Source organism: Vombatus ursinus, unplaced genomic scaffold (genome assembly GCF_900497805.2).
Source record: "Vombatus ursinus unplaced genomic scaffold, bare-nosed wombat genome assembly UNPS02014810.1, whole genome shotgun sequence".
NCBI lineage: Eukaryota > Metazoa > Chordata > Mammalia > Diprotodontia > Vombatidae > Vombatus > Vombatus ursinus.
Window position 1 is genome coordinate 18,893,346 of NW_020954588.1, and position 72,089 is coordinate 18,965,434.

The window sequence follows — 72,089 nt, forward strand, 5'->3', positions numbered from 1 at the left end:
TTCAGGCGTGAGAATAACGTGCTGGGGAAAATCAGGAGCCACTAAGGGCGCGGAAACCCCTTTTCCCACTAGACTTCTGACGACGTGTGTATTTACAAAATCGAATCCCTGGCCACACCATTGAAACCCACGGCCATCACTCAGCCCTAAATACTCATAACCTCCAACCCCAAACGCTGGCGCAAGCGCCCGGGTCCCACAGTCCTTCCTATTAGCCTGCTGCATCGCTAATAACCACCCTCCATGCACTCCTCAGGAAGAGAACGAGACTTAAGACAGGGCTCTTCATTCCGGGATCCTTTAACTTGTTGTCTTTGGTGTAATTTATGGAGACGGAAAAGCGCTTATAGGAAACAGGAAAAAAATATCCCTTTCCCTCCTTTCCCTCCCTTCCCTCTTCCCCCACCTTCCAAAGGATGGGAAATAACTCTTCCACACTTTTATTGCTAGATTAGACAGCTTAAAAGGTTGGGGGGGCGGGGAAGGAACCGGAGACTCCTGGAATATTTTGCCTTCCTTTGGTTCTGGGACCGGCTCTAGGTAAAAAGCCCTTTAGAATCCCCCAAAGAAACAACCTCTTGTGGTAAGTGGAAATCTAACTTCTTAATTTAAGTTTATTTTTTTTTTCTGCGTGTCCACTCCCTTCTCCTGCACCCTCCCCGCAGCAGTAGCATATCTAAAGCTAATTATCAAACAATTTTGTTCATCGAAAGAACCGCAGACCTATTTTTTCTCCCTAGCGGCAAATAGAGGTTTAACTTGCGGTAATTAGGTGAGAACTAGCCTAGCATCTTACTATTATGATGCTCGTTAAGAGACGCTTCGTTTCTGCATCTGCATCTGAGAGCTCTCCCCTCCACTCTTAATCTTCTTATGGAAATGAAGGCGAGCGGCAGGGAACCCGCAGTCTTGGAGAATGTCCTTGTTAACTGGAATTTCTCAGCATTGCTAATTAGCAGAGTTTGACGACCACCAGTATTGGGGGAGAGCTCTGTTTAACGACGCGCAAACCCTTCCGAGGAAGAGCAGACTAATTTTATTTCGTAATTAAAATCTGAAAGGGGCCCTATTTGACAGTGAGGACCAGGAGAGTTTTATCTCTCGGCGAAATAATCATTGGCTTGATAACTTAATTTTCGCAGAAATGTCAGCTGGATTCTCCAAAAGTTTTAATTTGAGAGAGAGAGAGAGAGAGAGAGAGAGAGAGAGAGAGAGAGAGAGAGAACGAGAACAATTCGGAGAGGGTAGACAAAATGTCCTGAACCTGAAAATAGATTGGGGGTCGGAGTGAAAACTAACTTAGCCAAACCAAGTTCCACTCGCCCTTCTCCCCCCACCCCCTTTTTGAGAGTACGGATTGTTTCACTCTTTTTATTTTTATCCCCGCACCTAGAACAGTGCCTGACCCTGTAGGTTTTTAATAAATGTTTGTTGATTTATTGGTTTTTCCTCCCTCTACCTCATTTCCCAGTCTAGTAACTGAAAATCACTAGTAACCTAGTTCAGGACAACTGACAGAAGCAGCGGACCCCTGAATTTTTTTTTTTAAAGGAGGAAAAAAAAAAGAACAATAATTGTATTCAGGCCAGGCCTGGGGCTATTTGGGTGGGTAGAGTTGGTTCAAATCTTTCCCCTTAATATATGAGAACTGAAAAATTACAAAAGAACCACACAGGCCTGACTTCTTTTCCTTTCTAAAGGTGGTTTGTTACTGCTCGTTTTTTGGTTGTTGTCTTTGTATGTTTTAAAATCATAACAAAGAGGCGCACTCCCATTTGGGGTATTCTAAAGTATTGCAGCATGGCCACGAAATTGAGACAGGCTGGGACTCCAGATTTATAAAGGCAATAGGGACGAATGTCAAGGCACGGTCAACTACCATTCCTTCAACTCTGAGGCACACATTCCTACCAAAAACAAGTCGTCGGCCGGCCTACAGTAGGAGAATATGTAAAGTCCTAGGCAACAGCGGACTTTAAATTTACTTTCATCGAACTTCATTTCTTTCAGACCCCAAAGAAGAATTCAGATTTTCATAGGCCACTCTGCAAAATAATTGAGGCTTCTCCCTAACGCCCCTTCCCATTAAATTTCTTCCTAACTTCCCAGATTTGGGAAGGGGAGACACAGTAATTTAAACACCCGTTATGTTGAGTGACCTGTGAACATTTTCTCACTTCCAGGAAAGATGGAGCTAGGAGTGTGTGTGGCTTCACCTACTTAAAATTGCTTAATCATCTTTTCCCCCTCCCTCGCGTCTGTTCCTTAAGCATCTTGCTTTTAATTTGCAGAAGTGTCTTTGCCCACAAAACGAACAAATGCTTTCTCAGCCTAGACCCAATTTCACTCAATCATTTCCCTCAAGAGCTCTAAGGACCCTTGAAGACATGCATTCTCGCTCTGCATTCTCCCGCCAGCCTTCCTTTTCTCTCTTTAATCTTAATTCTCTCTGAAGAAATAAAAACATTTTTTTCCAAAAAAAAAAAAAAAAAAGAGTCAGAGTGCCAAAACACAAATATATTAAGGGCCTTTAGGCTGCCATTTCAGATTGTGAAGACACTAGTAAATTCGGGTTCTCTTGTGTGTTGGTGCACCCGAAATCCCAAGGTAGAGAGAGGTACCACAGAAGGATATGTGTCTATATCTGCACGTACTGCAGACACTGCAAACATTCCCACGCCTAGTACACACACACCTATACTATCACCCCTCAACCTTCCTACTCCTATTCCCACTCCAGAACCTGTCAGCAGTTTCAGTGGAACGAATTTGTCCCCACTCCAGCACACCAGCTGATGTCCGTGGAAATGAGTTTGCTTATTAAAGCAAGCGGGTAATTGTTTTTTTTAATAGCGACTTCCCCTGAGGGACCCCAATGAAATGTACAAGGGAGTTGACTCCAATGGGTTTTCAAGTTTCCTGAAATGTCTTATCCCTGAGGTTGGTGTCTCAGGTCGTCACCTACCCCACTCCCGGAAGTGGGGGTGGTGGGGGGACCAGGGAGAAGAAAGGAAAAGCAGAGGATCCCTTATCTCTCCTACCCCGCCCTGAAGCCTTCATGGAATGGCCTTCAAGCACCTGTCGGAGTCCACTTCGAGAAGACCCCAGGTGTGGTGTACTAGAGAAGCCTGGTGGATTGTCCGCTGTCTGGAATGTATTCGTGCCCTGGTTTCCCCGAGGAGACTATAATTGTTTCCAATTCTTTACTCCAGGCTCTTGTTCCAATAGCGGGGAGGGGGTGAAGAGAGCTTGGAAGGCAAGAAAGTAGTATTACTACCCTCTCCCTCAGCCAAAGGCTCCTGTGGGCAGCAATGATAGACCACAACAGGGAAAGCCAGGCTTGGATCTAGGGCTCCTGGAGATTGATTCTTTATTTTATCTTTTCCCCTTCTCCGCGCTTCTCTCCAAGTAGAGTTCTCTGTCTCTTGGTCTCTTGGCAGGTTTCATTACACAGCAATCTCACTCTTTTCTTAAACACCTTTGGCGCTGGACGGAATTAAAGAGAGTCTGTATTTTCCTCAACTTCTGCCAGCCACCCTAGGGTGGGTGAAGGAGTCATGCTTAAGGTTGGGGAAAGCTGGAGCAGGATTCAGTGAAAACAATGGCCTAGAAAATCTCTGCCCTTGCTGAACACAGAAGATCCTAGTTTGGGGTTGGAGGATAGGGGGCTTGAGGAGGTTGTAGGCAACCCAAAGAAAGGAAGAGAAAGACTAGGCTTTCCTTCCTTTAATGGACAGGGAAGAGAAAAAACTGTAATACTGAAGGAGGAAGAAAAAGCCAGGATCAAAGCAGCAGCCCTCCAACCTTTGAACATCTGTCCCAAGTATCCACTAGAACTGACTCCAGCAAAGGCTCTCTCCTCCAGTGGGAGCAAACCAGGGTTGGCCATTGATAGCCTCAGACCTCCCCCCAAAACTCTCCACATCCTTGGAGGGATGTAGGGGTGGGGGGGAGCAAGGCTCAGATCTAAGCTCTGAACCCTAGCACCTAGAACCATTTTTTCCTCCCCTCCCTCCTCCACCTCCAGCACCCCTTCAGAGCAAAGACTAACACTTCTCTAGTGGGAGTTTATGTAGCAAAATAATCCACAAAGCTGGGGGGGGGGCAGAGAGGGGGCACTGGATCTAGGATGCTAGCTTTCTTTCCCTCCATCCTCCTCTTCCCCTCCCTTCCTCAGCTTCCTTGTGCTGGCCCCACTGGATCAACCCATCTTCTCCCCAGCTTCAATATGAAGCTCATTGACATGATAGATTATAATGAGTCCTTCAGAAACTATGCTAATCTGTAGTGACAATCTGAACTCCTAGTCCTAGTCTAGATTATTGACAGGAGCTCTGTGGGCTTACTAGTGGCCAGTGAAGTAGACTGTTTTGACACTCAAGCCACCATCAGATGGGCTGGATTAAAGTTGAGGAAGTCCAATCCAGTCTGAGCTTCTTGAGAAACTCAGCTTTCTCTCATCCACACCAGTTTTGAGAAGGTCAACCTGTGGGCATCACCAATGGCTGCACTCCTCCCCCTTTCTCCTTTCTTCTTCCTTCTTCCTCCCACCCCAGCCTAAGCCTGCTTTTGCCAGCAAAGGCCCCAAGATGAGGCCTCCATCTGAGGCAGTAAACTTGGCTAGAAGTTCTCTACTCCAGCACTGGATTGGGATTTTTTTTTTGATGGGATGGATTGTGTTTTGTTGTTTTGTTTTGTTTTTCTTGTTTTTTAAAGAAAGAAAAAATAGAATGGATGGTATGAAAACCTGGCCATTCTCCTTGTTGTCCTCCATTACCATTAACAGCATTCTCAATCATTATCCCAACTACCAGTCACTATTTGGAGAATAGTAGTACCACAGTAGAAGGTGGTTTTTAGGCTAAACCCCAAGAAGGATTATAGGTCATAGAAAAAAAAATTCTATTTCTCTGTTTGGAGAGGGTATTGTTAGAATCACTGTCAAGAAACAGTGGCCCATGATAAGATACCAGCTGACTTCCATTCTTTTGCAGGTGCTTTTGCCAGCTTAAAGGAAGGGGATGGGGGACGTAAGGAAGGAGGACAGATGGACTGGGAAGAAGGCTGCCTAGGTGGAGGAAGCACACTGAGAAGACCCTGCTACCATCAAGGTCAAAGGGGAATGGGGCATGGAGAATACTACCCTTAGAGACTTTCAGTAACTGACTGGGTCAGTCCATGAATTAGGAGAAAATACCAGCCTGGAAGCACAAGAGTCCCCAGTAACCTCAAAAAGAGATGAGTTGAGTGGAGGAAAGTAGAAAGGAGGAAAAAAAAGGTGGGAGGGAGGGTGAGGGGAGAAGTGGGAGGAAGATTTCTCCAGTCCAACTGATCTTCTGGTTAGGGTGGCTGGCTGGGTACTTTGAGGTCTGGAGAATTAAGAAACGTTTAGAAACTGACAGTTTTAATTGATTTAATGGGGAATTCTCTTAGCTACTGAAGGACAAACTACTTTTCTCAAGCAGGAATTTGAAAAGAAAGAAAGAAAGATAGAAACAAGTAGCAGCCTAGGGTGGTTGTAAAGAAAGCACTTGTCAAAATGCTAGAGAAAGGGGTGCTATTTTAAAGCAAAGAGACTAACAGGTACCTCTGAAAAGGTACCTACCCTGAAGTCTCACCATGGCTTCCCATCCCTGAGAATCTCCACTTTGTTAAGATTCTGGGCAGGGATGTTTCTAAGTGTGGGTTGGGAGTAAAGAGTGAAGAAGTTTCTCTTCTAAACTCTGTCTTTATTTCTGACTCTTTCTCCCCTAGTTCCTATCCACTAGGCCTTTCCTTATTTTCTCCTCCCCTCAGGAGCAGCAAACACGTACATTTTCTGGATATCTTTGTCACCTGCTACCTATAGCTTCCCCGAGGTCCACAAACCCTTTTGAAGTCTCTCTGAGAAATGTTCTTGATTAGTGATCAGCTAACTGATGCAAGAGGCCTTCCAGTCCATTACTAAGTTACACATTTCATTCTGGTCCCCTTTTCCCTTTGTCTCTTCTCTCCTCTCTTTTCCTTTTCTTTGCTACCTTTCACTTTTAACTTTTCCTTTTCCCTTCTCTCTTCCCTTTCTCCGTCTTTCATGATTCAAAGCAGCAGAGCAGGAGAGTAGGGCAGCAGTGTACACAGGGATCGGATGGAGCTGCTTGGGCTTTGAGAATGCAGTTGAGTTGTCCTTTAGAATAGAATTCTTTGACAATGACTCAGCCCCAAACTTCAATCAAGGTGTTCAAGCACCAGATTCCAATTCCAAAACAAGTTTACAGGTTTTCTTTTTTTTTAAATGAGAGAATCCAGGAGAGAGGGATCTCATGTAAAATCAACTATATCTAAAAATATCTGTACCTTCCTTACTTCCACCCAAACTGGAGTCATAGAAAATATCAATTTTGTCAGGCTCAAGAAGGAAGTTTACTCCTTTTAGAGAGAATGGCTTTTGAAAAAAAAAATGAAAAGCCTACATCTCCTCTTATTCTAAATTAGAGAACCTGAAGACTGTTTCAGAATGCGCACACCCTAACCAATGGGGAATGGAAGCAACACCACCTATAGTGGTCATTATAGACAGTTGCCCGGTAATTAAAAAACCAAAACAAAAAACCTCATGAAAAAATTCGGAGGGGTTTGCGATAATCTCCAGAGTCTTTCTGAGAGATGTTACTGTTTTGCCTGAGGTCTTATCTAGGTAGCAGCCAGGTGAGTTGTTTGGGAAAGCTTTTTCAAAATGTCCCCTTCTTTCCTCCTTCCCGCTCTCTTCCCAGACGGTGGTTTGGAATGCGGGCGCATTAATCGTAAAGTGAAAGGAAAGTGATCTTAGGCTGCAGAAGAGCACCCGAGAGACCAGAAGACCAAAGGGCAGGTGGGACCTAGGGGACCCAGAGTTTGAAAAAGTGTTGCCTTTGGCTCCAGAGGGCGAAGGAAAACGAGGGAGGGTCCAGATCGGTTCTCACCCTTTTAATTGCTTTCGGGAAATAATGGGGAGGACTACACTGGACAATGGTGATTCCCATCTGTCATATGTGCGCCGAAAGACTCCAAGAGCACTCTGGGCCCTGCCACTGAAGGGTCCCCACCCTTGTGGGTCAAGTCTGCCTGCTCTTTCAGTCTCCAAGACGTTGACTCTTTTTTAAAGGTTTTATTGTCCCAGCAGAGTATCGGTTCTCCTTTCCCCTGCTTTTCCTCGAGTTTCTAAACCACAGATTACTCTTTCACACCTGCACCCCACAATCCAATCTTTTGGGGTGAGAAGACAAGGAATTGGGCTCTGTCATTCTTCCTCCATTTTTACAAGGACACCAACATTTCCCTCCTTTCGCTTCTCCTTCCACTTTTTGGAGAGAGGACTGGGGGTGTGGGGAAAAGGCTCCCAAGAGCTTCCAGTAAACGGAAAGCAGGTTCCAAGCAGCCCCTCCCCACCACCCACCCCGACGCAGTTCCCCTTGTGTCCAAAAGGGGGCGCCCGCGACAAACGCGCTAAGAACGGACTGTCGGAGTCGTGAGCTATAGTCCAAGGAGAGCCAATCTCTCCCTTTCAGGGTCTTTCCAAAGCGAGGGTTCTAGACTTTATGAATAAAAAAGATTAAATACATTTTTTTTTGAGTAGAGGAAAAGTATCTCTTAGCCAACTACGAACACGTCGAATTTTCATGACTTGATGTTTCCCCCCAAAAGCCCGAGTGCCATTAGGGGAGCAGGTGGCGCGCTTTGGGTGCCCGCCCACACATCCCCGGCTGCGCGTTCGAAACCTGAGCTTTCTGGCGGCGCTTAGAGGGGTCCCTACCAAACCAACCACAGTTTGGTCCCTACCGATCCCTCGTCCAAGTTTGAAATCCGTTCAGACGGCCCTTCCTCATAAGTAATTAGAGCCTCAGGTAACTAGCTCGTAGCAGGTAACTAGGTTCTAGGGTATGGCGTGGAACCCCAGGTTCAGGAGCCTTGTTTTCTGTGCTACAGCCTTTTGCCAGCATCTCCTCTTCCAAGGCAGTGCAGGGCAGACAGTTCTTACCCCCAGGCTGGAAACCCCCACTTCATGAGCAGAGAAGGGAAGTCACAACGAAATAGAAATGGTACCCCCCTTTTCCCTCAACTTAAAAAAAAAACCCCACACACAACCCACCAACCTACCCTTCACCTGTATTTAAATCGCACGTCTTTAATTACAGCAGTTGGGGATGTATGAGGCTGAAATGAAATTAGCAGTCATTACCAGTCCTTTAACTCGGTGGTGCTTTTGATCAGCACGAAATTAGCTTTCGAGTCCTAACAAAGGCGCTATAGCAAGCAGTGGGCTGTAAATAAGACAGCTAGACCTGCCCTCAACACCTTTTCTCTTGTCAATCACAGCACTATCATTCAGCCCAAGATTAACCTTTATCTACCAAATTCTTAAAGAGGTATGGGGGGGTCTCCTTCCCGTACCACGTCGCTCCCTAACAGAGCCTAAAATGAGCCCCCCTCGTTAAATTGCATTATAATGAGTTGGTGTCAACATCTGCAATTTCCCAATCATTCTCCACCCCCCCCCCACCCCCTACTCCTGCCCCAGAGTTTGAGAGAAGCAGAAGAAAGCTCAGGTAGGCAAAACAATCCTTTATAGCCCCCTCAGAGAAGGAAGATGACATGTGTTAGTCGGTTTTGGAGAGGCAATTTTAGGTGGGAACATTCTTGCTTTTAGAAAATGATTTTGGGGAAATGATTAATTTGCTTCCCGGAAGGAAGGACGATAGGAAGGAAGGGGGGGGGGCGGGGAGGAAGATTCCCTAGCTGATACTGGGTCTTCAGAGTAGTACGGGAAAGTAAAACATACGTTCAGGTTACCGTTAGGAGGCACCAGAGAGTAAGCCCTTGGTCCCCAGCCTCCAAGGGACAAGAATGCTGTCCAGTTTCTGGCTTGGACATGTCGCAGGCACACTTACTTGCACATTATCCCAAGTAACATTTTGCCCTCACCCACTTTTTGGGCATTTCGTAAAGTTCACTGATTCTCCCACCCTTATATGCCCCATCCTATCCCCTAATTTGAAAAAAAAAAAAAAAAGAAAGGAAGGAAAAAAAAGCAAAGCAAAGCAGGGCACCAGGTAGGCTTTAGGACTATGTTCGCTTCACAGTTTGGCTGCGGCCCACGCTCCTCTTTTTAATAATTTGCATCGCGCGGGAGAGGCTCTGTGGAAAGGCAAGCTGCCAAAGCAAACCCAACAAGGGGAGAAGCCTAGATTTGAAAGTCCTGGGTTCCTCTCTGGTGCTTCCCGTATCTGGTTTCTTACTTTTATAAGAGAAACACACACCACCACCACCAACCACCCCACTAACAGCCTATGACTTTACAAGGCAGGTGATTGTGTTCAACAACGAAACTGTTTGGAGGAAAATAACAAGATACCATTTCATCTCAGCACTTATTTAAAGATAACGAAATGAGCAAACAATTGCAAAAGTTAACGCTTTCAGCTTTCGATCACCCTGGGTGAAATGATTGCCACACAAGGTGGGTTTCCAGATCTTTGTAAAGGTCAAAAAAAGAAAAGAAAAAAAAGGAGGAGGGGATTAAGGGAGAAAGTGAGGGAGGCAGAGAGGTGGAAAAGGGGAAGGAGAGCAGAGGAGAGGAGAAGAGAGGAAAGGAGAGAAGAGAGGAGAAGAGAAGAGAAGAGAAGAGAAGAGAAGAGAAGAGAAGAGAGGAGAAGAGAGGAGAGGAGAAAAGAAGAGAAGAGAGAGGAGAAAAGAAGAGAAGAGAGAGGAGAGGAGAAAAGAAGAGAAGAGAAAGCTCGCAGTCAATGTCAAAGTTGGTTTGCAAGCTACTTACATGTCCATGCCAGATCAGGGTGTTGTCTTCTAGCGGTTTGATTGGCAGGTAAAAAAGCGAAAGGAGGCGAGGGCTCCCGGAGCCTCCTGTCAGTTCCTGCTTGCTTACTTCTTACCGGACAGCGCGAGTTGAAGGAGCTCCGCGTTTCCCCTCTCTCTGTCCTCCTCCTCCTCCTCCTCCTCCTCCTCCTCCTCCTCCTCCTCCTCCTCCTCCTCCTCCATCCAGGACACGGTGAATCCAGTTCGGCTTTTCTTCCCCCCAGTGGATCCGTCAGCCTGCTTCCTCCTTCACCCGCCTCGCCTGCCAGAAGCCTCCAAGTCCTAGCCTAGGTTTGCCACTGCGAGCCCCTGCAACGAGAAAGATCGTTTATGGCTTAAAACCCCAAATGGCTGATTTTTTTTTTTAAAGAGAGAGAGAGAAAGAGAGGAAGAGAGAGGGAGAGAGAGAGAGTGGAGAGTGAAGACAGGGTGAGAGAGAGGGAGAGGGGAGAGAGAAGAACGCACCCAGAGAACAACAAAAAAGTCAGTTAGCCCAACAGTGCTCTATCCCCCCACCGTACAGAAGAATAAAAAAAAAGCTTTATGTTTTTTCAGTGGGTATTCAAAGATAATTTGATGCCATTGTTTCTGCTACAGATGGTTCTTTTAAATACAATAACACGCCTCTTTGTGCGGACTACCCACAATAAAAATCGAAAGCGGTCCCCTGAATAACCATTTTGTTCTCTCTTGTGTGAGGCCAACAAAAGACGCCGTGAGGTAATGGGTTCTGTTTATTGAAGCCATAGAATAGGGGTTTGATAAAGATTTTTTTTTTTAAAGCAGAAGACCTTGCAAGGTCGAACTGAACCCTTCATATTTTCCTTTTTTAATTTTTTTTTTATTAAACTATCTGCTCGTGGATTATTTTCCCGTGCAGCTGCAGGTTTCCACTTCCATTCCTAATCGGTCTAAACATCTGTCTTTTGTAATGGGGCTTTATTTTGCTGCTTTTGGAAGATCTGCATGCAGATCAATAGTAAGGCCACCTTAGTCAAGCCTCAGTTTCCTCCAGAGACTGAAAGGGGCAAAGCGATGAAGGTATTTTGAGCTCCTTCGGTTGGGGGTGGAGGAGCATTGGAGTGGTAGAGAAGGGGGGGGTAAGAAGAGACACCGCCACCACCCAAAAAAAAACTGGCTGGAGAAAAAAGTGATTATTGTCCACTTCACCCTCCCCCCGCTGTCCAGGCAGAAGGAAGGAAGCGCTGACTGTAGACACATAGATCAGAAACGATGGATGACAGCCAGGGGAGACTTGCCCACACCCCTTCGTGCCATTCCCCCCAACCCCTCCCCTGGACTAGGCACTAGGCATGCTCTCCTTCACTCCTAAAGGGCTCAGCTCTTTCCATTTCCCCAGACTGGGCTCTCAAGCACCTTGACCAGGAAGGAGTGAATCTGGAAAAAAGGGGTGGGGAATAAGCCTGGGCAACCCACAAGTTGACATCCCAGAAGCCCAGTGTCGCAGGGGATCCTGGTGGACCTATAAAGGCTCGTTGTTCCTACCCTAGCGACTTGGGCTCTTTGCACTCCTTCACGGTCTCCGTTCATCTATTTAGCTTGTTCGTGCCACCTCCTTGCCAGTTTGAAGCCACCACTCTTCCCCATCCCCCGTGGGGCCCTTGTATCGGCCCCACCTGGGTGGGCCTGCTGCTGCCTCCTAGTTCGGCTGCTTTTAGATGAGGGCCTTGCCTGTCACTGGGGCCCTAAATTTGGATGCTGGTGAGGTCTGTATCCCCTTCGACGACCTTCACGTCCCCCTCTCTGTACCCTCCTCCCCACCCTTGGCGAGGGAGGAGACAAAGAGTGCTCGGCAGGGAAGTTGTTAGACCCTGACTGTGTTTGTCTACCTTTCTATAGGAATGGATGGTATGTATCCTGGCCTCTCTGGAGCCAGGATTGACAGTAATCCTGCTCTGTGTCTTCTCTGCCCTTTGTGCGCTCCGAAATAGGGGCTCACCTGGAGCCCGGCAACGCTCTGGGATAATGGCTTTAATCTAAAAACCACGTCCTTAAGCACCCCTCTCCCCACCTCTGCTTTTCTGTCTCTGTCTCTTTCCCCACTATTCCTGTCTCCTGCCTCTACTTCTCTCTTCTCTCTCTCTCTCTCTCTCTCTCTCTTTTAATCCTCTCCTGTCTCTCTTTCCATATCGGTCTTTTTCTCTCCCGGTCTCCTTCTCTCCGACTCCTTGTCTGTGTTTCCGTCTCCGCCCTCCTCTCTGCCTCTATTTCTCTCTGTGTGTCATCATCCTTTTCTATCTCTCCCTCCCCCGTTCATCCATCTCTCAGTCTCTTTCTCCCTCTTTTCTCACTCCTCTACAAAATAAAAGACTCCCGGACCAAGCCCATCTTCGCTTCCACTTTTCCTTTTCGAAACGCATAAGCCATTGGTTCACAACTAGTCTGAAGTCACCTAATAAGGGATTAGTGGGAAGTATTATTTACACGCCAGTTAAGGTCTTGGGTAGGAAATTCCGAAGACAAAGATTAACTACAAAACTAAAAGTATTTTCACCAACCTGGTTGGTTCCTCAAGATCCCATTTTGCATTACAGAAAGAAATCTGGAGTACCTCTTTTCAGAGTTGGAAAACTAGGGTACAGACCCCACTCCAACTTCTGATCAACTCGCATGCGCCCCAAGAGAGCTCTGCCTCTGCATCAAGGCAGGGAAGTCCAAGCAGCTCCCTCTGGCTGGGGGCAGACTTCAGACCACCCTTCGACGGCTCAGTCAGGACTTGGGTAGGGTGCAGATACGTTCAGAGGGCACAATGGCCGGAAGCTTGACTGAGCAGGACGAAGGGTGGGCATCCTTGTTCACAGGTCAAACATTCTTGCTATGGGACGCAGTTCCTTTTTTACGTTTTAAGTCGGGGGTGGGGTGGGGGAAAAGTAAAGGAGTACGTCTCTAAACTTTGCAACCACAACAGACGGCCCCAACTGAGGTCACAGAGGTCTTTGCTTTCAAGTTTCTCGGGGAATTGGCTCGGTTTTATTCGATGCCAGAAAAGAACATCTGAATTTGACAAAAGCGCCCCCACCCTTTCTCACAACCCTACCTACCATTTATGCTCACATAGGAAAAAATGTCCCGTTTTAGGTTGTGCGGGGGCCTCTCTGGGGTTAGGAGCAGATCCTACAGCCAGCTCACGAGGGTGATTAGCAGATTTCATAAGGTCAAACACATCGGATTCACCTGATACCTTGACTCCTCCACTCCTCCATTCATTCATCCACCCCTTCATAAAGGAGCTCTAGTCTGGGCCCCGTGGGTGCCTTGAGGCGTCGGGGAAAGACCAAGAAAGGAGTTCCCAGGCTAAGAAATCTTTGGGAACTCTGGATGAACGGGAATCGCACCCCCTTCCATAGGGGGAAGGTGGGAGAAACTGTATCTGGCCTGTTCTATGAACGCCAGGGCCACCAACTGCCCCAGAGAGGAGTGGAGGCGAAGCCAGTTGGAGGGCTGCTTTGGAAAACAATCCAGTTTCGTACACGTGAAAGGATCTGGGCCAGATTCCTGGGTCTTGGCCCCAGCCTCGGTTTCTCGGGAGTCACGAGGAAAACGCAATCGGATAGTGCCAAGCGCTGAGGTAGAGGTGAGTTCTTTAACCGGAACTGTCCTTCCTAGACTTTATTCTGGGGCAAAACGTTCGCTGCCTGAGGGGAAATCAGGAGGTCTTACAAGTTGACAGAAGGGTGAAGGGCTGATTTTGAGCCTAAGACAAGGATATAAAACTATTCTCCACTCTCCTCTCCCCACACCCCATCCAAATGATATGGTGAGCTCGACATAGAATCATTTTAAAGGGTTTTTTCTCTCACTTTTTCTGCTCCAAGGTTGGTGACTTTCTGTCCTCCCTCTTATTTTGGCTCTATCAGTTAGGGGGTCATTCCCCCAGAAAGTTTGAACACATAAAAAAAATTCAACAGAAGGATGAGCATCTATTGAGGGTACATGAAGGGATGCCAGGAACTGATTTGGACCTGATATTCTGACTGATAGGGACTGATAGGGACCAAGACAGCTTTTGGAACAAATGAGGTAAGGTATGCAAAGTGCTACTTCAATGCTAGTTGCTACTGCTGCTAATGTTATTACATCACTTCCTCCTCTGTGGGATTTTGCTCAGCTGTAGCTTCAGGAAATCAGTCATCCAAGGTCAGTGTTCTGCAGTGGGAGGAAAGGGGAAAGGAATAAGCATTGTAGTTGGAAACGGAGGCCTTGGGTTCAGATCCCAGTTCTCCCACTTACTACCAACGTAACCTTCCGGAAGTCACTTCCATCATCTAGGCCTTATTGTCACCTATAACTCAGTAGCAGTCCCAGTTTGCATTTAGCTTGGGAAAGCAGTACTACAGCAGGGGAGAAAGGCTTCATGGGCAGGCAAGGTTGGACCAGAATATACCCCAACCTGGGAATGGAAGACTGTAGGCATCTTTGTGTATATTACCTTGATGAAGGCTATGCTGATGTGAGAATTCCCTTTCCTAGCCATAGAGCATTAAAAAGTCAGAAGACTTTAGCCAAAAAGGTGGGGGATTTGGAGCTGGTAGAGGGCTGGGTTCCAGTCTAACCTGCTACTTATGCAATTATAGGTTAAATTATCACCTCTGAGCTTCATTTTTCTCATCTGTAAACTGGGCACATTAATTCCTCTAATATCCACTAACTCCCAGGGCTTATTGTGATGCTCAAATGAGACAATATTTGGAAAGGGCTCATTATATAAATGTCTGCTATTATGACCAAAGTGCATCATTCCTGTTTGTTTATTCCCTTTCCCTTGGGAGAGCCAGCCTGATGAATGCAAGGTTTAAAAGAAGGGGGACACTGGCAATAGGGTTTCACTTGATTTACTAATGTTGCTTTTGACTTAGGTAGGCAGCTAGAAGCCAGGCTGGCTAATTCAGGGGGCTGATAGGGAGAGAAAGATCTCATTCTTGTTTAGAGTACCTTAAGAAATATGAACTGAAGAAATGTCTTCCTGTACCATGTGGCAGTCCCCTTCAAGACTCCCTCCTCTGGTCCATGACTTTCTTTTTTTTTTTTTTTTTTTTGGTCCATGACTTTCTGTCACTGCTTCCCAGCCCTACTCCCATCTTCCACTTGTCTCCTGACTTCAAGTCATTAATCCGTATTTCTAGGTCTTAGAATGTTTGAGCTTGAATTCCATTTCACTCTGCTGGTTATTTCCTGAGTGACCCTAGACAAGCAATGTCTCTCTGGGCCACAGTTTCTTCCCCTATAAAATTCGAGCGGTAGGAGTGGAGAGCTAGATAATTTCTAAAGACTCCTCCAGTTGTGAGTATTATGAAATAACACAAAGACACCTGTAAATAGGCCCATTTGAAGAGCTAGTGGCAGTAAAATAGATAGAATACTGCACCTGGGACCTAAGTTCAAATTTGACCTCAGACACCTACTAAGCTGTTTGACCCTGGGCAAGTCACTTAACCTCTATTTGCCTCAGTTACCACATTTGTAAAATAGGGAGAATAATAGCACCTACCTCCCAGAGTTGCTGTGAAGATAAAATAAAAAAACTAATTGTAAAATGTTTAGCACAGTGCCTGGCGCATAGTAAGCCCTATAGAAATATTAGCTATTATTATTAGCATCCTGTTTGTCAGGGAAGAATATGGATTAGGCAAAATCAAAGTATTCAGGGTTACAGGCTGTTCTGCCTTGCCCTCAAGGCGCTTTCCTGGATTGGCAGGTGCCTCCTCTCTGGGTTTGAGCCTGGTGGTAGAAGGGAGAAGGTGGCTGACCCCATATTTGCTTAGGCTTCCCTGGAATTCTCTTCATATCCGAGTGGTTTGTTATTGTTTAAAAAGAACCTTGAAGAAGTCCATAAGCCCTAGCAGGTTCAAGTGGAGCAACATTCTTTGGGGGTGGGAGTGGAGATGGGAAATAGATAGCCCTAAAGAAACAGGCCTGAGAGGGTTTCAAAGGGTTCTGGCACATTGGAAAACATCAGGATAGGTTGGATGTTGGGATCATCTACCTGGCCCCCACAGACCAGAAGAAGCAGGAGATAATTTGAGTGTCCTGGAGAACTCCAAAAGCAAAAACCAAAGGAGTCCCCCACAGACATGTTGTACAAGAGAGAATGTTTTCTTTGTAGGGAAAATGCATTACAGACTCTCCTACCCTCCCTCTTCTCTAGATACAGGGCATCACATTCACAATGGCAGATAGCTCCTTATCCTTCCTCTCTCCTCCTCCTTTACCTGGCCCTTGTCTTTCTGAAACACATTTCCCATTCCCAATCTGCTTCTTTCTAATATTGGAACCCATTCCATACATCCATATAGAAGGAACATGATGAGAGCAGGGTGTGCCTTTAAAAGACTAATATGGGGGGGCGGGGGAAAGGGGGGAGGAACTATGGAATTAGTTTTGCTTGTTTTTACTCTGGCATATTCACCTCCCTTCATCAAGTTTGTCTGGCACAAACCACAAAATAAATCAAATATTTTTTGGAGAGAGAGCAGCTGGTATTTAAGGAGCAAAAGTGCTTCATATGTATGGCTGGATTGATTCCTCAAAATAACTAGGTGAGGTAGGTTATGTAGGTGTTTCCATTTTACAGATGGGAAACCTGAGTAAATCAAGTGACAAATTCAGGTGACAGGGCCAGCATCCAAGGCTGAACCACCATCTCTCCTAACTCCAGGCCCAGCAGGCTTTCTCTTATTAAATCCAACTTCTGGGCACCATGGGTAACTTCAGTAAATTAAATTCACAAAGTACTTTTTAAACACCTATGATATTAAAGGTATGGAGCTAGATGATAGGGTTATAAAGATAAAAAACCACCCAGTCCTTGCATTCAAAGGGCTCATAATTTTCTGGAGATAATATCTCCTTTACCCTCCCAAGTCCAAAGAAATCTTGTATTATAGTATGCAGTACATAAAACAACAGCAAAGACCCCAAAACATATTTGAGAATTCAACCAATAAGCTGTACTGGAACCTGGGGAGGGGCAGAACTGTTGCTCATAATCATATGACATTAATCCATAAAAAGTTATGAACATTTTAAGTAGATGTCACATACCAAAGATCAATGACCTAAAAACTGTCTGATATGGAGTATTTTCAAATTATATATATATATATATATACACATATATACAGTATATATATGTATACATGCACACACAGTGTATATATACACATGCACACATATACACACATATGCATACATGCACGTGTGTATGTGCATATATACATGTACATGAAATTAAAATCTTGTGAGAACAAGACAAAGTCCATGTCATCCTGCCTGCTACTGTACTCATCCAAAGCTTTCAGCAAGTGTACAAAGATGAGCTTAAATACAAATTCTCTTACTCAATTAAAAAAGTCAATCATTTTATTCATTTGTACAATAGTGTGAAGGACATTTAATATAAAAGAACAGCAGCAAGGAGAGCTACTCATTTTCTGACCATTTCTATCTGGACTCCATCAAGAAAGACGAGAACATGATAACTGACAATAATAAGACGATAGCTTACATTTATAGATCACTTTCAAGTTTGTAAACCACTTTACATACATTATTTCATTTGATCTTCCCAACAACTCTGTGAGGTGGCTGCTACTTTTATTACCATTTTATAGATCAAGAGACTGGAGTTCAGAGGTGGTCAATAGCTCCATTAGTGGCACACAGAAAGTGTCTGACTTAATTCAAACTAAGATTTTCCTGCCTCCAAGTCCAATACGATGTGCCACGCTCGGTCATTTACTGACCTGTGCCCTGCTATATTTGTATGTTCTTTGTGAACTCAGAGTTAGCATAAATTCAGTCTGGGGCAGTATTTGGCCATTGAATGTGCCAGTCTTAAAAGACATCTACCCGTGGGGACAACCTTATTGCTGGCTTGAACATCTGAAAATACGTAATTTGATTGTGTGTGTGTGTGTGTGTGTGTGTGTGTGTGTGCACGTGTGTTGAGGGTGGGAGGAAGGGTTAGGGAATGCTTCTGGCATATTTAGAAGTCCTGAGCAAATGAATTCCAGGATTGGCTGGTTTTTCAGGTTGCTGAGATGTGGATATAAAGTTGGCCAAACATGGTGGAGTCTGAGAGAGGGGAGAACTTATTAACCTAGATTGAGTTTAATGAGAAAAGGTTATTGAGCCAAAGAAACCAACTTCTGGAAAATGTTCCATTTATTCTCCTTGTCCACTTCTTTGATTTCCCCTTAAAAAAAAGTTACACCTGCCTCACTTCCCCCATCCCCATCCTTCCCTGCTTTTGTTATTTCAGACTATGGAGATTCTACTCTTGAGGGCAATGATAATCATCATCATCATCATCATCATCGTCATCATCATCATCATCTAAATGCTTGGTCCAAAGTTCAATAGCATCTTTCTATTGGTCCTAAGTGACTAGGCTTTGCCTAAGTGGCTCCAATTCAATAGAATAAGCATTTATTAGGCACCTACTATGTGTTATGTGGCAAGAGTGAATGCCCTTTCCTGAGGGCAAATATGTGCAGTTCAGTAAATAGATAGTATACAAAAAGTAAACTACAAAGTTAGTGTGTATATATGTACACATATATATATGTGTGTGTGTGTGTGTATATAATATATATATATACACACAAAAAACACAGACACACACACATACACACATACATATCTATTGACTGTAGGCTTTTGGGAGCCAGGTGAAATAGATTATAGAAACTGGCATTTTCTTCCTTCTCTTTTCAGGTACGCTTCCCCATGTCAGATCTGCCTTTGATGAAGACCTGTAGGATCTTATAGTTATAGCAGGTCAGGATTGGGTTAAGGTTGGGGGGGGTGGGGCGAGAAGTACGACTTTGCTAGCTGCTAAAGGGGAGCTTTGGAATTTAAAACTTCCTTAAACTTGAAGGCATGAGGCATCCAGGGCCTAGGCAGTAATGAGTTCAGGGATCAGCTAGTGATTTCTTGGATGCTTCCCCTCACTTTGGAGCAGAGGAGAGATTCCCATGCATTCAGAGTCCAAGTCTCCAAAGGGTCCAGGCCAACGGTACATCCAGCTACATCTTCCAAAAACCTCAGGCTCAGAAATCCGGAAGGGAGGGAGGGAGGAAGGAAACCACAGCCCTGACAGTACACACGTGATTACTAATTAACCTCATTAATGACTGCAAATCCATGAAAATCTATATTTTTATTTTCACTGAAAGTCAATTAAAAACATTTTGCCTCCTATTACCTACCTTCCTTGCTATCTCCCCCCCAACCCCTTAATCACCTCCATCAGGACTGCCCTCTCAGAGGTCAGTAGAAATTACTTTAAGACATTCAAATAAAAGTATTGTTATTTTAATAGGCACTGTGGATAGTTTAATTTGTATCTTGTATTAAATTAAACATATGGTGAACAGGGTATAATAGATTTTCTATAATTTAGCTGCCAACGTGGCTCCGGCAGCCAGTTCCTCTCCCCAACAGCCTTGTCAGTGGTTTGTTTACTAGCTTATTTGAATTAAAATAAAGCTTCGCTTCTGCTGACTGCACATCATTATCTATGAGACCATAATCCTGTGAGCAAATCCCATATCTTCCAGAACTGCCTCTTTTGTTTGGGATCACCGAGAGCTTAGCCTATGACAAAGAGGAATAAGGCATCCCTCTCATCCTCATAATTAAGTGTGGGGAGTAATTTAGAAACAAACCCAGAAAGATGTACAATTTAGAGTTATATTTCTATACAGAATGGAAGAGAAACAGGATAGGCCAAGCACCTGATTGTGAGCGGGATGTTTCAGCCATATGACAGACACCTATCCAGTTGAGGAAAAAGGACAAATGGGAAGCATCGGTTAATAAAGGACGGCCTCATTTTTGCACCAACGGGGCAGCCGTTCTGTCTGAGGGAGCTAAAGGCAAGTTAGGGAGGAGGCAGGGGTGGGGTGTCAATCAGGGGAAATGTGAGACTGCGTTCCCTTCTCTTCTGGGGAGCCCACACTATGTTCTCCCATTATTCTAACTGGATTCACAATTAATTGTTATTGTGTTGCTTATATAGGAGATCTGTAATTGTGAGCGTAGTAGTTAAAATGCTGAATAAGAGTAACAAAACTGGTTTTTTGTTTTGTTTTGTTTTTCCTTATGGAAAAATACAACTTTTATTGGAAATTGTTAGCATTTTCCAACCAGGATGCATGAAACTATGATTCACAGCAAAGAGAAAAGAATGAATAATTTAACTAGCCATTTCCAATTGCAACCCGCCCCCCCCCACCTTGTCTTACCTCCCCCCTTCCTCGCTGTGACACTAAGAACATTTCTCAGTTTAAATAGAAGTTGCAGAATTTCACAACCGGGTCATACAGAGAAACAGCCTCCCCTGCTTTGCCACCCACAGACAAATTGGTGATGCCTGTTTGGAAGAAGAGGGGCAAGACAGGGGTGGGTTTATCAAAGTCTTCCACAGGAATTGTCACAGATGGGAATTCTGAGGACCTCTGGGAAACTAAACCAGACCCTGGTGAATTCGTAAGCAGGTCCTTAGACTTTAAAAACATTTAGGCAAAGTGACAGTTCAGAACATCTGTTAGCCTTCTGTCTGAGCGTAAACTCGATGTCATGGAGTGCACAGCTGTAGACATTTTGTGTGTCTTTGCCAACATCTGTCACAGCAGTACAGTAATATAGGTAATTATCCACACCTTCTATAAACTGTTTGCTATTTTAATTTTTTGAAAGAGTAAAATTAGCGTTATAGTCCTGGGCAAAAATAATTGAGATAAATATAATCATTTTTCCCCTCCCAAAGATGAATGAATGACTGATGTGATCACTCTGAAAAGAGCATACATTTAGAAAAATTTCCCCTGCCAATATGGGCCTTAGACCAATTTTTAAAAGGTAAAAAAAAAAATGTAAGTGATCTCTCCATGGGAAAAAAACATCAGAGATTCATTTTTTCAGAAGCAAAAGTAGAATGAAAGGAAAGGAAGAAAGAAGCCAAATGGTCTGCTATGTAAAGCAAATGAAGGTGGTATATTCTGTGATTAAAAAAAAAAGATAGTGTGTATAACCACTACACAGCCCTGGTTCCGACTCTTCAGAGTGGCCCAATGGTCATTTGACAATTGCTACTGGTAGCACTATCTACTGACAGAATAGCAAGGGTTACCTCTCACCCCATCCCACCCCAACCACATACAATTTAATGGTGAAATGGCAAATACAACTACCCCTCACATCCTAGCAGTTTACCATCGGAAGAAGAGTCACAAAGTGCTGATAGACATCTAAGGTTCTATCAATCTCTTGGGGCCCGGGCTGGAGCTCAGACGAGATATCTGGATGGGGTGGACAGGCTGTGTGATACCTGTTTGCCTGACACTATGCCATGAGTCTATCACATTAAGGACCTGAACCAATTAAGGCCCTATATTCCAAAGGCACCTGTGTGTATATCTATGAATATGTGTATGTATATATCTATGTGTTTGTGTGCATATATGTGCGTGCACGTATGTAATTGTGTGAGTGTGTGTGTGTGTATGTACGTGAATGAGCAAAGGTGGAGGGAGGGTGGGAGAGTTCAGAGAGAATTCCTTTCAATAGTTCCTCTGAGTGAAAAAGATTGAGCCCAGAAAGAGAAAATAAGCAGCTGCTGGGGGTAGTTTCAACATCTAAACATGTGATGCCATCTTAACCAATTCATTACATACTTCTTTTGTTTCCACTACAAAAGGGAAGCAACCTGTGCTGGAAATTGTGATTCCAGTATGATCCTGCCAAGGCTAAGGTGAAACCTTTAAAAAATGCTGTCAACTCTGCCTCCAGCTGGTAAGAATGGTACAGCCTGGAGGTCCCAAGTACAGTCTGGGTGAGGTCGTGCCCTCGCCAAAGACCCTGCACAGCCCTAGCTTCTGTAGTAAGGGCAGCTTCAGAAAATAATGATTCTGGGCAGGGGGGAAGGATGCTGGCCAGTTCTTTTACACAATCAGATTTCCTAGATGTGGCATTTAATCAGACAAGGTAAGCAGTTGAGTGGTTCTCTGTTTGGTGAACTCTATTGATGCTACAAAATGGAGCTTAGAGCTTTAAAGAAACCCTGGAGGGGTTGGGAAAATATTTTTAGAAGGCAATGTTGAAAGATATGACAGGAAGGATCATGGTGTGTACCAGCATACACCACCACCGGCAAGAAGGTGAGGAGTCATAGGCGTTGGCCTGTAAGGTCACAAGGTCCATCTGTCAAAGGCTCGGCGTCCAGAAGAGGATTCCAACTTAAGGCCAAGGGCCGGGAGGGGCAAACCTTTTGGGGGGAGGGGGTGAGATGCATAAGAAAGACAGAAGGAAGGAGTAGGACCTAGACATAAAAGAGACAGACAGCCTGGCCCCCAAAGAAATACTAAAGGTAGGAATGAAAGGAGATGATGACTAAAAGAGAAGAAAAAAAAGAGAGAGAGAGAGATACTGACAGAGCGCATGGCTGGGGGTAGAGAAAAGAAGAGGATGCTGAGGGGTGAATGGGATCTTAGCAGCCAAGGGAAAACCAAGGGACTTGAATAGGAAAGTGGATGTTAAGGCCTTAGAAGCAGGAGGATAAAACAGTAAGAATTAAGACCTAGAAAGGAAGATTAAAAACAAAAAAATCAAAGAACAATATAGCCTGTCCAGTTTAAAGTGGGTGAGTCTAAGATCCTTTCCAACTCAAATTCCTTTACTAGCAGTTAGGGGAAAAAAGGAGCAGTTTACGTGATTTGAGGATGATTAAAAAAAGGGTAAAAATAATGAACTCCCCAAAATACCTTTGAAAAAACAGTCTCCCTTTAGTGCTGAGCCTGGGTCCTTTAAATGTCTCTACTATTAGTGTTCTGGGGCTGGAAACCCAAGCAGAAGGATCATTTTAAAATAAGGTTATCAGTGGCATTATTTTTGAACTTAAAATAGGAGAGAGAGAACCCACGAAACAGTGGGAATAAAATATTCCACACGGCTGTGGTGGCTTCTGTGAAAACACACACATCTTCCTATTAAGCAGAGTGAACAGATAGGCGACTCACCGTTTCTGCAAACATGGGAGAGCAGGGGATATCGCCAGGACGTTTCTGTCCATCAAATCACTCTTTCCCGGCACCCCTGGTCCTACAGTTATAGTATCTCCCTTTGACATTACACTTTTCATTCTGAAATTTTATTTGATTATAGTCTGGGCCAATACTGACTCTTTGAGGCTCTTCCACATTGTGTCACACGGGGCCTCTCTTCACCAAGGGTCCCTGCCCTTATCAAAACCTGTTCTATTCCAACAGCTATTTGGAAAGTATCAGATACATCAATTCACACTAAGGTGCTAATGACTGACAACAGTGGTCCAGGACACCCCTTAATAGGGAATGTTCCTTCACCAAAGGGAGAGGACCTCTCTTGGTAGAATGTCAGATGCTAGTAATAAGGCTATAAGGGGTATGGGTGAGAGAGAACATGATATTTCTAAAACTCTTCTCATTATACTGTATAGAGGGCAACTTAGTTCAGCCTTACCAAGAGTAGGTTATCTTCTGGATAAATAGCAGGGTCTCCAATTTTAGAATGACAAGTTGGAAGCTGAGAGTTCCAGGGATTTGTCTTTAAAGTCCAGGAAAAGGAGGACAAACACAAGGCTTTATTGTTTGTATAGGTCTGGACCTATGATTTCATCGGTGTGGACAATACCATGTGGGGAAATACCTTCCCCCCAGGGGGTCAATCTGTTACTTAGAATCTTACAGAACTGTCTCAGTGCAAAAAGAGATTCAATGACTTTCCCATCTGTAGTCAGTATGTCCTACCTAGAGGCAGGATTCTAACCTTGGTCTTCCCACTCTAAAAGACCCCACTTAATCCACTACTGCTATTCAAAGCTGGATGGTCATAACACCAGTAGTTTAGATTTATACATCGATTTAAAGTTTACAAAAGTTAGAAAAAGAAAGAGTCCTTTCAGCTGGTTTGAGGGAGGATACCCAGGGAAGGATTCCCATGGGAAGTGACTCCCCAGATGAGCCCCAGAGAAAGTTCAGGATTCTAAAAGTGGAGATGAGATTTTCATTTTACAGGGAACCCAGGCTCCAAATCATTGAGGAAAATCAGAGTTGGCTGCCGTCGTATCAGTTGGAAATTAGAGAGTGATTATAATACTCAGCAGGTTTGTTTTATATATCTGTACACACACAGATATACATGCATACACACACACACACACACACACACACACACGTAACTATCTATTCAGGTGTCCACTAAGGAGGCAAGAGAGAACATCTAGGTGCTGCGGTGGATAGCAGCCCTGATGTCAGAAGGACCTGAATTCAAATCTGGCCTCAGGCACTAGCTGTGTGACCCTGGGCAAGTCACTTAACCTTGTTTACCCCAGTTTCCTCATCTGCAAAATGAGCTGGAGAAGAAAATGGCAAATCACTCCAGTATCTTTGCCAAGAAAACCCCAAATGGAGACAATTGGACACAACTGAAATGACTCAACTCAAGGAAGCAAGACCCTCACTTAAATACAATTTATGAGCAAGTCAAGACATTACCTGTGATGTCATCGGTACTTTTCAAAAATGAAGGACAAACAACAACAAGGATGATGACTCAGAGGAAAGCAAATGACACAATCACTGACTGACCTGATATAGAGCAATCCTATAAATACCCTACTATGTGTATGACCTTGGGAATGTCATTCCCTTTCCAGGCCTCAGTTTCCTCATTTGTAAAATGAGGGGCATGGCTTAGATGACCTACAATGTCCCTTCTGACTCTAAATCTAGGCTCCTATGACCCTAAGTACCAGATTCCATTTTAACCCATGTCAATGGAGGTCATAATGCTGCCTTTTTTCTTACAGCCTCTCCCACAATAAGTTCTAGATCAACTCCTTTCCCACAGGAAATCATAGAGAATAACAACCCACGCAGATAGTGGTTTATGAAGGGTTTTTCTCAGCCAAATGGGGTGGATATTTCAAAACCCATGATCCCTGTTTGACAGATGAATAAACTGAGGCTCAGAGAAGGGAGTGACTTCCTCAAGACCACAAAACCAGCAAATATTAGAGCCAGGATTCAGGCCCAAGCCTCTCCAGCCTCCAGGTCTAGTGCTTTTCCTCCTCCACTAAGGTGCAGAGAACTGAAGGCTGTGTCATTCAAAGTGTGGGCCACAGTCACCAGCCTAAACAAGAGACAAATGAATTTTTCCAATGGTGTTCAAGGCATCTTGGTCCCTTCTGCCTGTAGCCCACAGCACAAGGTTCTTTAAACAGGGAAGCAGCAGGAAGTGCTGTTTATTAAAGTATCCATTGGAACACTTTCTAAGGGTTTATAAGAGATATTTCTACCACTACAGACAGAAAGGGTTTAGAACCACCATCCTCCTATATCAGGGTTAACCTTCAATGTCCATTACCAGCAAATGGCATCATTAGAAAAATAGGATCAATTTGTTGATTAGAAATAAAGACTTTGAAGTGGTGCATTTCCCCCTGTGTGTTATTCCTGCCTTCTCACACTTTGGGAGATGTGAAGATCCTTTGCAAACCCCAGCTTAAGGCCCTTACAATTTAGCATATGTGCGTCACCTCCTCCCACCCCCTTGCACGGGGCTGATTCATCTCATTAGAGCTCTATTCGCCATTCCTTATTTCCCTCCAAAGGAATCCAGAACATCTTCCTTTTCCAAAGAGAGCAAGATTTGCCAAGGCCGTAACCCACATTGCCAAAAAACCATTCTAGTCATCCAGGGGCATGTTGCCTTCATTTCCAAATGTCAAAGGACACACAGAAATAGAGGCGGCACCTCTGGTACTCTCTTTCACTTCTGGCCCGGCTTGTCCTGAAAGACACAGGAAATCAGGCCACAGCTTTGAACAAATTTCAGCACACAGACACCCAGAGATGACTACCATCTTGCACCTGCAGAATCTGCTGTCAGCTGCTCAATTCCAAGGCCCTGGCTTTTCACTGATTCCTGCATCTTGGCTGGCTAGTTTTTTAACTCCTTAGCTACCAGTAGCTATATCAGTAAAAGTCAAACGCGATTGAGGAACAAGAAAAAGACAAGAATGAAAGGGTGCGGCTTTGCTGAATTTTGTGTGCTCCCTAAATTTGTCCCAAAAGTTGTCTCCACAGCTGCACACGGATCAGAGGAGCATCTCAAACTCCAGCCTTGACTTCCTAGCCCAGAATCCATTCATTCTGACTTCAGGAACCGACCAGCCATTCAAATCACCAGTCTCATTTATATGCTGCAGGCAAAAAGCCAACAAAAATATGGTCACATTTAAAAGCTTTTTAAAGAGTGAGCACCTCCCTCCTCTCCCAATTGTTCTCTGCTTTTTCATGTTGCCAGTTAATAGGTTTTTAGAGCAGATTCTCTCAACTCCTTCCCCTGCCACATACTGCCTTGGCTGGCATCTATGGGGCAAAAGGCTGTTTTTCAAGAGGCTTTTAAATCCATTGGACCTCTTTATGCCTTTCATTTGCTAGCTCTTCAGGTAGGAGCTGTGTTACTGTTTTAGCATGTTTTGCATGTTAGGAGTCATGCAACTGGAATGCATAAGTGATGATGATGATGATGATGATGATGATGAAGAATAACTATTGTAAAGGCTGCTTAGGACTAAAACCACATTGATGTTTATGCTGAGCAATTCCACTGATCTCTCCCTTAGGAACTGCATCTGTATAAACTATATTAATCATTTTGTTTGGAAAATTAAATCCCCTTGTGCATGTGTTCATGCTTTCATTAGCTGATATATTGTTAAGGTTTATGGAAATCCATTTTATGCCTTGACCTCCCTCTGCCCCCATACACAAGTACACACGCACCTGCTTGGACCAAAGATTAATAGGGTCAAGTCAAGAATGGGATGTAGGTGATGAAAGAACTGCTAATGAAAAAACTGATGAGAACCCATGGATCTGCATCCACATGTTGAGAAGCAACAGAGGATTTCTTTACTCAAAGTGAAAATTATCTGCTCACTCTGTAACGCATAACGTAAGACAAAGTTAGTGGCATAATAAAAACTGGTTTTTATATAGCCTTTGAAGGTCTGCAAAGCACCTTGTTAACATTATGTTATTTGAGCCTCCTAATAACCCTTTTTGATACTAGTCTTTCCATTTTATAGATGAAGAAACTAAGACTTGGTGAGTTTAAGTGTCTGGTCATATAGATAGAAAGTTATCAGAGGTGGGATTCAAACCTCAGCCTTCCTGAGTCCATGTTAGGCAGGCTTTCCACTGGGCTACACTACTATTATAGAAAGGAAATGAACTGACCAATTTACTATGAATTCATCCATGGAAAAGAACATTGCTATTGCATAGCCCTATCAATACCAGCAGTATTACATTTTGAGCCTTGAAAACTGAGGCCAGTGACTTCATGTTGCTGAAATGAGCTGCAATTTTCCAAGTGATGACACCATTTAAAACTAACCTGGTTCATGTATTTTCTAATTTTTTCCATTATTCTTGGTTCTGGCTAGTAGGTATGATACTTACTACCAAGTCACTGGAAGCAAATAGAAAACAAACACCCAGAGTCTGAGGTCTAAGGATTCAAGGACACCCAATTTTGAAGGCACTTAAGTTATTACTAACCAATTACTAACTCAGGGCAGCTAGGGAGTGCAGGGGATAGAGAGCAGGCCCTGAATTCAAGAGGACCTGAGTTCAAATCTGGTCTCAGACACTTACTAGCTGTACAACCCTGGGCAAATCACTTCACCCTGCTTGCCTCAGTTACCTCATCTGTAAAATGACCTGGAAAAGGAAATGGCAAACCATTTTAGTGTCTTTGCCAAGAAAAGCCCAAATGGGGTCACAGAGTATTGGACATGACTGAAATGACACAACAACCAATAGGTTGGACTTTCAAATGCCATTTAAAATAAAAAAATTAAGTGTTGGGGCAGCGAGGTGGTGCAGTGGATAGAACACCGGCCCTGACGTCAGAAGGACCTGAGTTCAAATCCAGCCTCAGACCTAACACTTGACACTTACTAGCTGTGTGACCTTAGGCAAGTCACTTAACCCCAATTGCCTCACCAAAAACAAAACAAAACAAAATGAAGTGTAGGAATAGCATAATGTAGAAGAAAGAAAGCTGGATTTGGAGTCATGCTCCAAGGCTTAGAACCTTGGATCTACCATTTAGTATCTATATGACCCTAGGCAGGTCACATCCTGTCTCTAGACCTCAGTTCCCTCGTCTTTAAAATGAGGGGTTTGGATCCCCTCAAAGATGCCCAGCATCTCAGTTCTAAATCAAGGCTCCTGTGAAGAAAGCAGTTCCATCAAGTTCTACGTGGTACGCTGCCTTTCAGAACCACACAGTGGCTCAATGCTCTTGTATCTTGAGCAGGAAACTTCTGTATTTAACTTCTAAGCAGAGCTGTTTCCTCAAAGGACACATTTAACTTGCAACAGCTCAAAGCACCACATTTTGGGTTGGAAATAATTGTCTATGAAGATATAATTAAAATACTCCCATTCAGATGAATTGGGCTAAGAGTGTTCATGAGGAGGGAACAACCTCAAGGGAATCTTTCTGCCAAAGGTCCTCCATACAGTGAGGGCTCTTTATTTCCTTCCAACTTTCTCTAAACAAAGGTTGGCTTATGTTGCTGGCTCACACTTGCTCTTGAGAGTAGAACATGCAACAATTATGGGTTATTCTGTGATCTTTGATCTTGCACTAGGCTGCATCTCTCATACGCAGTTTGAGGGCTGTACATCCTTTTAAATGCCATCTAACAGAGGCAGATGTGGTGGAACCAAGCTAACCATGGATCTTTAAAGGAGAAATCTGTTTCCCCCCAAAAGGGGAAATGATTTATGAATCTTTCATTTGAACAAAAAGTTCTTATAATCTTTTCTTTTGGGGGCTACTTGAATTTTTCTTCATCATTTATTCACTTTCTGGGAAGAAGAAAAAGGAAGAAGTGGAAGAGATTGGGGAAGGAGGAACGTAGAGAAATTGGGAACAAAAGAGGGAAAGAGAAAAAAGACAAAGGATAAAAAAAGTAGGGGGAAAAAAATAAAAGGAAAGGATAGGCAGAAAAATCGAGTAAAACAAGATGAGAGAGGAAAGTTATTGTATAAGTTTAAATTTGCCTCTCCAGCAACATTTGCTTGACAGTTCCCTCTTTTAAAGTCCATTGTTTCAAGAAAATTTTCAACATTCCCACTTTGATCCCCCACTTTCTGTGGTGCTACATGGCTAGTAGCTAAATTAAGGAGATAAGAAAGGAATTTAGATTAAAAATGGAGAAAATGAGAAATGAAGAGAATAACGGGAAGACAAGAAAAAAAGAACTTGGAAAGGGCAGACAATGAAGAAGGGGGGAAAAAAGGAAGAAGAAGAAATGGTGGGGTCTTTGAATAAGAAAAATAGGCCTGCATTCACAGGCATGGGCCTCTATTTCAATATTTCCACTGCTCTATGGAAACTCCTTTGGTCTTACTGGCTATACAGCAGAAGTGAGTTATTCATTTGCAAGAGTGGAAAATACCCCCACAATACCAGTTGGTTGGGATTATTAAGGGATTCAGATTGTTGGAATACCTTGCATTAAATAATTCCTCTCTCTGATGAGCTCAAAATGCATTTTGGCATCTCATTAATTTTTGCCACATCTCTGTGAGATATGTTGGGGCCAGGATTACTATCTCCCTTCTACAGATGAGGGGAAAAAAAACCTCTCCTGCATTTGTGGTCAAAGAGAGAAAGTAGACTTTTTTTTTTAATGGCAAATCAGTGTTTCCTGGACTTTTGCTATAATTTGACTGAAGATGCTTTTCCCACTTTAAGAAGAACTCTGTCACATTTCCACCTTCCATTCCTAAATATTTTAGGCATAATGGGGATCAAATGTTTAGAATACCCCTTTGTGGATGCCTGAATGACTGTTATTACTGTTATTAGGAGATCATGTGACATTTTTAAGTTTGCAAAGCACTTTATGTTATCTCATTTGAACCATACAACAACCTTTCAGGTAGGTATTTCAGGCATTATTACATGTATTATATTAACCTTAAAGAGGCAGCATAGTATTGTGGTCCAAGTGCTAGGCTAGGAAGACAAATTCAAAATCTGCTTCTGATTCTCATGAGTTGTGCACCACAGACAAATCGCTTAATGTCTCTGAGCCTCAAACAGATGTCTAAGACCATAAGTTAAAAATTGATCGTGACCTGTATTAGTGTATAGAATTCCCACACTGATGATATTACTAGCCCTCAACATACAATAATGCAGTCCTTCATTAGTACTTTTGAAGAGAAGGCTACGTGTTAATGAACAGAATCACATTTTGGCCAAAAGGATGTAAGTTTGTTTTTGATAAATCACATTTTCCAAGTTAAGTTTCCTAAGGATATGTGAAAAACTAAGCTTTTAAAAAATCAACTAAATTGTTTTATATGTTATTGGGGAAAAATAAAACATTATATATTTAAAAACAAACTAATTTATCCAAGCTCTGAGAAATGTTTATAATAGCTAGCATTTATATTATCACACTTGGGCTAAAAGGATGTAAGTTAGCTTTTGATAAATCACATTTTTGAAGTTAAGTTTCCTAAGGATATGTGAAAAATTAACCTTTAAGAAAATCAAGTAATTTATCCAAGCTCTGAGAAATGTTTATATTAGCTAACATTCATATTGGAATTTAAAGTTTGCAAAGTGCTTCACAGATACTGTCTCATTTGATCCTTATAATAATCCTGCAAGGTAGGTGTTATTATTATTATTATCATTATTATTTGCTTTTATTATCTTCATTTTACAAATGAGAAAGCTGGAGCTGAGAGTAATTAAATGATTTGCCCAGGGTCACATGGCTAGTGAGGGTCTAATGCAAGACACAAATTCATGTTGAAATCCAATATTCTACAACGACCTAGAAAGAACCCTTTTCTAAAGATGCCCATGAACACTTTGGGGAAGTATAGCACCACATGTCCCACAAAATAGGAGAGACAGATACAAGAGGAAAACAATTAATTAAATGGGGGTAGGGAGGAGGAATTGAGTCAAACCACTTACTTGGTGTAATGGAGACAAAGCGTGTGGATGCAGCTACGATCTCACTGGGCTGGGTACTCCCACCCCAGTGTAGATTACAGTCCATTCATATCATCTCATTGTGTATGATCTTGTCCACATCCTTTCATAATTTTCCATTGAAAATCTGCTCAATACTTCAGAGCCCTTCCTCTGGAATTTGGATATTTTGTGGGTACTAACATACCACTCTGGCTAGCCATATACTATTCCTCATTCTCACCGTATGACAGCCTCACATCATATACATTCTGGATGTAAGTTACTTAAAGGCAGGGACTATTTTTTAGTTTGTTTTTGAACCACCAATACCTAGCACAGTTTGCTTAATAGATGTTCATTGAATAGAATTGAATGTCTTTTGCACACAATTCATCATTGATATTTCGTGAAGCTGCTTTTATCCACCATATATCTATCCATCACCATTTAGGTCACCTGCAACTTGGAGTCTTCTGAGTATCAGACTTGTAATTAGCAGATATCAAAAAGGTAAAATTGGGCATTGGCAGTGAGGAACAATTAGGGATCTTTGAAAGTGCTGAGTATTGTTGATGGAGCTATAAATTCATATAAAGATTCTGGAAAGCAATTTGGAATTATGCAAGTAAAATTACTAAAATATGCATACCCTTTGACCCAGAGAATCTACCGCTAGGCACATATTCCAAGGAGATCGTTGAACACGCCCTCCCCTCCCAAAAAAGCCTTCACATATATCAAAATATTTATTGTAGGACTTTTTATGATAGTGAAGAATTGGAAACAAAGAGGATGCCCATCAATTGAGGAATGGCTAAACAAATAGTGGTGCATGAACGTAAGAGATTATTGTGCTACAAGAGACAAAGAATGGACAGACGCGTCCCCTCCCCCAAACACACACCTTTGCAGAGGTATTGATTGATTTTGCAATTTTTTTTTCTATTCTTCCTCATTTAAAAAATATTTTGTTATAAGGGAAGGGAGGAAAGGGGATGCAATGGGGAAAACTAAATAATGTAAAAACAAAAGATATTAAGAAAAATCTATTTTTTAGAATAAAGTGGCAAGTCCTAAATGTGATGTAGCCTGGTCTCAATCCCACTCCCCTTTCAAATCTATTAGTCTAAATACCCACATTTTGAAAACTATGGGCTAGAGACCCTCTTTTCTAACTCTAGAGAAGAAAGCCAAGATGAAGGGAGAACATTCTTCATTTCATTCACTGCCAGTACTGAGCCTTTCCTCTCATATTAGGCTCTCGGGGTAGAGAGTAGTTTTTGGGTGGTTAGGAATGTTTCAGTTGTCTATTTCTATGGCCAATAGTTAGCTACCTCAGTTTTTTTAAAAAAATTCTTTTTTTTGTACCTCATTCCCCCCCACCTTTTTTTGGGGTGGGCAGTTGGGGTTAAGTGACTTGCCCAGGGTCACACAGCTAGTAAGTGTCAAGTGCTTGGTCTGAGGCCAGATTTGAACTCAGGTCCTCCTGACTCCAGGGCCAGTGCTCTATCCACTGTGCCACCTAGCTGCCCCTGTACCTCATTTTTAAATGAGCTTTCTGACTCTCTCAGACAAATGTGCAGGGACAGTCAAAGATGGGGTCATTGTGTGTCCAGTAAGCCTCTAAAAGTACAGTCCTCCTCCCCTGACCAAATTCCAAATGATTCCAGTTGTTTTCCCCCATCCTAGGAACCTATATACATCCAATTCAGCAATAAACATTTTTTTAAACAAACATTTAATATTAAGCACCTACTATTTGCAAGATTGCAAGGCTCCTGACTAAAGAGCTGGTTTCAGTGTCACATGGGTTGTGGGACCCTGAGCCAGCAGCTTAATTTCACAATGGCCCAGACAATTCCCTGATTATGTATTGCAGAACAGTAGTGGCTCTTCATTGATAGAGGGCACTTTCTTGTTGAGAGTTTTCTCATCTGTGTGAAATTACAGGTGGGAACTGAAGGAAAATGTGCTAAGCACTTTCTAGGGAGACAAAGCAAAAATGAAAATAATCCCTGCCCACATTCTACAGGAGCAGAATGGAGTATCACATGTACTCAGGTAAGAAAATACACAAAGTGATGTACAGTCACTTCAAAAGAGAGAGCTCACTAATGATGTGGGGGAATCAGGAAAAGCCTCAGGAAGGAGCTGGTCCATTTCTTTCAAGAAAGCTAGAAATTCTAGAAGTAGAGATACATCCTGGACGAGGTAGACAGCTGTGAAAAGGCATGGAAGCAGAAGACGGAAACAGGGAATACTGTTTCCAGTGCAAACAATGATACTGTCTTCCTGACTCCACTTCTCTTAAGCAAGAAGTCCTCAGCCCTCACCATTCGCCCCAACCTTCATCTTCTTCCAGGTCAGAGATTGTCTTTCCTAACAGCTTAATTGACTTACTTCACCATTTAATCTGTGTCTATACATGGTCCAACATTCAGATGAAAATCAAATGAGTAAAGAATTGAGTCCAGTATTGTCTAGAAGCTCAAGGAGGAGTTATATTTGAATGAATAGGAGTGGAGGGAGAGAAAGAAGAAGGCAGGGAAAGAGAGAAGAGAGGAAATAAGACAAAAAAAATTTTAAAAAGATACATTGATTTTTTTCCTCAAGTTTTGTGGATGCAGATCACTCTATTGCCTCTTGTGAAAATCTCTGTTCCTCTGTCCCTCCTCCTGCCCCTCTCCTCTCTTTCCTTGACCCTTTCCCCTCCTTTACCTTCCCAAGGAGCAATGGAGAAGAAAGGAGTTAGTGAAGTGAACTTCACTTTAGAAGTTTTTTGAATTAGTGTCTTGCACATGGAAAGAGACTAGTGTGGTCTGTTGCTGGTAGGAATACTGAACAAAGACCAGAGTTTCACTGCTTGCAGGTATGCATAAGCAAAGCAGGAATTTAGAACAAAGGAGTATAGGCACAGTCTACTAGCCCCATTGACTTGGCTTAGCCTCTTTGCTCTTGTTTCCATATTGATTTGCAGGGCAACCAGGAGGAATTATGGAGCCTGAGTCTCATCCCTCTGGCCCCAAACAACTCCTCTGTAGTCTTGTTAGGTAGTTTCTGGGAAAAAACAACTCAGGGGATGACGAATGATAATCATAGATGTAAGAGGAGTTGGAAGGAATTTTCTAACTCCAAATCAGACAGCTGACTAGGATTAGGGACTTTGACCATCAGCTGGAGTAAGTAAGAATGACCAAAATAAGAAAATAACCTTAGTCTAGGTAAAACAAACAAACAAACAAAAAACAATCTCCTCTGATTGCTTCTGATGGTTTTTGCTGTCTGCCTGACAGAGTGTGGCTAGCTTTGGACCATGCTATGCCCTAGGGCTATTTGGACTAAAAGAACTTAATTTTCCCTTGCCAAAAAGGGTCTTGCCAGCAGCTTCACTCCAGTATATGGTAGCAGAGAACCACAGATGGCTTAAAGAGGCTGCTAGTCGAAAATGGTAGCAGAAAGCAATTCAGTGAGCAGCAAAGTAAGAGATAAGTGGAGTCATTCAGCAGAAAAACAGTACCCAGTGGGGGACCAGAGAATGATGCCAGCAGAGAACAGCAGAAGAGATCAATGACCCAGAGGCATTTGAATTGTGTGTTCTGGCTACATATAAGACTATGGCTCACAGGCTCCCGCTGGTGTGCTTACATCTAATAGTCAGCGGGTAGACTAAATTAGGGGCAGCTCGTGGAACAACAGATAGAACCCTGGGCCTGGAATCAGGAAGACCTGAGTTCAAATCTAGCCTCAGACACTTACTAGCTATGTGAACCCGGGCAAGTCACTTCACCCTGTTTGCCTCAGTTTCCTCATCTGTAAAATGAACTGGAGAAGGAAATGGCAAACCATTCTGGGATCTTTGCCAAGAAAACCCCAAATGGGGTCATGGAGAGTTGGACATGACTAAAAAATGACTGAAAGATTCTTCTCCAGCTAGACTTAGCTTTCATGACAAGAGTGGGCACACACATGGAGTATAATAGTAGAGAGGCACACACATGGAATATAATAGTAGAGTGGGCAAACACATGGAATATAATAGTAGAGAGGCACACACTTAGGGAACACAAGGCTAAGGAAACTCACACCTCTGGAACTGTGGTCCTCCGATATCCTCTCCCTTCTCATGGCACCCTCGTGCTGCTCCCCTTAGGGGCAGCATGTCTGTGTGGCAGGTCATTCAGCTGGACTCCTATTCCTCTCTGAAGCTCAAGGGTCAGGGCTAGCTCTCTCCTTGACTCACAGAATTGACACTTCTTATAACTGCTCTCTTAACTCCCAGGTCTGTTTCCTACTGGATGTAGTGCCTCTGACTGGTTGATAAATGTCAATGTAAGATACCATGGCTGGTGGTTGGAGGGTGAAAGAATCCTTCCCCCTCCCTGTATTTCATAGCTAGCTCCCTTCTTGATTGCTGGGGGTCACACTCCTCAGACCTACTCATTGCCTTGACTGACTCCTTAGAGAGTATATCCTGTTTTTAAAAAGGTACTTTGAATTTAAACACAAAAAATGGCATTTTCAAACACATAGCTCAACAAAAAGGGAATTCCATATAACATTGTGCATCTCCATTTTATATCACTTGCTTTTTTTAAAAAAAAGTATAATAAATTCTATGTATTACTTTCAAAACTGTCCTGCTTATGTTTATTTCCTTCTGAACTTTCCTCTATTTTCTTCTACACATTTAAAAAAATGTTATAATGGCTCTCTCTCTCTCTTTGTCTCTCACTAAATTCCTTTCTCCCTAACCTCTCTTTTATTAAAAAAAAAATAAAAAAGTTTAAAAAACCTCTGTGAAAAAATAAGTAAGCACACATAGAGGCCATGTCAAAAAATGTATGTCCCTGTACCTTGTGTCCATCACCTCTCTGTTAGGAGGTGGGTAACAGGGTTTTTTTCATATATCCTTTGGAGTCATGGTTGATCACAGCATTGACTAGAGTTCTTAAGTCTTTCAAAGTTGTTGTTTTATAATGTTGATCAGGTGGTGCAATGGATAAAGTGTTGGATTTGGAGTCAGGAATATCTGAGTTCAAATCCTGCTTCAGATAATTATTAGCTATATGGGGCTGAGCAAATCATTTAACCTCTGTCTACCCTAGTTATCCATCTATAAAATGAGGATAATACTAGCACCTACTTCTCAATATTGTTGTGAGGATTTAGTGAGATATCATAGGTAAAGCATTGTGTAAGTGCTACCTACGATGATGCTGATGATGATGGTGTCGCAATCTTTGAATAAATTGTTCTGGATCTGTTCATTGCATTCTCTATCAGTTCATATGACCCAGGATTCTCTGAAATCATCTCCTTTGCCATTTCTTACAACACAATAGTATTCCATCACATTCACATAACACAATTTGTTCAGTAATTCCCCAATTGTCCAAAAGGTAACTGAAGGCATCCCCTTAGATTTTGGGTGTTTTGTTTGTTTGTTTGTTTTTCTTGGCCCCTAATCCTGCCTTCAAGATCAGGAAGTTTGTTTTGCTTGAGACTATTCCTTTACCCTGTCTTGATTTTTACAGGGCCACCAGGGTCATGGATAATTCTTTGGCCAGCCAGTGGTTAGCTGTCCTGATCAATTATGTAACTACAATGACAACAGTAATAGGAACTGACATTTATATAATGCTTCAAAGTTTGCAAAGCACTTGACATGTATAATCTCACTTAAGCCCCACAATAGCATGGAGAGGTCGATACTCCAAGAATTTTTATTCCCACGAGAGGACGTTGAGGTTGAGAAAGATTCAATGATTTGCCCATTAAGTGTCATAGGTGGGATTTAAACCCAGGCCTTTCCAACTCCTCAACCAGTACCAGAGTGGGCCATCTTCATGAAATGTCTATGGCAGGTCACATTCTGTGTCCATCCTTTGATACCTCGAGGATCTTTGATTTCATTTGTGAATGTACTCTCCACCTGAACTTTTCTTTGTCTTAGCTTCTTGTAGTATCTACATAGATATGCTATGGGTCTGTTTACACTCTCATTGGAGAATATCATTAGCTTCTATGGCTTCATTTATCCTCTCTATGCAGATGATTCCCCAAACATCTCTTTTTAAAAAATTTTTTAAATTTTTAGGCAATCGGGGTTAAGTGATTTGCCCAGGGCCACACACCTAGTAAGTGTCAAGTGTTTGGTCTCAGGCTGGATTTGAACTCAGGTCCTCCTGACTTCAGGGCCAGTGCGCTATCCACTGCACCACCTAGCTGCCCCCTAAACATCTCTTTCTTGAGTGACAGTCTTGCATCACCAGCTACCTAATGGATCTTTTCTTTTCTACTCTTTTCCTCTTTCATTCTCCCTTTCCATCCTTCCTTCCTTCCTTCCTCTCTCCCTCCCTCCCTTCCTTCCTTCCCTCCTTCTTTCCTTCCTTCTTTCTTCCTTCCTCCCTTTTTCCTCCCTCCATCTCTCCTTCCTTCCTTTCTTCCTTCCTGCTTCTCATCCTCTCTCCCTCCCTCCCTTCTTGTCTTCCTTCCTTGCTCCCTCCTTCTCTTCTTCCTTTCTTTTTTCCTTTCTACTTCCTTTCATCCTCTCTCTCTCCTTTCTCCCTCCCTTTCTCCTCCCTCCATCTCTCCTTTCTCCTCCTTCCTTCCTTTTCTCTCTCCTTGATCTCCTTGGGGCCTGTCGGCCACCTATAACTCAATATCCCATAGGTGTGTCAAGTCCAACATGTTCAAACTGATCTCGTTATCTCTTCCTCCACACCCACTACTCTATTTCTGTCAAGGGTACCATCATACTTCCAGGCTCCTCAGTTTGAAACCTTAGTTTCATCCTCACCTGGTCACTTTCCTTTACTCCATGCTGCCAAATAGTGTCATTTCTGTTTCCACCACATCTCTTTCATGTCTCGTCTCCTCTCCTCTCACATAGCCACAATGCTAGCTCAGGTCCTCATCTCTTCTTTCTTAGACTATTCTAACAACAACAACCTCCTATTTGGGTTCCTTGCCTCAAGTCTGTTGCCATCTGCCACCTACCTTCCACATAGTTGCCAAACTGATTCTTCTAAAATACAGGTTAGTTCTCTACTCAAGAAATTACAGTAGCTCCCTGTTCCATCCAGGATCAAAAAATAGATTCCCCTGTGTAGATTTAAAGTGTTTTACAACCCTTGCCTCCTTGTAACTTTTAATTCTTGTGTAAGTTACTCTTCCTTCTCTTACTGTTATCTAGTCATACTTCCCTACCTGCTGTTTCTCACACATGGCACTCCATCTCCCTTTACATTGGCTGTTCCCCAAGTTCGGTTTACTTATCGTCTTAACCCCCATTTCTTGGCAGCCCTGGTTTGCTTCAAAACATAGCGTCTGTGTCAGCCTTTCCTGCTCCCCTTAGCTGCTGGCACCCTTCTTCACAAAATATTTTTATTAATTACACACACACACATATGAATGTATATTCTACATATTCTTATATATGTACATGTAGTTTTCCATGTTAGAAGGTAAGATCACTTTTCCTTCTCTCTCTCTTTCTCTCTTTTTTTAAGTGAGGCAATCGAGTTTAAGTGACTTGCCCAGAGTCACACAGCTAGGAAGTATTTATTATGTGTCTGAGGCTGGATTTGAACTCAGGTCCTCCTGATTCCAGGGTCAGTGCTCTATCTACTGCACCACCTAGCTGCCCCTTCCTTCTCTCTGTTTCTGTCGGTGCTTCCCGTGGAGGTGCCGCTATCTCTCCCCGGCGCCATCCCTGCCCTGAGACCTCTTGTAAAGCCTAAAATCATCAGAAAGAGGACCAAGAAGTTCATCCAGCACCAGTATGACAGATGTGTCAAGATCAAGAAAAACTGGCAAAAACCAAGAGGCATTGAAAACAGAGTGTGAAGATGATTCACAGGCCAGATCTAGATGCCTAATATTGGTTATGTAAGCAATAAGAAGACAAAACACATGTTACCAAGTGGATACAGGAAGTTTTTGGCACACAGTGTCAAAGAGCTAGAAGTGCTTCTGATGTGCAACAAGTCTTACTGTGCTGAGATTGCTCACAATGAGTCCTCCAAGAATCGGAAAGTCATTGCTGAGAGAGCGGCTCAGCTAGCTGTCAAGATTACCAATCCAAATGCTAGACTGAGGAGTGAAGAAAATGAGTAAAATACTTTGCACATTTTTATTTGTGTTAAATAAAGCTTCCAACTACAGAAGAAGAAAAGGAAGAAGAAGAAGAAGAAGAAGAAGAAGAAGAAGAAGAAGAAGAAGGAGAAGAAGAAGAAGGTAAGATCCCTGAGGGCAAGGAATGTTTTACTTTTGTCTTTGTCACTCTAGAATTAAACACAGTGCTTGTCACATTGTAGGTGATTTATAAATGCTTGTTGACTATTAGAGGTGTGATCACAGACAAGTCACTAAACCCTACTGATCTCAGTTTCCTCATTTATAAAATGGAAGAAATAATAATATTTGCATCATCTACATCACAGGATTATTAAGAGACACAAATGGGATCTATATCTAAAGTGTTTTGCAAACTTTAAAGCACCACGTGAATATTAGCTATTATTATGAAGAAAGCCCTGCACTACATGCCAGGGATATGACAATGAAAAATCACATAGTTCCTGTGCTCAAAGAGTTTAGGATACAATTGAGAGGAGGAAGGGAGAACAGGATATGTACATAAATAAGTATGTATATAAATGCATGTACATATACATAAATAAGTATGATTCAAGGCAAACTTTGATGATGACAGAAGAGAAACCTAGACAAAAACTTCAGGTGGGAGATATCACTTTCACGTGAGGGGGAGGGGTAGCTTAGGGAAGGTTTCATAGAAGAGGTAGCAAATTAAGTGCCCCTTAAAGCTCTTTGTTCTTTTCCTGCCTGGCTTAGAGAGAAATTCTGGACAGGGAAGACTTTTCCATGTTACAGACTTGTGAGTTTCAAAAGCTTAAAGAGCTTCATGGATCTAGGGGGAGAGAAGATCTCACTAGCTATGGACTCTAGAAAGGCACCAGTCCTTAGAGATCTACACCTAAGGGGAACCTCCTGAGGACCTCAGGAGTGAGTAAAAGGATTCCCAGGGTCAGGAGTCTTGGGTACCCCTCAGCCCATGGGCTTTGCTGTCTTTGAACTTTAAAGCTGAGCCCCACTTGTGTATGCAAGCGGAGAATGTGACCTCTAGTTTGGGGGGCTATTTGTAATTATCGTTTTTGCTACTCCTTCTTCTTTTTTTGAGGCAATTGGAAGTTAAGCGAGTTGCCCAGGGTCTCACAGTTAGTAAGTGTGTGAAGTCAGATTTAAATTCAGGTCCTTCTGACTCCAGAGCCAATGTTTTATCCACTGCACCACCTAGCTGCCCCTTGCTCTTCCTTCTTGATAAATACCCAAGATCTTGTGAAAGCTAAAAAAAGGAAAAAGCTCTGAAGAAAGAAAGGGAAGGGCTTTGGTGGACACAGGTATGGAAGTGTGTATTGTACATTCCAGGCAGGGAAGACAGACTGGGAGTGCACAGATAGCATAGGTCACTTCAGCTCGTGGCAAAAGTCCAGACTGGATGTATTATCATTAAAGGGAGGGCTTGTAAGCATTTTGAAAAAGAAGTCAATATTGTTTCATAAAGGGTGCACCACACCAGACTAACTTCATTTCCTCCTTTGACAGGTTTACTGACTAGGCAGATGAGAGAAATTCCATCCAAAGAGTTTACCTGGGTTTGACAACATCACTTATGCTAACCTTGCAGACAAGGTGGCAGGATATAAGCTAGATGACAATATGATTACATAAATTCAGAACCGATAGAGTGATAAACCTTAGGACAGTGCTTAGCAATTAATCAATCAACAAGTATTTGGTACCTACTATGTGTCAGGCACTGTACGAAGAATCTCTACTTCAAATTAGCTTACATTCTAATGGGAAAATCAAATATATGCATACATACATATACACACATACACAGTATATATGCATATATAGGATATATACATATATACAAGTACACATATAGCATAACTGTGGAGTTAATAAACATAAACATATAGACAGTAGTTGAAGGTATTTTGGGTGGGAAGGCACTAGTATTTGGGAAGATCAAGGAAAACTTCACTCAAAAGATGGTGCGTGAGATGCATCCTAAGGGAAAAGAAGCACTCTCTGAAGTGGATGTAAGGCATTATAGATAGCTAGTGCAAAGGCACATAGATGAGAGATGGAATGTCATGTGTGAGGAACGAAGAGATGGTTAATTTGACTGGGACACAGAGTTTGGGAGAGGAGTAATGTCCAGCGAGGCTGGAAGGATAGATTGGGGCCCGGTTGTATGGGACTTTAAGAGCTAAACAAAAGAATTTATATCTGATTCTACATGCAATAGGAAACCACTAGAGTAGGTTGAGTAGAGAATTCACATAGTGAGATGTGTGCTTAAAGACTATAATGTTGGCAGCAGTGTGTAGATACACATTAAGCACTTAAATACTTTAAAAATTTACTGATTTAAACTTTAATTTACTTAAATATTTATTTAAGATTTAAATTTTAAAAATTAAATTTTTTTCATTCATTCATTGATCATTGTCAACTTGGATACAGTCTAGGTTGAGTGCCACAGGTATCTGTCCCTAGTGCTGAGCTATAAAATGTTTTCACCAGTATCTTCAGTAAGTGCATATTTATCAAATTTGCAGATGACACTCGGAAGGAAGGCTAGCTAATACTGATTACAAAGTCAGACTTTAAAAAGATGTTCATAGTCTAGGATGAAATCGTGCTGATTGAATATGATGAATTTCACATAAATAAATGCAAAGTCCTGGGCATGGGTCAAAAAAAAAAAATCAACTGTATAGATGCTAGTTATGGCAGGTTCTCCTAAGCTGGAAAAGCTTCAAGTAAGACTCTAGTGATGGACTAAATGTCTGCCGTGTGAGGATCAGACTACTAAAATCCAGAGAAACTCATCACCAATTTGGTCAAAGAGTGATAGATTTTTCTACCGCAGTAATTCTTGGTGAACATCTAAGTCACAGAAAAGCTGCTACATACATAGGTGCAGTAACTCACACTGATGAAATCGAAGATGTCTGAAGTATTGGTTAAGTTGTTGTTTGTCCTTTGAATTTGAAGAGGGCCAATGACATCATAGGTGATGTCTTGCCCTGTGCGTGAATTGGACTTAAGTGAGACAGAGTTGCGCAAAGTCATCAGCCTCACTCTCTCTTCCAGAGTCATCAAAGTCCAGTGGTAAGACAAAAGTCAAAGTGACTGGCGATGGCCCAGGATGCAGTGGATGATCTTAGTGTCTTTGATGCATGACCAAGTTTCAAGCACTTCATAGATCCTGCTTCAGTCTCCTTCATGCCCACTGGGACTTGTCTGCCCATTTCTCCTGGGGAAGTTTTCACATGCTTGGGGTAGACACCCCCCAACTCAGCAACAGGTTTGAAGCCTGTCACTCTTGTCTTGCTTTAGCCCATGTGCTGAGATGGGTGACCAGTGTGCATACTACAACTTCTTGGAGCCACAGGTGAGAGCCAGGTGCCAGATAGACACCAAAGATGGATGAGCAGCCCTGAAACGGGCTTGGCAAGCCCTCACACCAGAGATGCCAGTCCTTCTACCTCCACAGCCTCCATTGGTTAAGTACTCTACCTGTGAAAGAATCTGGGTTATTAGTGGGACCTGTTCAGTATGAATCAACAGTGTAATGAGGCAACAAAGAAAGTAGTTGTGACCTTAGGCTGCATTACCATAAGCATAGATGTCTGAAATGAGGAGTTGGTGATTTCACTGTCCTCTGTCCCAGTAAAATCATATTTGGAATGCTTTTTGTTCAGTTTGGGTACCATATTTTGGGAAAGATTTTCCAGAGGAAAAAGTCCGGGATTGTACATTTACTGGAAATCATGAGGATTGGAGGAGGATCAGTTGAAGGTACTAGGGATATTTAAACCCCCCTCCCCCAGAGAGGGGACTTATCAGGGAACATATGATAACTGTCTTGAGTATCTAAAGGGCTACTCTGCAGAAGACAGATTAGACTTGGTTTGCCTGGCTCTGGAGAACAGAACAAGAAAAAAATTGGTGGAAGTTAACAGAGCGATAAATTTCAGGTTCATAGAAGAAAAAACTTCCTAAATGTTCTGAAAGTTCAGTTCAACTTAAATACTTATTGATCATTTTTAACTCTGTTCTTTACTTAATAATAAATAAATTATAGTAACTAACTTTTTCCAATGTTGTTAAAGGACTTTTTTTTGAAAATAAAAACTTTTAGTTTTTTTTTCTCCTAACATTCATTCTTTCACTCTTCTGGGTCTCTCAACAACCAGGTGGTCCTTTTTACAGTTGGGGAAAATGAGGCAGAAGGAAGTTAATGAACTGGTCCAAGCCTATAACAGGAAGTGCCAGAGTGGCCACCCAATACTTTTTCATATGCTATAGGAGACTGTGTGTAACTGAGACCTCTTTGTGTGTATGATTCCTGCCCCGGTTCACGGCCTCTGGCCCAAGTCAGGATTATATCAGCAGTGGGGTGGCAGGTTTCAAGGTTTACCTACTTTCTGTACCTTGGTCATTCCCTTCTCTCAGAATAAACATACCCCCCTCTAAGTCCTAACATATCGTCTAATTGTGATTAATAATGGAAGATGAGATGCTTGGCATTATTTCCTCAATTACAAATCTCTCATGAATTGTAATACATAATACAAAATGATCATTATGAATTCCTTTTATCATACGCTGTAATTGCTATAAATCTTCCCCTCCAGTGTTTTCTTTTAATATCAGCAGCAGAGGTTCAGAATACATTTATGCGGTGTCAAATTCCCGACATATAATTGGAAAACAGTGCAAAGGCACGATTCAGTTTGTTTGATGAAGCATTTTCAAGTTTTACATATGCATTTATCTGCATATATATGTACAGCGTGTTGACACAAAATAATCCATTTACCACTTTGAAAAAGCTTTCATTGACTAAAGAAGCGGGGCCTTGATGTACATGCATAGCTATAAACAACATAATTGTAGGTATTCTTTATGAATGTTGCACCTTCATTATTAAATTATTCTTTATATGTTCAGTCTGAGGAATGAAACCCAGGCTACTAACATTAATTCTGTTCATGGGCTATCTCAGAAGAAAAGCAAGGTCAAGATTCCCCATCTAAACTCCCTCTATGAGATGATGATATTCAGTAACTTCTTCCTGTAGGTGTACACAAAGCTCTTAGGTTTGGAAGAGTGCAGGAGAATCATCACAGTTAGACACAGTAATGGCAATTCTGGTAATGTGCATATTTAGAAGACAAAGCTGAAGGCTTCAGGTGGGAACAATGTCCCTATTTGTCTCATTGTGTTACATCCAGTTCTTTGGGGAATGAGGGCCTCCTTTTAAACTGGGAGGAGCCCTTGTTCTCCTCTGACATATGGTTGGAATGAGAGGGCCTCTGTGGTGACAACCTCCCATTCATCCATGGGAGGAGTGAGAACACAGCCGTGGAAGAGACTGCGAAAGGTTTTTCTCATTACTACTAGAAATCTTACATTGTCTGCCCCTGAGAATGTTAATGAAAAACTTGTGACTTTGGCAGCTGGAATTCATCTTTGGGATTTCGGACAAATCAAATTACCCAACAGGTAACAACATTTTACACACACACACACACACACACACACACACACACACACACACACACACACACACTCTCTCTCTCTCTCTCTCTCTCTCTCTCTCTCTCTCTCTCCCTCTCTCTCTGGTCTATGTCCTCTAAAGTCTAGACGACTCATCTACTGCGCAATATGATTGGGGAATGCTAAAAGGCCTACTGTGTGCAGGCATTGCCGTAGCCCCTAGGAATACAAAACAAAACAAAAAAAAATAGTCCCTGTCCTGAAGGTGATTACATTCTACCATAAAAAGCAGTCAACTCTCTAAGATGGAGTTATTTCAGAAGATGAATAGGATAGCTGTCTCTCTCTCTCCTGGTCTGGGAAAAGGAGAAAGTTGGAGTTGAAAAGCAGTCAATGATTCAGAAAGATGGAAGCACCTTAGATCAGGGGAAGGAACCTGCAGCCTCGAGGCCACAGGTGGCCTGGAGACTGCAGGTCCCCCACCCCCGATCCAGGCTTGCATCCTTATTTCATAGGTAAGTTCATACAAATATGTGGCAGAGGTGTGATTTAAGCTCAGGTCTTTTGACTCAAAATCCAGGGCTCTGTTAATGAATTAGATTTTTTTAAGAGGTCATTAGTGCTGGAAGGGATCTGAGAGGTCATTTAGTCGAACTCCTTCATTTTCCAGAAGAGGAAACTGAGGTCCAGAGATATGAAGTTACTTACCCCCGATTGCACAGTTGACAAGTGGGTATTGTGTACTTTGGGAAGCAATTCCTCCTTACTCATTGACCCACTCACTCTAATGAGGTGGGGATACCCATAATCAATTATTCAAAAAAGGCCTTGTATTGATCATCAGCTGCTACTAGTTTCTTTGATGAGAATGGTGGTAGAGTCTTTATGCCAGATCTCTGGTATAAGCTGGCCAAGCTGGGAGTAACTCTTTTAAGAAATTTATTAAACTTTTTTGTTCCTACAGAGTATTTCACTTACCGTTGTGTACTTGTCCACCTGAAATCATTCTTATTTCACGGACTCAGAGAAAGAGAGGGCAGAAGAAATCTTAGGAATAATCTCGGTGCCCCAGCTGTGTACACATACTGATTAACAATTATAAGGATCTAATTGACAATCTCAATTCAGTTGTTTAAGCAGCATCTGGGCCATTTTCAGAATGCTTTTATTTATCAAAAATCAATTATTTAAAATTCTGGTTCAGAGCACTTATTTGGTTAAACATCTGTCTAGCTCTTGGGGTGGGGTAGCAGAGGGTAAAAGATAAAGGACAATTTAAACATGTATGAGAAGGCATGAATGTGAGTGAGAAAGATCCAAGCAAAGTTGCTCTTTTCCAATCTACCTAATCTGAACACTTCAGTGGAAAGTAATTTCTTTTTTCACTTTTCATCTCTTTGCAGACTATATAACTAATATAATATAACTTTATAGTTTTGCAGACCATATAACTAGTATCAAGTTATAGGTACCAGGAGGGTCTTCAAGAGCCCTTGTGATACAAGGACCTGGCTTCAGAAAGATCTAGGCTCGCCTCTGATATTCATTAGCTGTGTGATTATAGGCAAGTCACTTATCTTCTTGATGAGCCTCAGTTTCCTCATCTGTAAAATAGGGAAAATAATACCTGTGGTACCTACCTTTTAGGCAGCTGTGTGGCTCACATAAGATAATGTCTATATCCTTCTTTTAAACTCTAACATAATTGGAATATTGAAACTCATGATCGCTTGATTGCATAGTCCACATTGGGAGGATGTCAAAACATTCTGCTGAAAAGTGGAAAATTAAGAAGTTCAGCAGACCATCTGGGTGTTTTGTCTACACAATCCCAAACATCTGGATAGAGTGCTTTTCATGGTGTAAAATGCAATAAAAACTTCAGCTGTTATATTAGAGGCAACATAGTATAGTAGATAGAGTGGTGGGATTGGAATCAGTCAAACCTGGGTTCAAATTCTCCCTATTGATACTTCCTAGACAGGTGACTAAGATTCAGGCAAGTCCTAGGACTGCTACTAAGTCATACCAGGCTGGGATTCACACCTAGACCCTGGCTGAAGAAAACACGTGGACTTCTTCCATTTGTATTCTATTGTATAAGATGAAAGCCAAGGTTAACAGTGGAGGTGGTACTTCTAGATTCTCAAATGGATAAAAGTAAACACAGAAATAAAACATTTGGGCCACCACATGTGGCAAGTAGCCAACCAAGGAGTATTTGTGTGACAAATGCACTGTAAACACGGGACAGCTAGCTTGTTTCATGTTTGCAAATTTATAGGCTTCTTCTAGGCGTGTTTCGAAGCCTAGGATAATTGGTTCTATTGTGGCTTTGTTGCTCTGTGTCTGAAAGTGTGTGGTCTTACAAACCATGAGGCAGAGTGGAATCTTCTTTTTCTTCCAAGCATGAAATAAGTGACATAGAACATCTTCAAATTATGTCTCCTCCTCTGGCAGGCAAATGAATGCTGTGATACAATAGACACTAAAGATGAAATGGTCCTTCTGATTCATTCAGCAGAGGCAGTACAGTACAATGGGGAGAGCTCTCTGGCTTTGGCATCAGAGAACATGAGTTCCAATCCTGGCTTGCCACTGATTACCTGTGTAACATTGGACAAGTCACTTCCTGACTCTGGGACTTAGTTTCCTCCTATGTAAAATGAGAGTTTGGACTAGATGAGATCTAAAGCCTTCCAGTTCCAAATTCCAGCCTAGAATCCTACGGAAATAGGTCTGGAAAGCTTTGCATCATTTCTACAACATTTCTCTGTGGCCCTCAGCTTGGCAAAGCACTTTTCTCACAGGAGCCATGGAAAATATGAGCTGCATGAGGATTAACACCTCCATTTTAAAAATGAAATGGGTCTCAGAGAAGTTTAGTACCTGGCTCAAGGTCACACAGCTCACCAATAGAAGAAGCAGGTTGTAAATAAAGTCCCTCCATCTTTCTTTTATGACATTCTGACTCTTAGAAGGTTTATTGGATACAAAGGAGCCCAATTGTGTAAGTGTATGTGTTCATATATTCATGTCCCAACAGCTGAAGGAGGTGGAAGAATAGAAAGAAGAAGAACAGAAGGAGGAAGAAATGGAGGAAATGGAGGTGGATGAAGGGGAAGAGATGGAGGAAGAGGGAAAAAAAGGAACAAAGACAGTGCCATGTTTGTGACTGACTGTTGGCACTCACATGGCTGGTAACCAGTGACTGAAAGACACTCCTGAGCATGGTGCCTCACCAATTTCTTCTTTCCATAATTTTTTCCCTCAGGGTTGAATGAAATGTACAGTTTCAGCCATTCAGTCCCCTTGCCTGATCTCTGGTAGGTACACAGTTCTTCTTCTTCCTCCATCTCCCTCCTACCACCACTCTGGGTCTTCCAATGCAGTAGGGCTTTGGAAATATCATAGTTCCAAATTATTTTGTATCTGTAAGCAAGAACTTAAAGGGCAAGCTACCATCATTCCTGTCCTCCCTCCCCCCGTGCCCCTCCCCACTTCTTCCACTCCTTCTACCTTTTCCCAAACTCCCCCATGTCAACATTCCTCAGCATCCGCTCCATCAGTTTGGGGGAGATGATAGTTTCTATTTGTACACTCAAATAAACAGAGGAAATATGCTAATGTGCTCCAAATATGGACCATGCAATCAAATTATCATGAGTTCTGGGCAACATTTTTTGAGGCTTTCTCTAAAAATAGAGCATTTATATCATGCAAACACACACATACAGCTTATATCAAACAAACTATCATTTAATCCAGCCAAAATTGTAGTATTTTTAAAAGTCCTGAGTCTATAGTCTTTCCTTGAGTGGTTCTCCCACCCTCTACCCCCTACTGTGTGATGGGGAAGGAGGTGTGGGTATATGTGTATGGACGTGTGTGGGAGGGAAGGAAGCAAGGTGGGGGACTGTTTTTCAGAGCTACTTTTCCCCATCTCCCTCCTGACGTGAATGGGAGTGAGCCATGTGAATGGGAAGGAGAAGTGATCTATGTCTGGGTATTTTTCCCTGTAACATTTAATGACATCCAGCTGTTCCAGCTGTTTCTATTTCACAATTGAATTTTTACGATTTCACAGAGCTGGGAAAGCAAGCTATTGATCATGACATCTATCACTTAAGTAAAGTAACTCCTCCTCTCAGTAGTGTAAGAATTTGAATAGTTTCAGCGTTGTTTTCTCTTTCTTAAATAATCAGAAAAATATCCAAGTCATGGCTATACGATAGCAGCGAAACCAAATGAAAATGGACATTTTGGTCAATCCCCCATTTTTTTGGGGGGGGTGTCTGCACAGTACTAAATGGTCTGACTTATCCTACCTCACTTGCAGAATTGTTCTGCTGTCAGGAGAGTTTTTACAAGGAAAATAGGTCCAGCACATGCTGGAATAGGAAGACACCTAGAGACTTCAATTCTGTTCAGGGCTGGACCAGGAATGATGAGTCCTGGAAACAAACCCAGTCCCTACACTGACTAATGTGATGCAAGGCAAGTCTCCCTCATGTTCCTTACCTGAGACTTGACACTTGCATTCCCTACCTCACCGGGCAGGGGGCAGCACTTGAGACAATTTGGATCCTTATATAAGATACGGGTAGAAAGGTACCTTATTATGGTGAGTAGAGTCAGACCTCGGGATGAATAAGGAAATGAATAATTTTTTAAAAAGCATTTATTAAATGCCTACTATGTGTCAGGCACTTAGCTAAACCTTTGGGATAGATTTTTTTTTTAAAGAGACAGTTTGATCTCAAGAAGTCCACGTTCTAATGGGGGAGACGACCCCCACAAGAGGGTTCATATAGAGAGCTCAGTGGTCCCTAGAGGGCAGAGGCAAACCAGATGGGCTTGTGTCTTCTTGAGTGTCATTTCCATCATTTGAGGCACAAGGTGATACAGTGGAGAGAGTGCTGTTAGAGCCAGGATAGCCTGAGATTGAGTTCTGCCCAAGACACTTACTGGCTAGGTGACCCTGGGCACCCAGGGGGTACTTGGAGAGGACCTAGGGGTCCTCTTTCCTAATCTCATTTTCCTTATCTGTAAATAGAAGTAATAATAGTCCCTACCTTAAGCGGTTGTTGAGATCAAAAGAGATAGGATATGTAAAATATTTTGCAAATTTTAAAGCATTATATTTATGTTATTTATTCCTGATAAAGCCATGCCCACTTCTGATCTATCATTTGACAGAGTCAAAGATTTTGTCAAGACTTTCTTGTCTAGGCAGCTATGGCTACCGAGGAGGTGGGGGTTTGCTGGGTCCCTGTAAGGCCAAGTCTCCTCTGGATGATAGTTTATGATGGCCTAGGGGGTGAGGGAGGAGAGGAATTGCATCTTCCAGGGCTCTGGGGTGGCCTCAACCAGGGTAGGGGACGAGGTAGTGATGGAGATAATTGATGTGACTTGGTAGGCCTGTGTCAGGAAGAGCTGAATTCTGACACATGCAACTTGGGTAACCCCACACTCTCAGTGATTCAGGGAACTAAGACTATAAAGTGTAAAGCAACTACCAATTAGCAGTGGTACAGGGAGTTTCCTTACTGGGAAGTTCCCTATTATAAAGAAATCACAGGTGTAGTTAAAAACAAACAAACAACCATGAATTATTACTTGTGCTGGCTCTACTATTACTTTAGCCTGTCACCTTTGCCAATCAATCAATCATTCAACAAGAACTTATTAGGCATGTGCCAGGCTCTGTACTAGGTGCCAGAATTACAAGTTCAAAGAATAAAGGAACCCCTACTCATAAGAAGACTGTATTCTTATGGGGGAAGATGACAAGTTCCTGTGTAAATATATACAATATATAAAGGAAATAAACAAATATGAATATATGCCCAAGTTGTCAGCTGATTTCTCTCCTTCTTAGATCATCCATTGCAGTTCTTAGATCTTAAGATCTGTAGAGGCTTCATGCTGAAGGATAGATTAGAACATGGCCCAGTCCCACTCTGTTCCTCTAAAGACTGCACTTCTGAGGTCGACTATTATGACCAAGAGGAAAGGTTGATCTACATAAGTCAATTGAATTCAACAAACATATATTAAGCACTCACTAGCTGCAATGCACTGGGGATGAAAAGACAAAAAAAAATGAAAACTAGATGTCCACATCCCTTCCGATAGAAGCTACCTTATGTTAAACAGGTAAATAAATACAAGATAAGTTTGAGAGATACCTCAATATAAAGGGCATCAGCACTAAGTCTTTCCTTGGAGGTGCTACCTGATCCAAGCCTGGAGGAAGACTACAGATTCATAGAAGCGTTGGTTAGGAGGAGTGCATTCCAGCAAAAGATGGAGATCTTGTACAAAGACACACAAGTAGCGAGGCAGAATCTCAAGACTGGAGAAAAACATGGAAGCCAGTTTGACCGGAATTAGTGTGTATGAAGGGAAGCAATATGGAATAAGCCTGGAAAACAAATGACCACCATATTGGGGAGGGATTGGAATATAAAGATGATAATTGAAGAAACATGGAATGGTGGACAGAGTGCTAATTTGGAATCAGGAAGACATGTTTGAATCTGTCCTCAAATGCTTATTAGCTTTTAAAAAAATCTCTTCCCTCCCATTTAAAATTGACAAATGTTGTCTATGTGTAAAATATCACCTTCCCCTAGTTATATTTGGCCAAATGACATTCCTTTAGGACCTAGATCTTATTTGGAGTGGAATTAATAACATACTTGCAAATGCATCCCAGCTACATTGAAATTATGAAAAACTGGAAGAGAAAAGAAGTCATTTAAAGCTCATCAGAAGTTGTTAACATGAGTATAAACCTTCATTGCCATTGGCAAGTCTCTCTGGGGCCTCAGTTTCATGATCTGTAAAATGACATCTAATGACAGTGGAAAGAGCATTGTCTAAATCTATGATCCTACAGGCAACGGAAAGTTAATGAAGATTTCTGAATAAGGACTGACACTTCTGAGTGAAGGAAATTCTGTGTTTTAGGAATATCTATTTGGCAGCCACATGGAGAATAAATTGGCGGAGGGAGAATGGCATCAGAAAGACAAATAGGTGATTACTGCAGTAGTTCAGGTGTGATGATAAGGAGCTGAACTAGGGCAATGGCAAGTGGGTGAGAAAAAAAGGGGACAGATTTAAGAGATACTGTGGAGGTACATTTGGGAAGACTTGGCAACTGATAGGATGAAAGGGAGGAAGGAGAAGGAAGAGTCAAGGATGACACTCAGGATGTGAAAGTGGGTGACTCAGAGGATGCTTATACCCTCAAAAAATGGCTGTTAGGTAAAGGGATGGTATTAGGGGAGCAGATAATGATTTCTGTTTTGGATATGCTTAGTTTGAGAGGTTTCTGGCATGATCAGATGGACATGTCCAACTGGCATCCATTAAATTAGAACTGAAATTCATGAAAGATATTAGAGCTAATAAAAATAACAGCTAGCATTTATGTAGCACCTACTGTATGCCACTTACTGGGCTAAGTTCATCACAAATACTATCTCATGTCATCCTCATAAAAACTGGGAGGTAAGTGTTATTATTTCTCCTATTCTGCAATTGAGGAAAATGAGGCACGCAGAGGTTAAATGACTTGCATAGAGCTACACAGCTAGGAAGGATCTGAAGCCAGATTTGAATTTCGGTCTTCCTGCCTTCAGACCCAGAACTCTAACCATTCTGCCATCTAGCTGCCTGTAAGATAGGCAGGTAGATGGCACAGTAGACACAGTACTGGGCTTGGAATCAGGAAGACTCATGTTGATGAGTTCAAAGTCAAATCAAGTCAAGCAGGGAAGACCAGAACTTCAGTGTCCCGAAAGTTTGTAGTGAGCCTACTTGGTGATGTTTCCTGATTTTTACTGTCAGCTTCCAGCATCAGTTGGAACCAAAGGTAGGAGTAGAGAAGGCAGATGGTGGAATTAACCCAGGTAGGTTGTGGGATTTTGCTAGGCATGATTGGTGATAGGATAAGGTGACGATGAATTAAAAAGCAAAGCGAGGTGGGGGGGGCAGGTCAGTGGCACAGTGGAAAGAGCACTGGCCCTGGCGTTAGGAGGACCTGAGTTCAAATCTAACCTCAGACACTCCCTAACTATGTGATCCTTGGCAAGTCACTTAACCCTGATTGCCTCCAAGAAAAAAAAAGAAGCAGCAGCAGCAGCAAGGGAGGCAGGAATGAAGAAGCCAGTCAAGATCTTTGAGTAGAATTGTGATATTGTCAGACCCAAGTTCTAGGAAAACTATTTTCATAGTTGTGTGTAGAAATTACTGGACTGAACTGGGGAGGTGGGTATTTGTTAAGAGAAAAGAGGATGGATGTAAGAAATATGGAAGTAAAATTAACAATATTTCTGAAATAATCATAATTTTTGTTGTCATTGAGTCATTTTAGTCATGCCCAGTTCTTGGGGTTTTCTTGGCAAAGGTACTAGAATGGTTTGCCATTTCCTTCTCCAATTCATTTTACAGGGTTAAGTGACTTGCTCAGGGTCACACAGCTAGTAAATGACAAACCAAATTTGAACTCAGGTCTTCCTAACTCCAGGTCTGGCACTCTATCCATTGTGCCACCTAGCTGCCCAATCATCATCGTAATAGTTAGTATTTATATGATGCTTTAAGATTTGCAAAGCACTTAATATGTATTATCACATTCACAGTAACCCTGGGAAGTAGGTGCTATTATTATCTCCACTTTACAGATGAGAAAACTGAGGCAGAATTTAAGTGACTTGCCCAGGGTCACACAGGTAGCAAGTATAGAAGACAGGATTTGAACATGGGTCTTCTTGACTGCAAGTCCAATGCTCTATCCATGGCAGCACCTAGCTGACCCTTCATAAAATGACCTTGAAATCGAGCTTTAAGGCCACCAAATAATGATGGGTCCCATCTTGAGTAGACTTAGGCAGCTCTCTGAAATTTATACACTCAGTTCTCTCCTAGTGAGAATGGATGCATTGGTAATTTTATGCTCTCCGGGCACTGGGAAGTATTTCTGCCTACTCATGGGAATCTGTTTCCACCCAGGTCTGTTACTCAGGGGATGAAGGTTGAAGTGGAGAAATACTGTGCATTACTAAGCTGGAGTAGAATCTGTTCTCCTTTCTTCCCCGTGATACTGGGGATTCTGCTGGCAGTCATTGTTGGCTCATGTTGGATTATCCAGCTAGTGCATGCAACTTGGGAAAGATCTGTTCTGCTCCCAGGATCTCCAGAAGCTCTTCCTGGAGTAGATACATCCATCTGTGTACCCTTTCTAGACCTTGAGCCAGAGATGTACCCCAGCATTAGAATTAACTCAAATTTTTTAATGCTGTTGAAACAGACATCAGCACCACTTTGAGCATAAAATGATATAACTATAACTTAGCCTTGGGTCCACCAGTGTTTGCTGTCCAATCAATTCACTGCTCAGGCTGGACACTGGGACAGGAAAGGCTTATTTAGTCTTGCATTTCCTCTGCTGGAGCCTTGGTACCATTTGTTAAGAAGAACAAGGATTGAGAATATTTTTGGAGACTAATATGGAAGTAGGCAGTAAAAATTACAAAAACAATCATATTCTTTGATCCAATAAATCCAGTGTGGAGAATATACTCTGATAGTGTTATCAAAAATGGAGGGAAAAAACTTATCTGTTCAAAGATTTTTATAACAGTATTATATATAATTGAAAAAAAAACAAAACATTAAAATGTGAGCTCTTTGAGAGCAAGGGCTATCTTACTTTTCCATTTGTAATCCCCTAGTACTTAGCACAATCCTTTGCTAGTAGTAAGTACTTGAAAAAAAATGCCTTATTCCTTCACTCAAACACAATTTCTTCTGCTATCTCTATGTCAAGAATTTGTGATTTGCTTGGGGTGTGGGGGAAACTCCTTCTACCCATGGAAAACACAACTTATCCATAAGCTTCCATCTTAGAAGACTTCTGAGGCTCAGAAAGATTGAGCCACTGTCTTTGGTCATGTAGTTAATGTGTCAGAAGTGGGATTTGAACTCAAGTCTTTCTCACTCCAGGTCCAGCACTCTATCCACTGTATCTCTTTTACTCTCATCGACATGATTTACTGGGTATAATGAGAGACACATGGCTATGACACCATCCCTTCTACCTTGGTCACAGGAATTGATGACACTCAGGTACCATTCATCCCTAAAGCTATGATCTGATGACTTTGGTTCTGCTATGCCTTTCTGGGGTCTGGGTGTTTAATAAATGCCTGCTGTGAGAATGAATGAATTTATAAAAGTAGCAGCTCATATTTCTAGAACATTTTATGATTTCCAAAGGGCTTCCCCCCATATCCCTTCAAGGTAGGGAATGCAAGTGGTCTTATTCTCATTTTACAAAGGGGGAAGCTAGGCTCAGAGAGATGAAGTCTCTCACTGGGGATCAGATAGCCCTTAAGTGCTGGTGTCTTTTTGACTCCTCAAGCCGTCTGATTACCAGACCAGTATTTGTTTCCTTAAGCTACAATGTCTCTCATATAAAAAACACTTTATAAAAGCATTTTTGATGTACAAAGTCCACCAGGAATTACACTTTGATAATTATTCCTTTTTTTTAAGGTAAGGAAAGTGAGTCACAAGGAAGATTGTGAGTGCATCCAAAACCCAGCTGGGAACAGCATGGCATCCTCATATCTATTTTCTAAGAGTGGGTTTTGCATTTCTCCATGACAGCTAGGGGCTCATTTGAAGAACATCCTTCCTGTTCTCCATTCAAAACCTGCACATGTTGACTGGGAAGTAAAAATCACAGTGGAACAGTGGAAGAGCTCAAGAAAAAACCCTTCAAGACCTTCTCTGTTTTCTGTTTCCACAGCTTTATTGCCAGAATCAACACGCCTGTGTGCAGAGCTTAACTCTGTCAGAAAAACAAAACCCCAAACCCCCAAAATAAAATCCCCTCTTTCCTGGTTGTCATAGTCATCCCATGATGGAGATTCCGCCCCCCCCATCTCTTTAAGAGACATTTCTGTGAAAAGATACCTCTGAGTAACAAGAAAAACCAATGACCATCTAGAGAAGAGATAATGAAACCTAACTCTTCCTTCATAGCTGAGAGTGAGGGGATTTCTAGGACAGGATATCATATACACTGTTAGACAAGGTTTCTGTATCAGATGGTTTTGCTTAATTGTTTCTCTTTATCCCAAGAGAAGGTTCTAGATTCTAGGTCCTTTCCTATCTGAATTACTTCCTATTTATCCAGTATATAACTTGTTTGTATGTATTTGCTTGCTTGTGGCCTCACTCCTAGACTGTAAGATCCTTGAGGGAAGACACTGTCTTTTACCTCTTTTTGTATTCCCAGTACTCAGCACAGTGCCTGGCATGTGGTAGGTGCTTACTAAATATCTATTAACTGGCTAATTGACAATTCAATCTAGAGAGTAGGTAGGAAACGACTCATGTAAAGATTTACAGGTATATTTTTTGTTGAATCACCTTTCAGTTATGTCTGACTCTTCATGACCCCATTTGGGATTTTCTTGGCAAAGATACTGGAGTGGTTTGCATTTCCTCCTTCAGCTTATCTTACAGATGAGGAAACTGAGGCAAACAGACTTTCGTGACTTTCCCAGGGTCACAGAGCTAGTAAGTACCTAAGGTTGGATTTTGCCTCTTGTCTTCCTGACTCCAGACCAGACACTCTATCCACGGTATCACCTAGCTTCCCCATACATGTATATATACACACATGTATGTATACTTGCACATAAACACATATGCATATATGCGAACACATTATAATTATATGCATGTGTGTATATACACACATTCCACATGTACACATACATGCATATATACACGTAGGTATATACACATATAAGTATATATACAAGGCAGGTAGGTGGCCCAGCGGATAAAGTGCTAGGCCTGGAGTCAGGAAGCCTCATCTTCCCAAGTTCAAATCTGGCTTCAGACACTTACTAGTTGTATGACCCTGGGCAAGTCCCTTAACCTTGTTTGCCTCGGTTTCCTCATCTGTAAAAAAGAGCTGGAAAAGGAAATGGCGAAACCACTCCTATATCTTTGCTAAGAAAATCCCAAATGGGGTCACGAAGAGTCAGACATGATAAATTTCTGAGCAACATCAACAATGTATATACACACATGTATATAGACATAGGTGTTGTACACACAAGCATGCGACTTATTCATCTAGACATATGCACACGTGCACATGCAGAAACGCATACATATATTTAAGTACGCTTTTTCTAGCTGTCAAAATGCATTCTTTTCCTTGCTTTCCCTTTACACATTACACATTCAGCCAACATATAACAGTAAAGCCAAGCATGGTCCCCTTTTCACATTGTGAAAGCTATATTCTAGTCCCAAATCATTAACTCACATTTAATGATTGCAAATAAATGTCAGACAGAGTAATTACTGTATACGTTTTGGAGAGTTGAAACGCAACTTTTAGATAATTTTTCTAGTGATCCCTTTCCTCCAGAATTATTCATGGAAATGAAGTATTCATTTTTAAATTCATCTTTTAATTTACCCCTTTGGTTTTTTTACATTCTACATTTAACAATAAACAGCAACAAACATTTAACAATCCCCCTTCCTCTTGCATTCACCCTTTGCTTCCCCCCCCCCTTGTAGAAAGCTATTCCTTATAAAATAAAGGGAAAAAACAGTTCAGCAAAACTACCCCAAACATTGAAACAATCTGATATAATATTCAGTATTCTGTACCCACCCAAGTCTCTCCTACCTCTGCAAAGAAGGGGAAGAGGTGCCCTCTCTTATCTCTTCATAATTTCCCAGCACAATGACATATAATTTCAAGATTTGGGATTTTGTCTGCGTGTGCTCTCTTTCTCTACCAATGTGGATTATGAACCTTCTCTGTCCTAATGGACAATCTTTCTTGAACTGTTATAACCCCATTTCTGTCAGCTTGGACCCAACCTGGTGATGAGCTCAATGAATTTAGCTAGGCTGGCCCTTTGATAATAAAAAGAAAGTCCATTTCTGGACCTATACTTAAAGCCTTACCAACTTGGTAGACTCAACCATGACTTGTACTCTATTGGAATCATGAAATTTCTTTTTTTTTAAAATTTTTTGGCAATTGGGGTTAAGCGACTTGCCCAGGGTCACACGGCTAATAAGTGTCGAGTGTTTGTTCTGAGGCCGGATTTAAACTCAGGTCCTCCTGACTTCAGGGCTGGTGCTCTATTCACTGCGCCACCTAGCTGCCCCCAAATTTCTTTTAAAAATAAATGTTTCATTAATTTCCCCCCCAAACTTTCCAATCTAATCATAGCAAGTGTGAGGAATTCAAAGGAATCTGAATACTTTCCAGTACATCCCCCTCCTCCCACAGAACTTTCCTTTAAAAACGAACATCATCTGACAGCACGTACAACATTTCAACCCCAAAGTCTGCCACCTCACACCAACTGAGACAGAGGAAGCAGCAGACCTCTGGACCCAAGAAAGGTCACCATGCTCAGTCTGACACCAGATGTCTTCTGGGTTTTTATTTATTCATTTATCAGAGTCACCAAGTATGTTGTTCTTCTGGGTCTCTTTTCTTCATTCTGCCTCAGTTCATCTATGTCTTCCTAGATTTCTCTGAATACCTCACACTCCTCATGATTTGTAGTACAATAACACTTCAGTACATAGGCATTACTATAACTAGTTAAGCTGTTTCTCTATTAAAGTTTCCAGTGTTTTTCTCCTACAAAAAGAATCATTTGCTCTGAACATCTTGGTATACTGGGAATAATAATATTTAACATTTATATAATACATATCATGTGGCAGGAGCTTTATAAATAATCTCATTTAACCCCCACAACAACCCTGGGAGGTGGGTGCTATTATTATCCCCATTTTACAGATGAGAAAATAGAGGCAAACAGAAGTGAAGTGATTTGCCCAAAGTCATGCCGTTAGGAAGTTTCTGAGATAGGATTTGAACTCAGGTCTTCCTGACTTCAGGTATAGCATTCTACCCACTGAGTCACCTAGCTGCTTAATGACCAGAATAATACAGTAATGAACAGTAGCTTATATCTCTGCATCAAAACTTTTATTTTGACCATTCTTGATGAAAACACTTTTTAAAATATATTACACAATCTTTGTCTTAAGTAGAGATACTTTCATAATGATATTCTTAGCAGAGAACGTACAGACCAAGGTTTAGTTCTCCTTGCTAAGTCAGCCTTCATGTGTTAATGAGGCATGGAGGGCTGCTTATTACTACACTAACTGGTCCCAGGCTGCCTGCTTTCCTTGGTGAGTTCTTACACAGTTCTATTTTCGATGGTTTTCTGGTCATCCTCTTTGCCACGAGGCACAAATTTGTAATTTTTTGCTCAGTGCACTTCATTCTAAGCAGCACCCTTTGTCATTTTCTGCTCCTGATCTGCTGTGGTCTGGAAAGCCATAAAATAAAGTTGTTAGCATTGTATCTAAACTAAGAGTCAATAGTCTCTGAGTCTGAAGTCTGAAGGCTTCCCGATGTATAAAATGCTCCAGAATTAGAGCACAGAGCTTTCTGTTGTTTATTTTGGCTTCTTAAATAATCTTTCAACTTCCATGACTTTGGCCAAGATCTGAACAGTTGATGTTGTTGGCTAAGTAACCTCTGGATAATATTGCTGTGGCTGTTCAGCCTTTGTTTTCAAAGAGGACCAATGATATCAGGAGGCTGATGTCTTGATTTGCAAGTGAATTGGATTTAAGTGAGGCAGGGCTGTGCAAAGGCATCAGCCTCATTCTCTCCTCCAGAGTATTCCTAACCCAGGGGCTAGACATAGGTCAGGGTCATATACCTAGTAAAGGTGTGAGGTAGGATTTGTGCTCAGATGGTTTTGTCTCAAGGCTGCCTGTGACCAAGGTCATGTCCTACAGCAAACATTCAGACCAAAACTGACGAATTTATTCTAAGGACAGTGGCAAGAGGTAGCTCTCCAAGAAATTGAGAAGAGCGAGCACGGTAAATTGCAGGAAGCAGGGATATTTAGCCGAGAAAAGGAACATGATAGCTATCTTAAATATTTGAAGCGCCATCTTGGGAAAGAAGCATTAGACCCATTTTTTTTTTTTTGGCCCTGAGAAGATAAACTAGAAGCTGTGGGTAGAAGCTACTAAGAGGTAAATTTTGGCTTGATATTGGGAAAGAATATCCCCCCAAAATACCCCACAATGTGGAATGGGGCATCTCAGGAAGTCCACAGGCAGTCAGCCAGCCAGTCAACAAGCAAATGGTTTGATGCTCCCAATGTACCAGGTTCCCTGCTAAATATTTCAGGAACCAAACATCCCACGGGAGGGCCTCCAGGAGAGGATCCATGACTGCTTGGTGGGGATGATTTTTCAGGTCGGGTTTGATGAGATGACTGCTAAGGTCTCTTCCACCTTGAGGTTTTCCCATTTGGTGACGTGACTCATACAGTGAAGATCGGATTGAGTTTTAAACATTTCCAGCTGGCCTGATCTTTGGTGTTATCCAGAGAAAGTCAGCTTCCATTGGGTAAACTCATTCATTATTGCCTCCTGCAGGTCAATGTGTGGCCTATACAGCGTTTTCTTGTGAAATCCCTGGTGTTATAGAGAGAAAGGTTATCTCAGTCAGAGATAATTGCAGTGGACTGAGTCTTGTGGTACGTGTCCATGACCTTAGGCCACAGCACACAGGTGTAAGCAGTATGTGTGATGAGAATGTTTCTTGGACCTGAGAGAGAACCTTTGTAAAATTTGACTTGTGGCCTAGAATATCAATGTAAGTTCCTGTAAATTTTACATTTTAATACATTAGCAGTTCCAGACTGTGGCTGATATGGATCAGTCTCCTAATTATTCAGGCAGCAACCCATCCACACGGTCTTCTTATTTAGTTTTTTCAATTGTGTCCAATTCTTCGTGATCCTATTTGGGGTTTTCTTGGTAAAGGTACTGGACTAGTTTGTCATTTCCGTCTCCCGCTCATTTTAGAGATGAAGAAACTGAGGCAAACATGGTTAAGTGACTTGCTCAGCATTACACACATAGTAAGTGTCTGAAGCCAGATTTGAACATGGGAAGATGAGGCTTCCTAACTCCAGGCCCAGCTCTCTATCCACTGTGCCACCTAATTGCCCCTACACACTCTTAGAACATCTGAGATCTGACTTAGCCACTTTGTGCTCTCCATTCTTTGCCCTATGGGTTGCCCACAATCCTCATTCTTTGAAAATAAGAGCATTCTCATGTGCCTGATGATCAATTGATTATATGTTCTGCATTTATACATTTTAATCCATTTGGCCAGTTTAGGTGATGTTTGTTCTCTTTACTAAGCACTGTAGTGGGTGGTGTTTAGATAAGGCAACAAATATTCATTAAGTTCCTACCACATGCTAAGTTCTACAGCTGCGAATATCAGACAGAATGTAAGCCTCTTGAGGGAAGGAATTGTTTCATTTTTTGCTTTGCATCCTTAGTGTCTGGCACAGTGCCTGGCCCATAGTAATAAATGCTTGCTGAATAATTGATCCATCTGATTGTCTTTCCTCCAGCAAGCCATGAAAAAGCCCTGCACTGTGAATTAGGAGACCCGGATCCAAGTTCTCACTTACCCACTGTGATTTTAGGCAAAGTTTTTAACCTCTCTGGGTTTCAGGGTCTGTATCAGTAGTAAGGGTGGGGTAATCTAGCCCTGGCAGATTAAAGACAGAATAAAAGACTATGTATGCCAAAGATTTCAAAGCAGTACTTTCTCTCCTTCCCCTCTACCATTGTAAAAAACTGGAAGAAAGGCAATAGAATATAGTGCATAGTGAAAGTCAGGTTGACCTGAAATCAATCCTGGTAGTATAACTGTGCGCATGTTACTTAATCTTTTGATTTCCCCCAAAACTCCCAAAGATTGTAAATTAGAGAGCAGGTGCTGATCTAGTGGCTTTGTCATTAAAAATTTCCTACATCACTGTTTGTGAAGGTCTGATCCCCCCCCCACACACAAAAGAATGTAAAACTAAGTGGGTGTCCATTGATTGGGGGAAATGGTGAATAAACTATGATGTATGAAATAATAGAATATTCTTGAGCAGTAAGAAATGAGGAACACGAGGAATTTAGAGAAACATGGAAATATTGATGTAATTGATACAGATTGAAGTAAACTTCTGTTTACTTCAACATAGTGATTATAGTAACATAAACGAAAACTCCAAAGGGAAGCCATATTCTGAGTAATTGTAAAGATTAATCTTGGTCCCAAGGAAAAGATAAAGAAATCTCTCCAGGTGAATGCTGGAGCCAGCTTACGTCAGCTCACAGGAGCTGATTGTTAAAATGTCATTGTAAGCATTGACACCTCAGAAATTGGCAAAGATTACAAACTAGGGCTTGATTTATTATTTTATTGATTTTCTGCCTTTTTATTGCCTTTTACTTACTGTCACATTAAAAAAACTAATAAAAATTTTCACTGGGAGAAAATTTTGTCACTCTACTATTAACTAGCTATGTGACCACTTGAGCCTCATTTTCCTCATTAATTAACTAAACACATTCAAGTGCATACTATGATGCACTGTGCTAGGCACTAGGGGAGAGACCAAGATTAAATTAAACCCAGTTCCTGGTTTTGAATACTTTACAATTCTCATCTATAAAGTGTGAGGACCAGATTAAACTATGATCCTTAAACTTTCTGCAGGTTAACACCACCTCCTCTTTTTTCTTTCCTTTCTCTTCTCTTCCTTCCTTATCTCTTTTCTACCCTTCCCTCTTTTTCTAGTTTCGATTTTGATGGATCAAATATTTATTTTTCACTAAAAAATTCATTTTATTTATTTTGAAAATCTTTTATCGATTTTTTATATCACAGTGATTTCATGACCTACTCCTTGTCTTTCTACAACTAAATCCACCTTTGTAACAACAACAACAAATACAGTTAATTTTGTGAGGATCAAGTGTAAAAAGGGGCTGCTGTTGAAAGCCAATCATGGGAATGGGCATGTTCAGTGAGCCTGCTTCTGGAAGCGCTTATGACACAGAATGTCGGGGACTGGTTCTCCATTGCAGAGTCTGTACAGGTATACTATGGTTGTTTCTTGTCCTCTTGCTTGGTGGTGATGAATAAACCTTTGCCTTGGTTGCTGAGCTATAACCAAGTATCCCTACAAAAGGCACTAACTAGACAAATTGGTCTCTCTCTTTCCTGGTGGGGACTGAACCAAGAAATGCTGCAACTCTCCAGGTGGGGAGAGAAAGGTGATGTCAGCAGCCAACTAGCCCCACCTGGGCCAACACATGACCCTGAGCATGGCCGGATGTTTTTTTTTTTCTCTTTCTTGTGGCTATTCCTTTCTTCTCCTAGATGACAGAGTATTGGAGATGGGACAGATTAGGATGTGACCTTGTGAGCTTCAAAAGGTCAGAAGAGTCACTAGCCAGAGAGCCAGGAACGGGAGTTTGCCAACAGCTGAGCTCTCTAGTGGCCCTGAGGGGTAGCCTGCTTGACCCAGCTGAGCAGAGGATCAATGCCAAGATGCCATGTTCTATAAGCAAGGAGTGAGTCTACCCATGAGTTATACCAATTAAGAAGTGAATGTAGGGGAGAGGGAGGCAAATGCATTGTAGCAATCCCTTTAAGTCTAAGCCCATTATCCTCAGGGACTGAGATGGTAGAGGAGACAGTGTGTCCTACCCTTCACCCAGTTAGGGGAGATATTTTAATATTTCTGTCCTCAATATATCTTATATCTTGTTGTCCTCTTCTGGAATCTCTCCAGACTCAAAATTCTTCCTAAAACAAGGTGCCCAGAGCTGAACATATTATTCTAGATGTGATTTGACCAGGCCAGAGCACAGAGGGATTATTGTCTCTCTTGTTCCAGATCCTATTTATTCCTCTCTTTAGACAATCTAAGTTAATATAAACTTTTTGGCTGTAATGTCACACTGGAGAGATACCATAATGGCTCATGTCTTTCCTTGTTCACCTTTCTGTAGAGACTTAATATGACAGGTTTTTATTGTTGTTGTTTGTTTTAAAGAGGGAAATGAGGATAAAAAACAATTTAGAAAAATTTGGACAAGGAAGGCTTGAGAAAATATAAACTGAGGCTGATTTTTACCCTGGCCTTGTCAAATTGGGATATGCCCCTTCCATTTAGTCTAATTTGTAGAATAATACAAATGTCTTAGATTGGAAGGAGTAGCGGCTTCTAAGTTCTTTCCTGCTCTATCATGGCGTTCAGTTCAAGCTCTGTTAAATTGACAAAAATCAATACCAAGTATATGTATTATATGACAGTTCCATCTAAAGTAGCTAGTCTAGAATTTAGGGCACCCACAATGGAGCAGCCAAGCAGACGTAATTTACCCAACATATCTGAAGCATCCTCACATTGATTTTTTTGTGGTTTTCTAGCCCCTAGTCACTGAGCAGAGAAAAAAAATGGCTTACTTAGAGTGTGCTAATACTTGAGGCTACAAAACATTCATCTCTGTGCCCTTTAATTTATCACTATCTTTTTTTTTAACTTTTCTTGATGGACATTTTAGGTCATTTAAAGAAATACTTTTCTATTCTACAATGTTATGGCAAGAAAATAAAATGGGTTTTTTAATGTTCTGATCTGTTGATTAATTTTGCTGCTAAAATTATATTATACCAGTATAGTGTTTTAGTGTTTTAACTATTTCCAAATGCAATTATCTTGAAATAACCATGAATAGAAAATTGTATATAGCTGAAAAAAGACAGGCATTCATAATGTATTAACGTCCCTAATTTAGCAACTGGAATAAAGGGGACACACAGACACCATTTTTGAGACTATAATTACAACTTAAGTCACTATTAAAATGACAGGCATATATATTTCCAGTTTAAAATAATTAATGTGTGCTCCTTCCTAAATGTGTTCACTCATAAGAAGAGACAATCTGACTTCTGAGTTCATACCTAGCCAAAAATACAGCACAGGACTCATCCACCAGACAGGACAAAAGCACATCCATCTATACCATTCAGTTTGGTGTAATCAGTGACCTTCTGGTTTTCTTTTCCAGTTGCCAGCTTGCTCATATTTTACCCTGGGCAGCAGGCTGTGAAATACATCCAGATTAAATACCTGAAAATCCAAATAATAATCAAGTGATGATACCCAAACAGAACTAGGAGTTGGGGTTACTGCCTGCCTCTTGCTCCCCCACAACATGCCCCCCCCCCATTTTATTTACTTATAAGTATCATTAATACCAAAGATGTATAACCTCTAGGGCCACTCATGTCACTCGCTCTCACAAGTCTTTAGTAGCTGAATGCTTATCTATTTCAGTCAAATGTATTTCTTATCGAAAAAAAGAGTGAGCAGCCTGACAATACAGTGTTATCGAATTTTTTCAGCAGAGACCCACATGTCATTCAGCATTCAGACATGCTTGTGCTTGATTGATGGATGGGCTTGTGACAAATAAAACTAGGATCAACAGCTTTGCACCTTTCCCCCATCAGGGACCAGAGTAAAGCATAACTCTATAACAATGGTGGGATTAGGGATGCATTAGCTCTCCATCGACCAAAACCATCCATTCCCATCAATACTTTGCACGTAATAACCTGAAGCTATGATAAGGAAACAAAAGAAGGAAAAAAAGGACAGGAGAAAACAAATCAATAGAAGAAGGGAATGTTTGAAAGATGTACTGTCCAAATGACGAGATTTTTTTTTTTTTTTTTGCTGAATTGCTAGGATAATGCCCCTTGACAAGGAAACAATGACTCCTTGAGGGTTATCGAGAATGAAGCACACAGTGGCACAATATTAGTCAAAGGTTTGGCATTTGAGCGTTGCCACTTGGCTTGTGTCTGTACAGGCCAAGAAAAGTGGAGAGTCCAAAAAAAGCAAATACTGTTGAAGCAAATGGATCATTTTTGAGAATGTGTGGTTTCCTTCAAGGCTCAATCCACCTCCTATAAGAAGTCCTTCTTGACCTCTCTAATTATTATTAGTGCTCCTTCCCTCTCCATATTATCTTGTATTTACTTATTTATTTTCCTGGTCTCTTCCACATCTCCCTCTCCACTCTTGGCCACCTAGTAGAATGTAAGCCCCGTGAAGGCGGGGCTGTTTTTTATTTTGTCTTTGCATGTTGAGGGCCTAGCATAGCGCCTTGCACACGGTAGGTGATAATAAATGCTTGTTGGATTAGATTGGGGTGATTCAATCTCCAGGGTAAATTTACCAGATTTTTAGCCAAACTCTCCTGCTCAGACACAGCTTGAACAACAAAATGGGTAGTAGCGACAGAAATCCCTTCAACAGTAACCCCTTTCTGAGTGTTTATAAGGCCCACAGTGGACCACTGTTGTCAAATGAAGTGGACAGAATGGGCATTGGCATCTTTTACCAATCCCTAGACTCATATATCATTCCCTTCTTGCAGAAAGAGATCAAATACTTGTCCAGGAAAATCTTTGTTTCTCTATGTTACACCTTTCCACAAGAACATTTTATCTTCATTTTCAATTCATTGACTATTTTGATGATAATTTCATCATTTCCCCACAAACAATGGACTGTTAAGCTTATTTATTCAAGTTCTTTTAACTCCCTTTTCTCTTGAGAGCTTTTGATTTTGTATTATCTCTCTTATTTCTTGTAATTTACTATTTATTCTAATTGACCATTGAATGGGCCGGCACCATTGTCCCATTGGTGTGGACCGACATTAGTGATATTTGTTCTCCTCTGAAGAAGAAGTAGGCAGCAGAGAGTTGAGTCCTAAGTTCTAATTGAACAGTCATTGGTCTTGGGAAAGATACTTCATCATTTTGTTTCAGGTTTTACGCTCAGAATAAAAAAGAGAATTGTATTGTCTGATTTGTCATCATCCTTCCTTCTCCTCTTCCTCCTCCTCATCATTAGGAGTATTATTATTCTGCATTGACACTACAGGATGTTATTCTGCAGTTAAAGTTTCCAAGAGGTTTAAAGAACTAACATATTCAGCTCTATTCTCTCTTTTTAACTCCATAAGAGGAGGCAAAACCCTTCTTCATCAATCGTATAGAAGATGAGGAAAGAGAAGATGCCTTCTCCATCTCCTGCCTTTATAAAAGCCCTAGCTTTCCTAGGAGCAAATTTCATTGTCACCCCCTAGACACGGCTTTTCCTGATACACCCTATTACTAGTGGCCTCCCCTTGAAATGACTTTCCATTGCCTCCTATGTGTGTTGCCCTTAATTGCTGCTTTCCCTCAGTAGAAGGTAAGCTCCTTGAGGTCAAGGATTGTTTATCATTAGTGCCTTGCACAATGTTATGTATGTTTTGCTTAATAAATGTTTGTTTCTCTCCAATTATTGAATTGGGGAGAAAATTCTTATTTCTCACACAAATGCACTGAGATATGTGTGATTTTAGGTTAGTGATTTCTCACTAGAGAATGAGGCTGATTCGAAGAGCTTCCAGAATAAGGGGGAAAAAAAGAAAAAGAAGCCCATGGAGGTTGTTATGCATTAAGCCAATTCTTCCCTAACTCAGGAGCACTCTTATGGTGGCTAGTAATTTCAAAGGCAACTTTCCATTACTATTAGCTGAATCAACTGAACCTCTGGGGCCTGGGCTAGAGCATTTCAGTTCAGGGATGCTATGTTTAAGTCAGGGGAAGGAGTGCTATTGGGGCACTTGCCACAGGAAGACTAACAATTTAATGATGACTTTGAGATGCCTTCTTCTGGCATGAAATTAAAGGGTTAAAAAGTGTAAGAAGCATACATCTGACATCTCAGATCTTACGGCATTTAATACATATCACTCTAGCCAGGAGTTGCTCTGAAAAATCTCTGTGCCTGAACAGAGAACCCTTTAGGTAACACACCTGATTAAAGGCATATGGTCCACTTTTTTGGCCCCCAAATTTGACCTATTTTATAATTGGTACAATCCAGTGGGGAATTTCCTTCAGATCCTAAATACAAGGCCAACCTCAGGGGCACTCTAAATAAGTGATTCCAGGGGGCACCATGCTGAAGATGAATGAGCCCCCAGCATCCAGCACTTAGACCTGTGAGTGGGTTCATTTCATCTTCAGGAAGAAGACTCACCACTTGCACATCTGTCCCCTTAAAATTTAAAGCAGACCCTGGCCTCTGACTCCAGCTACCTTTGTAACCATGCGGAGGGAGAGTTCCAGGGCTCCCAATGCCCCATGTTCTAATAGAAAAGGACATTAACAAGCCCTCGTGCTATGTTTTAACATATACATGAACATGACCCTGGCCTGCTAATGTACAGGCACTATTGATGCCTTTCCTTTACAATGAAGTCGGCCCTTCAGGCTTTCAGTTGCCTAGTAAAAGGCGTTCCTTCGAAGCACCCTTCCAAGCCTGACCCAATATCAGGCTCTTGGATTCAGTTCCATTTAAGGATCCCCCTGAGTTGAGATGCCAGCCTGAACCTACTATCATGTGTGCACCCATGCTGAACAAAGCAGTGCCCATGTGTGTAACATGGGTGTGTCGATCATGTCCATGATTTAGGTGCTTCCCATATCTAGTAAATTAATTGAATAATCCAAAGTCTCTGTATTAGTCTACATATCAATAGAGCATGAGTTTCTAGAGGGCTAGGCTTGTGTTTTCCTGAATAACTCCACTGCAGGTTTGCAAAGCACTTTACATACACTGTTTTCTTCCATCCTCAAAAGAACCCTTTTAGTATCTATTTATATTTAGAGTATATATTTAGGTGCTTTCAGTATCTTTATTTTAGAGATGAGGAAACAAAGGTTCAGTGAGGCTAAGTTACACAGCCACTAAGTTCAAGTGTTTGAGGCAGGCCCAGCCTTTGTTGACCAGTGCCTAGCCCAGTGAATTGTTCATAGTAGCTATCTAATAAATGCCTGTTGAATGGTTGATTGACTAATTGCAGGGAGGATCTCAGGAATATTACTTGTATTGAACTTAAGACAATTGCATATATATATATATACGTATATGGTGAGAGAGGAAAAAGAGGAAGAAGGAAAGAAAGAGACAGAGGAAGAGAAAGAAAGAGGGGCAGAGAGAGCAAAAGAGAGAGAGATTTGTACTTATACATATTTGTATATATAACTATATACAAATGCCTATATGAATGAGAGATAGTGTGGATGGAGTCCTGCATTTGGAATCAGAAAGACCTGGTTTTGATTCCCCACCTTGGACTTTATCTCCATGACAAGCCCTTTCATTGCTCTCATGTTCAAGTATTTCTCTAAGTCTCTAAGTCACAGACATGTTGGGATCTTCAGGGGAAGGAGTTTCCTCCCCCAATTAACCAATATGTCCTTGACATTTTGACCTAGGTAAATGTAACAGAGAGTTTAAATGCATCTTTAAAAAAAAAACATTATTCTGAACTCAATCATGCTCAAATCCAAAGTGTTCGTTTCCATCTAAATAATAACTGACGTTTCCATAGAGCTTTGAAGTTTGCGAAACACTGTATCAACATCACATCATTTTAGTCTCACAACCCTCAGAGATCGAAACCACAGGAATTATCTTCATTTCATAGATGAGAAAACTTGAGTGATAAAGGGGTTGAGCAACTTGTCCTTGGGCGCAGGCATTTGTAGTATCAGAGGCAAGACTGGAAGTAAGGTTTTGGCTTCAGGCAACACTCTGTCTACCATTCTATGTTACCCCTCATGTCTATTCCTCCAGTCATTTTGTGTGTCTAATTATACCCCTAATCTAACAAATCCAGACCTTGTTTTTCAAAGAGACAGGTAAGATAAGTTTTTCTAGTGGGGGAGAGGCACACAACCTCATCCTGGTTTCCTCAGTGGTGGTTTTCAAGGGCTCCGTGATGATACAGTGTCTCAATGGTAACATAGTTTGGAAAATCCTTGGCTATCCCCTTAATTGGGGCTGTCTGTGAATGGTCCACGGGTCACATTAAAACTCAACTAAAAAATGCCGTGACAGGAATGCAATACATGAATTGGGGGCAGGGCTCCACTGACAAATCGAAAAAAGATCTCCAAGCCCTTTCCTGTCTTGCTAAGTACTTTTTATCCTAATATTTCTCCTCATGCTCACAAAGACACTAGATTTGACATTCTGAGAGATGCAGCCCAACTGGCCTCCCACTTGTTCTACAAGCTTAGCTTCCTGCCTCTTGCTTTGGGCCTTTCCCAAATTTCCCATGACTCCCCTTCACATACTCTCTATCCCAGCCAAACTAGACTACAGCTTGTTCCCTGATTTCACTGCATCGTCTTGGCGTTTGAGCAGATGGTACCCCAGGCCTGGAATGCCCTTCCTCCTCACCAGTACATCTCCAAGTACTATTGCCAGTCATCTTTGTGCTGCTACTGGACTTTGATGTCTCAGGAAGAGAGAGTGAGGTTGAGGACTGTGCAACTCTGATTCACTTAAACCCAGTTCATGCACAATCCAAGACATCACCCTAGATGTCAATGGCCCTCTTCAAAAAATGAAGGACTTCTCCGAGGCTCAGCTTAGAGGACACCTCCTCTTCTGACTCCTGTGAGCTCCTTGAGAGGAGGGATGGTTTTATTCTTTGTTGCTGTATCCCCAGCACCTACCCCAGTACTTGATACATAGTAGGCACTTAGTAAATGCATGTTGTTGCTTTTTGAACAATAATCTTCTCCTTTTCCTCAAGTTGTATTGATCTATATGTACATTGTGTCCTTCCTCTCTCTTTTCTGTCTTTGCATCCCTAGTGTCTAGTTCAGTTCCTAGCACATAGTGGGCACTTACTAAGTTGTTGAATTTATGATAATATTACATATGATGATAAAGTACCTATAACAAATGTCTTATAATTATTATTGGAAGCAAATCAGGTTAAATGACTTGCCCAGGGTCATATAGCTAGTGAGTGTCTGAGATGAGGTTTGAACTCAGGAAAATGAGTCTTCTTGATTTCAGGCCAAGCACTCTATCCACTGAGCCCAATAATTAACAAGACATTACTAATTTAGGTAATAAGTGTCACAGCACAGATTTGTATAATTTGAGAGTCTGAAGGGGCATCAGCAGCCATGTAATGCATGTAATGCAGCCCATACATAAAAGGAATCCTCAATATACAGAATGCTACAAATGCTCATCTAACCTCATCTTGAAGACCCCCAAGCTACATCTTGCAGATGCCCATTATACTTTTGGACAGCTCTGATTGTTAGGAAGTTTTTCTTGACATCAGTCTCAAACTTGCCTCTTTGTAACTTCCACCCATGGCTCCTAATTCTGTCTCTGGGGCCAAACAGAACAAATCTAATCAACCTTCCACAAGACAATCTTCCAAATACTTAAAGACATCAACGAAGACCTCCCTGAGTCGGCTCTTTTTTCTGCCCAGTTTCTTCAACCAATTCTCATACGAGTAGGACGTGATACCTTTTACCATCCTGGTTGTCTTTTTAACATCCTTCTTAAACTGTGACACTCAGAACTGGGCACAATAGTTTATCCAGGTCAAATCTCATCAGACTTTGAAGAGGGTGAAATGGGAGTAGCCCCCACCCCCTTCCTAGAAGCTATGCCTCCATTAATACAGAACAAGACCTCACATTAGCTTTTGTCACTGGAACATCACATATTGGCCACTAAAATCTCCACTTCTTTTTTTTAAATTTAATTTGTTTTTATTTTCAACATGTGTTTTTAAAACTTTGGGTTACAAATTTTCTCCCTTCCTTCTTCCTCACCCACCCTCATTGAAAAGGCAAGGTTATAGATGTGTAGTCATGCAAAACACTTCCATAGTAGTCCTGTTGTGAAAAACTAAGTATATTTCAATCTCCACTTCTTTTCCAGAACAGCTATTATCTAATCATGCCTCCCCTGTCTTGTGCTTTTGTTGTTTAGTTGTTTTCAGTCCTGTCCAACTCTTGGTGACCCCATTGGGGGTTTTCTTGGCAAGGATAGCAGAGTGGTTTGCCATTTCCTTCTCCAGCTCATTTTACAGATGAGGAAACTGAGGCAATCAGGGACTTGCCCAGGGTCACACAGCTTGTAAGTTTTGAGGCCAAATTTGAACTCAAGTTGATGAGTCTTTCTGACTCCAGGCCTGGCACTCTATCCATTGCACCACCTAGCTACTTTAGAAGTTGATTGTTTGTGCCTAAGTATAGGACTTTACATTTATCTCTATCAGATTTCTTCTTATTAGATTCAGTCCCGTAATGTAGCCTATCAAGTCCTTTTTGGATCATGACTATTGTTGTTATGTTAACTATCTCTTCCAGCTTTGTATCATCTGCAAATCTGATGATTTGCATGTATTCCTTGTCATTGGAATGACAATGTTAAATAGCACAGATCCCTGAAGTACTCCCCTGGAAATCTGCCATGATGATATGGATCCATTAATAACTAACTGCTTTTTGATTCCTTTCATTCAAAAATAATATTTTATTATTTTTCCAATTACATGTTAAAAATTTTAACATTCTCTTTTAACATTTTGAGTCCCAAATTCTTTCCCTTCCTCGTCTCCCTCTTTATTGAGATGGCAAGAAACTTGATACAGGTTATACACATGCAGTCATGAAAAACATATTTCCATGTTAGCCA

General features: G+C 41.8%; 1 pseudogene; it reads left to right on the forward strand.

Moving 5' to 3' along the window:
- Positions 1 to 13,228: 13,228 nt before the first annotated feature.
- LOC114053180 lies at positions 13,229 to 39,027 on the forward strand (annotated as a pseudogene).
- Positions 39,028 to 72,089: the final 33,062 nt, after the last annotated feature.